Raw genomic sequence first — 72,089 nt, 5'->3', positions numbered from 1 at the left:
GCATACATGAATATTTTTTTTTGTTTTGTTTTGTTTTTATATACAATATATATGAGGTACATAAGTCATGTAGCTTTACAAGGTGAGTCACTTCTGAAAGACCAAAATTGGTCATGTAGTTTTACAAGTTAGGTCATCTGAAGGAACAACGATTAATAAAGAAAAGACAGATACTGGGATAGCCCTATGTGAGATGAGCACTATTTGGGCTATTGTGTGAGATGAGTGGGAAAAAACAGGAAGAATATTAGTTGGGAGCAATACAGGGGCATAGCCAGTTATCATTTAAATAGTATTTCAGGGCAGTTTTAAATGTGGACAGGTTGGGGTTTTTAGTTATCTGTTGAGGAAGAGTGTTCCAGTCTTTGGCTATTTTATGGGAGTAGATGGAGTCTCCGTGATAGTTGTGAGACTGAGTTACTTTTAGCATTAGTTTGTTGGATGACTTGAAGAGTCTACAGTTTGTGTTTGGCTGGACTGGGTTTGATAGAGCTGGGCAGTCAGTAGGGCTGAATATGATTTTATGGGCAAGTGAAAGTTCTTTTAGTAATAATAGGTCGGGAGGTTCTGGCCAGTTGAGCTGTTGGAGAGCATTTCATTGGTGTGTTCTGTGGGGTTGGTTGGTGACAAACTTAGTTATTCTATTATAGCAGGAGTCTAGTTTATTTAGGTCAGTTTTTGATAGGTTAGTAAAGACCTCAGAGCAGTATAGGAGGGTGGATAGCAAGTGGGATCTTGCAATGGCCAGTCTAGCTTGTTGTGTATGGTAAGGTTTAACCCTGTATAGAGCGCCTAGTTTAGAGTGGATTTTTTTTGATGGTCAGATAGATGTATTTATCAAATTTTAGTGAGTCATCTATGGTTACCCCTAGCAGCTTGGTCAGATTGGTGGGTTTGTACTGTTGTTAGATAGTATGGAGAGGGATTGGGTACTGGGTTTAGAAAATTTATTAGAGAAAATTATGCGCTTGGTCTTATTTGGATTTAGGATGAGTTGGTGGCTGGTGTGGTACTTTTCAATGTCTTGGAATGATGATTGCATTTTGTGTTGGAGTTCTTGTGGTGAGTGGGCTGAGCAGATAAGGGAGGGGTCATCCAGATATTGGATGACATTGGCATGTTGGGTGGCAGTATATAGGTTGTTGGCAAATATTATAAAGAGGAATGGCCCAAGTATGGAGCCTTGTGGTACCCCCATGGTGACTGGTAATAGTGGGGAGAGGCTGTTTGCCCATTTAGTGCCCTGTTGTTGGTCAGATAGATAACTGTGAAACCATGTTAGGGGTGTGGTATTGAGATTGTAAGTGGCAAATTTGTTGAGGAGCAGCTGATGGGACACTGTGTCAAAAGCTTTTGACATATCTAAGAAAATGGCTGAGAGTAGTTGTCCTTCATTTTTGAGGTGGTGAATGGTCTCTGTAAAGGTTATGAGGGCTGAGTTAGTATTGTATTTGTGCTTGAAGCCATCCTGGGTGCTGGAGAGTAGGTTGTTGGTAGTGAGGTGATTTATGAGTTCCTGGTGGATACATTTCTCTAGAATTTTGGCAAGGGGGATAGAATGGTGATGTGACATAGTTAGTTATGTCTCTAGATGGGCCGCCCTTATGAAGTGGTATGATATGAGAAATTTCCATAATTTGGGAATGTACTGTTCAGAGAGAGAGTGGTTTATTAGTAATGATATGGGGTAGGCGATGGATGGAGCAGCTAGCTTTAGGTATTCATTTGGAGGTTTGTCGGCAGCTAAGCAGCAGGATTTTAATTTACATAGGAGTTTTTTTATGTAGGAAGTTGAAATGGGAATAAAGGAGAAGGACTTTGCATCATTAAAGGTAGGGGAGGGGGCAGTGAGTGATGGGATTGTTTTGTTGTCTAGGAGAGAAGTGATAGAGTTGATGAAGTGGGAATTGAATTGTAAGGCTAAGGGCACAGAGGAGTTAGTAGTGAGTGGGGTGGGGTTAGGGGTTTTACCGAGTTAAGGAGGTGGTTGATATTCTGCCAGAAGTTTTATGGATTGTGCTGGTATTTTTGTTGTCAGGTGAGGAAATAGGTTCTTTTATCTTTGATGATGTTTTTCTTAGCATGGTTTCTAAGTTGTATGTAAAGGGTGAGATCATTGTTATTTTTGGTCATATGATATAGTGACCAGGCCTTATCTCTTTGTTTCATTAGTTGTTTTGTTTCTTTAGAAAGCCATGATAGTTGCTTGTTTTTTCAGCAATTTTTTCTGAGGGGAGCAAGATTATTTAATATTTCAAGGAATTTGTTATTGAAGTATTCTACAGCTAGGTCTAGTTGCAGGTTTTTTTAAAGGGGACCAATCTCAGTTTTGTAGTAGTAAATTGAAGGTGTTAGAGGAGAAATATTTTTTTGCTGTGGGTGTATTTGTACGAAATGTTGGTTTGGATATGTGTTTTCTTTCTAACTAGAAATGTAGAGGCATGGCGACGTAGCATGACTGGTAGACAGCCTGCCTGGTACCCACGGTTTGGTTTGTTGGTTAAAATCCAGTCTAGAAGTGATTTTTTTTATTAGAGTGCTTGTCAATGTGGGTGGGGTAGTTAATAATTTTGGTGAAGTTGTATAAGTTTATAAATGAAGTAGGGGAGTCAAAGGAGCAGGAGAACCAGTCAAGGTTGAAATCACCTAGAATTATGGTTTCTTGGGATAGAGAAAAAGATGACCAGGATATGAGGGATTCTATGTTGTGCAGGTTGTTGCCTGGTTGTAGGTAGATGGTTATGATGTTAATGGATTTGTGAGGATTAATTTGGGGGTGAGTGATAGAGAGTTCAGCATGAGAGATGTCTGGTGGGGAACAGTTTATTTTTTCTAGATTAAGTGATTCTTTAAACATAATTGCTACAGCCCCACACTGTTTGTTTATCCTGTCCTATCTTATAATATTGTAACCATTTGTAGTAATTTCAGAGTTGTTGATGTGGGGCTTTAACCAGGTTTTAGTTATGACTGCAATGTCTGGGGAGTAGGAGGCAAGGGTGGCATGGAATTCAGGTAATTTGTTTGCAAGGCTTCTGAGATTAAAGCATGTAATGAGGTCAGAGTACAAAATTAGGTGCTTCAGTTTGGTTATAAGTTGATTATACCTGTCAAAGAACAACTGAGTGTTAGTGTGTTGTATATGTCTTAAAGGGAGGACATTTGTATTAAATCTAGGATAAGTCTTGGTGATGATATAATGATAAGGTTTGCATGGAGGTGTGGTGAGGTGTATGTGAGTGTTGGGGATGGATGCTTGGAGAGTTTGAAGTTATGGAGGTTGGTGGCATAGTAAGCAAGGACGAGGATGCCTGATAATAGGGTGTTGTAGAGAAAGTAGTTTTGGCCTTTCATTCTGATTGGAGAGTGGGTGCAGAATCAGGAAGTGAGGTATAGGAATGTAGAGTGTAGTATGCTATCACGAGAGGTTGAGTTCAGATGGGGTTAGTGAGGAGGGTGTTGTGTATAAGAGTTAAAGTTAGAGGGGCTGGATTAGTTGAGGCGGGAGGGATATGTATTGGAGAATTGTACAGGGGGTGTGGTTAGCTTACGTATAAAGGAAATGAGATAGAGGTGGGTGGGAATGGGGATAGGGTAGGGGAGCATACCTTGGGTAGGAGTGAATCAGACAAAAAAACATACACTCAATCCACAGACTGGTTGTAGGTATGTCTGTTTGGAGAAAAGGTACCTTGTCTTTCTGTGTTTGTTTTCTTTTGAATATATGCAGGACCTTACAGAACAAAAGTAATATCTTTATTGCCTACAATGTGCTGTTTAGCCAATTCAGAAACCTTCTGCTGTGTATTTGTACTTATGTTAACTTGAATGTGTTTAGCTAAGCTGAGAGTCAGGAACAACTACTAAAAGGGTATATGACTGTATATTAAGGAGCTTTGAAATTAAAGATTACAAGAAATACAAGCTTGTGAATGGGGTGGGGGGGCTGCTGTCCCTGGCCTACAATTAACAAAGTACACTATGCACTTAATACAGTGATAAGCCCAAATATTGTGGAATTTAGGTGCACTTACAATGCCTTTTTAGTCATTTTTCTTTCAGGATGATTGTTTCCTTTTACTGTTTAGTGGCCAGGTTCATGAAGTTGCTACAGCAGGTAAAAAACTTCCATGGGCCAGTAGAAGGGAAACAGCTGAGCAACCTATTCCCAGGGACTGTGGAAATAATGCTTTTATAGTCTTTTTTCTTTCAGGATGATTGTTTCCTTTTATTGTTTAGTGGCAAGTTTATTTGCCACTCTAGTTCCTTTTTCTCAAGTCTGTCATTGGTTTTGCTTTCATAATGTCTTCCAGTCAGTTGTTCAATGATATGGAAGGAAACTTGCAGTGGCTTGGCTTTTCTTTTGCATGCTTTGCTAGTGAATGGCTTTTGGTCAGTTGTTCAATGATATGGAAGGAAACTTGCTGTAGTCAAACTTTTCTTTCATGTGCTTTGCTAGTGCACTGTTGGGTGCATCCTATCTTATGTCTGCATAATGTTAATCCATGTCTTCAGTTTACTGATGGTTTTTCCAAAGTAGAATGCTTGGCATTTTTGACATTGGGCCCTGTAAACCACCATCTCTGTGCTGCAGTTTCCATACAAATTACTTGTATAGAGTTTTTTGTTATATGTGCAGTAGAAGCCAACATTTCTGCTCATATATTGACAGTGAATGCAGTATGGTGGACCACATGGGATGGTGCTATGTGGGAGTTCTGAATTTGGTGGGCTGTTATTCCTCTTGACAAAATTCTGAACTTGTTCCTCTTGATGATGAATCTGGGTTTTGGTGGAAATATTTTGTTAAGCATGTTACTGTCCCTGATAATGGCTCAGTTGTCCGCAATGGTTTTCTTCAGTTTGTGTAAGTCTGTTGACTAAGTCAATATCATGTTCAGTTAATTTTTGCAGTTGTCATTGTTTCTGGGATTTTTATGCAGTTTTGAGTTGTGGTGGTTAATGCTATTTGGAAAAATTGGGGTCTCTGGCTTTGCTGGTATAATTTAATTCAAGTATTCCTTTTATAACTGTCATGCTGTATCCTCTGGCCAGAAAATCTTTCTTCAAGTTGATAATGTTCTTGGTGAAGTCAGTCAGTTCTTTGGAGACCGGTGCTATTCTTAGGCCATGGGATTTGGAAACGTTCATTTTAGTCCTGAAGGTGTCTCTCTTCTTGTGTATTCAAATAAGATGATGAGGCATGGGTGTTCGTCTTAGATGTTTAGTACACACAAATACATCGGGATGGATGTCTGGAACATAAAATGTAAATGAACTAGCTAACTGGCTGACTGCTACACACACACACACACACACACACACACACACACACACACACACACATATGCTTTCACTCTGGCTGCTTACACAAAAAAAGCACTCTGCTTGCACATTCTCAGTACTTATATGCACGTCCCCACAAACTACAGTGGCTTTAAAGGTACAACACATACACTATGATCTACATCCTCCCTCTTTGATTATTTTGTCATGCAAATGAAAAATGTCAATCAGATATGCATGCAAATGATATAAACATATAAACAATAAGTCCAGGTTGCCGTGTATCTAGGATTAGGTTTTGAGATACAACATGACCTCATTATATAATAATCAGTACTGCATTTGGCAACAGGAACAGTAATTGTAGAATGCTCTGTATTAGGAACTTCAGGGATACCTTCAGGAACAGGAACAGAAGATGAATTGTTCTCTGGAACAGGAAGATTTGATAACATACTCTGAGAATTAGTCTCCATTACAGACAAGATGCTGTAACACTGGCTCAGACACTAGCAATAATTGTTTCCAAATCTGCCTAAATTCCATTCCCTGTGACTCAATGAAGTAAGATTTCAATTCCTCACATAGATGTTTCACAAGTCCTACTCCATCAGACCTTTTGCTGTCTGCATCCTCACTGTCTCTCCTTCTTTTAATGGACTGAGAGGTTTACTGGATTTGGCATAATGAAATGTCTTTGACAAACGCTTTTTCATGAGTTGAGCTTTTACTGCTTTGTTGTTTTTAGCACTCAGAGTCAACAAATTCTCACTGACTGGTAGTGTAGTTTTGGTTTGTCTTGACATCAATCTCTAAGTGGGTGAACCAAGTAAATTGTCTTGAGGAATGATTCTGAGATTAAACAAATTGATAAAAATATTGGTTTTGTCTGTTTTGGATTTCTCCATCAACTGTTTTGTACTTTGAACTGCACATTTAGCCAAGCCATTAGATTGCAGATACTCAGAACTACTAGTAGCATAAACAAGTACCATTGTCAGAAACAACTTTGTGCGGACTACCATGGACATAAAAATGTCTATTCAATTTTGTAATCACTGTACTGAAAGGTAGGTTAGGAAGTAGGTCAATCTCAAACCAATATGAATAAGAATCTGCTAATACCAAATTATGTTGACCATTCCAGCTGAAAATATCTGTGGCTACTGTCGACCAAGGTAGTTCAGGAATCTGGTTCAGCTGAAGTAGTTTATTTGTTGGTGTAGTTTAGTACTATTACATATTGAACAAGTTGAGATTTCCTTCTCAATATCTTCTGACACAGAAGGCCAAAACACTAGTCATTTCACCCTTCTTTTAGTAGAATTAGTTCTCAGGTGACCTGGATGCAAGATTTTAATATACAATTGTTGCAAGGATTTTGGAATTACCACTTTTGAACCTTTCATGATGATACCATCTTCCATCAAAATCTTGTCTCAATAAGGAAAATACTGCTGCACATCTAGTGGTAAACAAAATTGTTTTGCTGGCCATCCGTGACTGATAAAATGGTTCAGATTCTGGGGAACTGGATCGGAAGCTGTGTGATTTCTAAGCTCATCAAGATGTGTCGAAGAATAATTTCTGACTTCCATGACATCAAAATCAGCTTTCTCATTGTCATGCTGCTCAGTGGTTTGTCTGGGTGATCTGGGTAAAGTATCTGCAAGATAAAAAGTTTGTCTTTTGTATAAATAAGATTGAAATTGTACTTTTGCAATTTTAACGTCATGCATCGCAATCTATCTGCAGCTATGTGCATTGCTTTTCTCAAAACAGTAACTAGAGGTTGGTGCTGCTCACCAGTCCACAGGACATCAAAGGCAGATGGAAGGAGTATTTCAAGCAGCTTCAGAATAAAGAAAACCTGACAGAAGCTGTACTGCCCCAGAAACACCCTACAATAAGAGAAGAAGAGGAGCCCCCCCCTAGAAGTAAGAATAGCACTAAGGAAAATGAAGTCAGGGAAAGCAGCAGGCTCAGATGAGGTCACAGCTAATATGATAAAGATGTTGGGTAAGATAGGGGAGAAATGGCTCTTGAGGGTACTCATAGCAATATGGAGAGAAAGGCATATCCCAGATGACTGGAGAATAAACATGCTCATGCCAGTGTAGAAGAACAAAGGGGACATCCACAACTGTGAGCAGTACAGAGGCATCCATCAAACTCCTATCACAGTGCATGAAAGTTCTGGAGAGGGTGATTGATAAACGGATATGCAGAGTAGTAGAATGTAAGATGGGAGATGAGCAGTTCAGGTTCAGATCAGGATGCAGCACAACTGACACGATGTTTGCAGAGAGCCAGATACTTGAGAAGAAGCTAGATATGAGGAGAGAGTCCAACTGGGCATTCCTAGATTCTTGAGAAAGCATATGACAAGGTCCCAAGAAGGCTGATCTGGGAAGTACTGAGGTGGTTCAAAGACTCAGACACATTGGTAGAATTAGTGCATGCTATTTACAAGGACCCAATGACTCAAGTACAAACAGTGTTTGACCTCACAGAGGGATTGCCAATGGGAGTGGGTGTACACTAAGGTTCAGCTCTGAGCCCACTGCTGTTCATACTGGTGATGGACTACATTACCAAACAGGTCAGAGGGGACAGCTCAACAAAGCTGCTTTATGCAGATGATGTGGCATTACAGGCAGACACTGAGCTACAACTTCAGCAAAGGATAGGAAACTGGAATGCAAAACTGAAGACACATGGGTTGAAACTAAGCACAGATAAGACAGTGGTAATGGTAGCAAATTGGGGAAATCAGAAGAAGTTGAGAATAGAGATAGAAGGGAAAATAGTGGAACAAGTAAACAATTTCAAGTATCTGGGAGGGGTGGTTGAGGAGAAGGGAATTCCAAATGAAGAGGTCAAAACTAGAATCAGAGGGGGTGCAGCCAACTGGCATAGAGTATCAGGTGTAGTTTATGACAGAAGAATGCCAAAAAAAGCTAAAAAGTAAGGTGTACAAAACAGTGGTGCGACTATTACTACTGTATGGTACAGAAACCTAGGCAGTAAAGGCAGAACAGTTGAAGCTAGAGGTGATGGAAATGAAGTGTCTGAGAAAGGTGGTAGGATGCACACAGTGGGATAGACGAAGAAATGAGGACATAAGAGCAGAAGCCAAAGTAGCTCCAATTGCAGAAAAAATCAAAGAGAACAGATTACAGTGGTTTGGACACATCCAGAAAAGCAGACGATAATCTGGTGAGGAAGATTCGGGACAGACAGGAAGACGGTAAGAGGAAGCAAGGATGTCCAGCAAAGAGGTGAGTGGATTGTGTAAAAGAAGATCTGTAACAGTCAGGCATGAGTGTTCAAGAAGGCAGGAGTGTGGCACTCAATTGACAGTGATGGTGACAGCTAAAACAATACCACGACCCCATGTAGAAAAAATGGGGAATAAAATGGGGGGGGGGGCTGATGAGTAACCAGAGGTTGGTGATCAGTCTCAATCTGGATAAATAAGCAAATATAATCATTGAACTTCGAACATGCAAACACTATTGCCAAAAGCTCTTTTTCAATTTGTGCATACTGCATCTCAGTTTGAGTTAGAGTTCTAGATGCATAGGCTTCTGGTCTGCCCTCTTGAAGAATTACGGCAACAAGACCATAATTTGAAACATCACAGGAAAGAATTATATGTTTGTAAACATCATAATATCTCAAAAGTGGGTGGACTGGCAATTTTCTGTGTCAGGACATCAAATGCTGTTTGTTGTTCCAACCAGGACCAAGTTACAGTTTTGCATGTCAGCTCTAGTAGTGGTGCTGAAAGGTGCTTAAATCAGGAATGAACTTGCTTAAATAGTTGACCATGCTAAGAAAACATTGTAAAGATGTGGCATTGTCGGGAGCTGGCATCTCAAGAATTGCAGCTTGCTTGGATGGATCTGGTTGTAAGGTAAAGAAATGACCCACATAAGTAACTTCTTTCAGCCTGAATTTACATTTCTGAGGATTCAGTATAAGATTCACTGCAAAGCCATAACAGCACATTGATAACCAGAAAAAAATCTGCTCCATCACAGGATGGAAAACTTCATTGGCAGAATTTATTCCAAATGGCATTCTCAAAAATCTGTACCTTCCAAACAGTGTACTAGATGTAGTTAACAAGGAAGATTTTTGATCAAGCAAACTCTGCTAAAATGAACTTTTTGCATCTAAGACAGAAAAAAACAATAGAAAAGGAATTTGGCATGAGACCAGCAACTTCTTCAACTGTACGCATCGGATGATGGGGTATTTTCGGTACTTTGTTCAAATTTCTTGAATTAATACATATTTGAATGTTATCTGAGCTTTTTCTTATGAGCTACTACCATGGAGCATACCCATTCAGTTGGTTCTTCTACTGGACAAATTACTCCTAAATGCACCATTCCATCTAGTTTTGCTTTTACATTGCCCTGCATTGCTACTGGAACTTTCCATGCTGGTCTGACAACTGGGCTTACCTTGTGGTCTAACGTCATGGAGTACACAACTAGGCGTTTGCTAAGCATGTCTTTGAAAATATCAGCATATTCAGAAAAAATATCCTGTGTAAAACTTTCATTGTTATTCACGCTTACATGGTAGACTTCTTTATTAAATGAAATCCGTCCCATTTTCAAACTATCTTTGAGACCTAACAATGACTGTATGTGTATTTTGACTAGGTAAAATAGCAAGTCATGGCTGTTCCCAGGAGAATAGCATGAAAAAATACTGAGCCTTTGGTCTGAATCCCTTCATCACCATGAGCAACAAACTTCGCAGACTTTGCCAAATCAAGTGTTTCACCAGCTTTTACTTTAGAAAACATTTCTGCTGACATAACATTGCACTTTGAACCAGTATCAGCTTTGAGCTGTACAAGTCTCCCATTAATCAGTACAGCACAAAATACTTCACTCTTTGCCAACAAATCTACTGCATTAATCAATTCTTCAAGCACAGAGACACCATCAACATAAAAAGTAGAGTTACAGCTTTTCATTTAATCAACTTGCTTCTTTGAATGCTATTTCTTAATAAAAGAATGTGCCTCTTTAGATTTACAAAACTTTCTGAAATGATTCTCCTTTTTAAATCTGTGGCATAGATGACCAAAAGCTAAGTACTTCTCTCATTTAGGTTCGTAGGTTATGAGGATTACCATGAGTTTTGCTAAATCACTGCTCGGTTTTGGTGCATGTGCCCTGGGTTTTACTAAAGCTGCCCTGGGTTTCATTGTGGAAGCCAAACCCTTTGGCTTATATCTCTAACCTCGTGCTGCATACTATCAGTATTCATACTGGAATATGCTTCAATCATGCTCTTCTCATTTGTAAGCATATTAGTGTGCTTTTCTGTAAGTTTATATATTTGACAAATCTCTATGGCTTTGCTTAAAGTTAAATCACTGCCTCGAAGCAAAATCTTTTTCAATGCATCATTATTAACACCACACACAAGGCTGTCTTTTATCAACTCATCTCTTGGATCACCAAATCTGCACATTTTTGCTGTGTTTCTCAAGTCAGTTATATATGCAGCAAACATTTCACCAGGCTTTTGATCTCTTGTGTAAAATGTGTGTCTTTCCATTGTACTATTCATTTGACCTCTCATAGGTGTCCGCATATCACCAGCAACATCCCCACATGTATACAACAGCAGTAGTAAACACAAACAATATAAAGATACTTTTTTTCATTTATGAAACTGATTAAATCTAACCATAGGTGTGCGGATCTGCCCATCGCTTAGTTACTGTTAATGCAGCTTAAAAGGCTGAAGAGGATAGAAAAGAAGATATATGCAACTGAAACAGTATAGCAATAGTGTAGTGGGCACAGCATTTGCCTTATGAGTAGATATTCTCGGTTCAAATCCTACTGCAGCACATTCCATTTTGCATGTCAAATCATGTTATGACCAATATTTTAGTTGCATAACCTACCAAATAACATATATTTGTAAACTGGAGTACTGCATTAAATGCAGATGTGAGGTGTCAGTATCATAATGTTACAAAGTCCACAGATAATCACGTGCCCCATACAGTATATGTACTAAGGAATCATGGATACAAATGGAAGGTAACATGTGTAATGAATGATAACTCTATACAGCTTCCAAATCCCCCACCTTCCCAAGAACCATTAGACATTACTGTCTAAATCAGTGCAGTGGTAAGCAGGAGTAAGCACTAGTAAGCATTATTAAGCAGTAGTAAATGGGAATAAGCATATGTAAGCACTAGCAAGTGGGTTTAAGCCCATCTGCATGGAGGTAATCAATGGGCACACAGGTTAAGCAATATGGAAGCTAACTCTCTGTAAGCATATTTAACCGGAGGTTAGCATAGCTTACCCTCGTGCAAACCTGCACAAACCTGCTAACAAGTGCTTAAAAGTGCCTTAATCACTCTGTATCCAACAGCCACTGTTCTGCCCAGCAACAAAATGAACAGCCTTGCAGGTCTAGAACCCAGGACCCTACACACTATAGTCACACTAGTTAACGACCAAGCCATCACAGCAATGCACAAGATTGAGGTATCACCAAACAAACCCTCACTATAGTAAAATCAAACTGAACATGTGAAAGGAATCAGTATACAGTCATTTGTTCTATAACCTACTACATAACATAAATATGTGAACTGGAGTACTGAAGTAAGCCCAGATGTGAGGTATAAATGTAATAGAGTGTTGAAGTCCCCTACTAAACACAAGGACCCCATTCAGTATGTACACATGAATCATGAATACCTGACATATATATAAGATGTAATGAATAATAAATCAATGTCAAAAAGCAAATATCATGCAAACTCAATTTTAAGCAATGCTAAGCATTGCACAGGCCAGCTTAGGAGTTGTAAGCAATGTGTAGGCCAGCTAACCCAATGTCCCAGTGGTATACCCCTTTAAACAATACCAACCTTAGGTAAGCAGGTTTGCCCATAGCTTAGCCTTTTCAAAACCGGCCAATCACGGTAAAGTGTGGGAATCCGGCCATACTTAAACCCAACAGGTGGGAATACATCTCATAACTGGTTGTAGTTTCCCCTTGCAGGCACCATGGCAGAAAGGGAAGAGGGAGTGCACTTCCAGGCACAGTGCTGGGGCATCCAGAAGTCCAGAGTCATGGCAGGACTCCTTGTCAAAGACCATGAGCAGAGACTGCTGCAGGGCCAGTACCAGGGTTCCCAATATAAGGTGGAAGCCTGGGACCATCTCGCCCGTGACCTCACCAGTGTGACTGGCATACCCCAAACTGAAGAGCAGGTCAGGCATCACTATGCTGACCTGAAGTGGTGAAAGGGGATCTCTTGGATCAGTGGATCCAAGTGGCCAGGACGGCAGAGGTTGTCCCAGCTGTGTGTAAGTATCACTCCACTACCTGTTTAATAATTGCCAGCTCATGTATATTATGGATAGGTATGGCTAAATATTCCTGTTACGTTCTTCACAGTGGCAAGTGAGTGGGCCGTGAATCAGGAGGCCCATGGATGTCACCTGGAGAGGTTGCAATGCGAGGCAGGTCAGTAATACTCTTGCATGTACTGTCATATGAAATCAGTCTAAAAATATTAGTAAATTAATTGCTAGTATAAAACCTATATTGTTTAAGTCAAGTACTGCAAACACTGGAGAATATGGCAGGAAGAGTCTCATATAGTCTGTATGTAAATACAAGCATAATAGCCTGACAATAAAGGTCTAACTGCTGGACTGCATGTGTATACTCTGGTATCATATGGTAATGTAGATTTGCAATCACTTAATAGCACTGTTGTATTAAGCACTGTTACCCACACTGTGCAACATAAATAGAATGTGTAGGAATGTCTGTATATGACTGGTGTAATTCCCATAGATCACTTAGTACAATTGAGAGACACATAGACAGAAACAGTGAAAAGACAGACAACACAATCTGAACAGCACACGCGACTGAGATGTGAGCTGTTGTATTTTTAGCACACACAGCCATGGTTCAAATCCTGAGAGCGGTAGGAGTCGGCTTACAGAATCATACCCCACAACTGTACAGATATGTCCAGAATGTCCAGTAAATTGGCCCTTATCAGCTGCCTGTCACCCTGTTCCCCTGGGAAATCAGTGGGATTATCCCAGACATATAGGCAGCAAACAGGAAATACAACTGATTGTCACACATCTATGAGAACAAAGCTGGCATACTACCACATCCCCAAAATCTTATGAGAGTAATAAGCCACGTATGTCCCATTTACACCCCTACTGTCATCCACACTGTGCTACATAATATAACTGTCTAGGAAATCCTATATAAGAGTGTTGTAATACAAGGTCAGAATGAAAAACCACAGGAGAATTATAAGACAGAAAACAGATAAGAGATATACAGCAATATCTATATAGCACACACAACTGTGATGGTCAGTATTTTAGTTTTAGCAGACACAGCCATGGTCTGAATCCTGGGAGTAGAAGTAGGCTGCATACAGAATCATACCCCACAATTGTACAGATAAGTCCAGAATGTCCAGTATATGGGCCCATATCTGCTGCCTGTCCCCCCTGGGAAATCAGTGGAATGATCTCAGATGTTTAGGCAGCAAACAGGAAATACAACTGATTGTCACACATCTATAAGAACAAATCTGTCACACTATCAACTCCCGAAAATCGTATGAGAGGATGAGAGGGATAAGCCATGTATGTCCCCTTTGCACACCCATGTTGTCAAGCTGTGACCAGAGTGTGTACAGTAACAGAGAGAGATTTATGTGCATAATACTAATGTGAAATCTGGTACTTTGTGTGGCAATATTCAGGTAGTGCTAACAAATATTGCTCCCACAGGTACGTCGGATATGAACACTGTGCCATGAAATAAAAGCTTGATACCCAATACTGGTACTGTTTACTCTGGTATTATGTGGAATTCTGAGTGTTGCAGTTGCACTGAATAATAAGGTATCACTGATCACTATCACCCACACTGTGCTACATAATATAACTGTGTAGGAAATCCTGTATAAGAGTGTTGTAAGTCACTAAAGGTTGAAGATGGCAATAGTCTACATATGTCTTGGTTCAAAACATGGCCAGAGTGTGTTCAAAAAAGAGATGGACAGGTATGTGCATAACATCAACCTGGTATCTGGGAGCATAACTCCTGGAACCTGGAAACATCAAAAATATAGACAAGGCCCATGAAAAATAGGTACAAATCTGTACGCTGATTAACAGAAAATTTGCATAGATGATTACACAACCCCCCCCCCACTCCAACGGAATTATGGGATACCAACTTTCAAATGCAAACTGAAGAACAGAACCAAAATATAACACCAGAGTCCCTCTGCAGCCATTACAATGTCCCATTACCTGGCTATTTCAATCCATTCACCATAAACACTAATGTGTGCATACTGCTTTACTTCTACAATGATTATTTGGATTTTATTTTTTTTACATTCTATAGCACAATGCACAAACACCAATAGCTATCTGGTAAACAAAACAATACTGTCTCACAATGAAAATCCATTTGGCATTAAAACTTCTCTGCCCTTGAAACTCACATCACATTCATTGAAACCGCATTGAAACCCACACCACATCCAAAGAAAATGCATCTGGCCAGTGGTGGCTAAAGATTGCCTTTGGGCTGTTTTCAAATCAGAGGCCCCTGGCTTGCACACAAAACAAGAAACATACATGCATTCTTTGATACACCTTCCTGACACTATTAAATTATATTCCTTGTATAGTACAGCACACTTATTGTTTAAACATTTTTCTTGTAGGCAAGGAAACAAAAATGCATGAACCAATAATGACAAAACTGCCCTATTCAGAACATTTCCATCATAAAAATCTACTTACACACACAATTGCATTTTAAATTTATTGTTTGAACATTTTTTCCAGTAGGCAATGAAGCAAAATGCATGCACCGATAATGACAAACAGTCAGAACATTTCCATGATAACAGTCTACTTCCACGCATAATTGCATTTTAAGTTTGTTTGAACAGTTTTCCAGCAGGCAATGAAGCAAAATGCATGCACCAATAATGACAAAACTGCCCTATTCAGAACATTTCCATGATAACAGTCTACTTCTACACACAAAATATATATACATAAAAATATAGAGTCACTAAGTACTATGAAAGAAATTAAGCAGGTAAAGCAAGAATTAATGCACAAATACACAACTGAACTGCTGAACTTCATACAAGTTGTTGTACCTGGTGTAAAGGACTAATGTGTCTCCTCTTGAACAAGACTTACAGCTATATTTGTTCAAACTGACAAGCAAATTCACAGTATATAACATGTTTAGCTAGATATAATACAGTTGTCTTTGTCAAGCAGGGAAAACTTCTCTAATTTTTTTTAACAGCACCCGACAAATGGGAAACTTAAATTCTGCTCCACAGTTGCACTAAGGTCTTTGGAGAAAGGTATCAGGTGAAACAGGTAAGACAGGTGGTAGATATAACCTCATTCTACTTTATACCCAGTCATGAATGTGTACAGCAAACAACACCAATATACAACACACACACACACACACACACACACACACTCTGCAGTGAATTCGCTGTAAATCTCCGTACCTTCAGTGAAGAACTCCTGTGTTATGATAGATATGTTAAAAGAAACAATTCATTATAGACAGAAAGGGATAGAGAGATTTACTCTTTTTTTTTCTTTCTTGTACTACCAAAGAATTTTTAACTCTTTCTTAAGACTGTATTAGAACTTATATCACAGAATTTATCAGGTTTGGTGCCGGTCTTCTGGCACAAAATCAGTCTGTCCAAAGTGACCTTCTGCTATAAGTAGTACCAGCTAATATTCAAAAGACTAAGCTGTCAATTAGCTACTGCCATTCCCATGAAATAATGGAGTGTGGAAGCACATATATTTGACTTACTGGATATGGTAGCTAGGGGCAGAGACAGTAGGGGCAAACAAGTGTCAGACCGTGCTGTTTGTTTGCATGAGAACATACCTCTACCCCTGATCATGTGGTGCATACAGCAGTAATGTAAACCAGACAAAGGTAACAGGATGGAAAATGCGCTGAGCTAATCTGCAATGAAAGGATTCCTGGAAAGCCCATACAATGTCATGCTACAGAAGCCTCACAGCCCTTGTACACCTCACTACCCACTCCATACTTGTCATCTTTCTTGTGGCTTAATGGAAATCGAAGGGCTATCCAGGCACTGATGTAACCAAGCTGTTCTTGGTTGCACTAAATAAACACATACTGAAGACCAGAAACATGTCAAACAAAACAGAAAAAAAGTTCTGTTGTATCCTTTTTCTAATTTACCCTCTTTTTGCAGATGTAACATTCACTACTTTGACTGTGTGTTTGGTATTAATCATGGGCAGTGCCAGAAATCCATCTGATCGGAGATGAAATAGGCACTGCAGAGTGCAGACATTTATATAAAGAATTATAAAGCTAAATAAATATCCTGGTAAAACGCATTGCATAACTACAATATTTAAGGGATCTCTGCAGGTAAACTGCACTATTGATCACCAAGTGGATTACTTGGTCTTTGCTAGATTAACTGTTAATGAATGGTAGTGCTTTAGCAAAGAGCCATTGCAATTAAAGTCAAATTATCCTTTTGGCTTAATATCTGCTGACCTCTTCTACATCATCGTCATTAAATGATTCTGCATTATCATGTGATCCCATGGGCTTTACAGGTCTATAATGGACAGCAGCTTGTAATTATTATTTTAGCTTTGCTCCCATTTAACTGCACTTAGTGCATGTCCAGTTAATGTCTTTTATAAGCCCTGTTTTTTTCCACATGCTTTCCTGAACTTAGAAACCTTGCACAAATCTTGCATTCCTTTAACAGTGACCTGACCACAAACTGCAGCATCACTTTTAGCAAGTAATAAACATTCAGAACTATTATAAAAGGGTATAGACAGACCAAAGAGGCAACAACCACTTTTATTTGGTCTGCCTTCCTACGATCAAAAAATTACTTGTGCATTTTACTCTGTAAGGAAAATGAATATTGTTATAACCCCTTTCCATAATGAGTACATACATACATATAATTTGCTTCAGCACTTAGCCACCAATCTATAATTAAGTCAGAAAGACATAAAGATTACTCTAAGAGTACTGATTTATTATCTTTGCCCATTCTGTCAGTGTTTCCAACACTAAGCATTTTGAAAGTACAATTATTTTGTCTTTTGGCAGTGTAAGTTGCTGACTGCTATGCTACTGTATGTGATTAATTCCATCAGGGGCAACATTCCACACAGCAGATCATTTACTTGGAAGTTGCTGCTTCAAAAAGAAAACGGATTTTGTAGTGCTGGTCTCCATTCCATCTGATGGTCAACATATGTATAAGAAGAGGATGAATGCTGCGCGACTTGCAGATTTAAGTATTTTATTTGGTGATTTCTGTTCAATATCTATCTCTCTAATATATACAGACACACACACACACACACACACACACACACACACACACACACACACACACACACACACACACACACACACACTGCAGTTCCCGGCTTACATAAGGGGGCATTTTCATGCACACACACACACACACACACACACACACACACACACACACACACACACACACACACACACACACACACACACACACACACACACACACACACACACTGCAGCTCCCAGCTTACATAAAGAAGTTTGTTCCCTGCTGGCATGTTACCTTAAAGAAGTTTGTTCCCTGCTGGCATTCTGAAGCTAAATTTTTCGTTCCCGGCTTACTTAAAGCTTCCCGCTTGCAGTTTGATGGATAAAGCTGCTTTCTGAGACTCCGCATTCAGACCGGTAAAGCTGTTTTTTGAGGCTCCATTCCCAGCTTGCATAAAGCTGCTGCTTCCCGCTCGCATTTTGGACCGGTAATGTTCTTGCATATTAGAGCTGCATAATTTGCTGCCAGCCGGAAAAGCTTCTTCCAGCTCAATTCCGACTGGCTGGATGGCCTGACGGTGCTGACGTCATTGTGCACGTGATGACGTCAGCACCAACAGTGCGAAAAATTGAAAAAATTCAAAAACTAAAGGGAAAAAATCGTAAATGAAGGGGTGCCACTTGGGAATTGTGACACCCCTTCATATGGACCCCAAAACTTGGTAAAAAAAACAGTAAATCTGTATGGTTGGGAGGTATGTCTGGGAGTATGTGTAGAAACAATTAGTGTTAACAAACAATTCCTCTAAAGGTATATCAGGTAAGAGGTGTATACTGCAGGTAAAACCAGTTCATGTATAAAGATGATGACAGCCATATCACTGTCCAAACTACGGCAATAGGTTAGTGTAGTGATACTTGAAAGGTACAGATAACAACAGTGACTAGGAAAGTAATGCAAACTACAGGAATATACTAGTTGTTAATTGACATCTTTCTCCCCCACCACCATATTTCCAACAATACACTAAATACCCACTGTTATGTTGGGACATACGTCCTATTGGTTGATAACTATTTAATTCTGTTTCTGTGCATGTGCTATGTTGAAATACTCTGACATTGGTGGCATGGTGCCATCAATGTACCTGCATGCTGTTGTTATTACCAATGTGGTTCCATATATGCATGTGTTCCGTTTGCTATGCAACTGTTCCATATCTGGTGTCTGGGTTAATGGGAATATCTATGCATGCTGTTACACCTAACCCTGGAATGTGTTGACTTTTGCTAACCCACATATATTGATACACCATAAACACCATAGCACATGTAGGAATGCGGGTCCCAGCGGACCCACCTGTCTCACCTCAGCTGGTCGTGGCACTGGGCACCAGCACTTCTGAGGCCCAACCTGGGACCTCCTCATCTGTTGGTTCTACACCATCTTCGGGTGAAACCACCTCAGGGGATGGCCTCCCCCAGGAGCGAACACAGACAGGAAGCTGTCACCCATCACTAGGTCCAGGTTGTGCTGCATAGAGAGCTCGATCAGCAGTTTGGAGATCTTCTACACCAGCTCAAGGGCCACATGTTGCGACTAGAGGGTCAGCCTGGCTCTCCAACTCAGCCCCCAGTACAGCCACCTTCAGGACGGTGAAGGTGCAGTGGTGACTGCCCATGGGTGGGGATCTTGGTCCCACTGTTTCCACTAGGGTGCTCATGGGCTTCTTATTTCCCAACACCCCTCCCTATCAAGGTGTTTACCCCCCCACGTGTCATATACTGCTGCTGTATGCATCTTGTTTGTCTTGTCTGTTAACCTACCCAATCTACCTCCCCAAATATACCTACTATCCCTCCCCAACATCCCACTCTTACCTGAAAAAAGGGGCAATCTGTTCCCAAAGAAAATCTCGCCCCATACATAGCTGTCCATTTCACACATGTGTATACTGGACACATGTAATCTGGTCTAATTATCATCTCAACAAAGTATTGTTGTCCTCACCCCTCTCTCAGGGGTTTGAGTGTCCTAATCTACCTCCAAAGTCAGTGTATATGCACAGCTGTTGCTGTAGAAGAAATGGGCAGGTATGGACATTCCCTACACCCTCCTACACATCCCTAGCTATTTTCCCCACTGTCTTTCCCTCTTTGTGCCCCTTTCTCACCACTGTCCTATCAACCTTTTTTTCTTTTCTTTTAAGGAAATGAGAACAGGGGTAAGCAAGAGTAAGCACTTTTAAGCAGCAGTAAGCTGGTTTAAGCCTGTCCGCACAGGGGTAAGCAATGCCTACACAGTTTAAGCAATTGAGAAGCTAAATCAGTATAAGAAACTGTAACCAGAAGTTAGCAGTGCTTACCTCCACGCAAACCCATGCAAACCCACTTACAACTGCTTAAAAGTGCCTTAATCTCACTCTACCCAATGGCCCTTGTTCTGCCCAGCAACAAAATAAACAGCCTTTGCAATGATACAGATGTAGAAGTTGCACACAATACAGATCAGCCACTATGCCTACAGTTGCCACCTTACCAACTGGACACTGTATGAGCCACCCATACAAATGACAATTGTTGCCTGCAACATATACCCACAGAGAGGTCAAAGGATATAACACCACACACAGGTTTGCATGCATGAGAAAGCTTTATTTGTGTACTATTACATTCATATATGCCATGTCATATATCTGTTTAGACACTGACATACATATAAACAGAGTAATGCAACTGTGAAACAGTTATATTAATACAGTAGTCTGGAAAGGTTTACATCTGTTGCTGTCCTGGTCGAGACCTTCAGGTAATACAATAGTAAAGACAGACTGGGCCACAGGATAGCAATCAATCAACAGTAAGTAATGCAGATGTATAGTCCAACAGCCTCCATCTACACTCTGTACATAATCCCTAGGGGGTAAAGACCTCAGCTGACACAATGGGATGTATCTGTTACATAACAAGGCATAACTGACACCATCACAATCACACTGACAAACAGAACAGTCTGTATGGCAGGAGGCAGTAGGCCTGCATTTACCTGAGATGAATTGTATGGTAATGTACATCCAGATACCTTAAGGCAACTTACCCCTGATGCCCCAACATGTTGTAACAGCCTAGGTTAGCTATGGTGCATCCCCCATAGACTCAATAATACAGGGCCATATACCACTGTGACATACACTGGCCTCTGCAGTGCATAAGGGCACACATGTATTGTGTAGGTGAAGCCCACACATATATGGACCCAACCCCACAGTATGTGTGGGGGACACAACAGCAGTGGACTGATGGCAGGAATAGCAGCATGACATGCCCACAGCCCACTACATAACAACCCCTGACAGCATGTCATATGTACAAAGCCCAGTATATAGGTGGAGGACAGATGCTGGAATACAGGCCCATATATGTAAAACTGTTGTCATACATTAAGCAAGTAGCTGGTGTTACAGGATAGTCTGCAACATACCCTTAGTCAGGAATATGAAGTTAGAAACAGAAATGGATGTAGCCATGTACTGAAAGCACTCAACACACACACTGCCAGTGATATATCAGACACAAGACCTGTGTAGTGGACAGACAAAACATAATAGGCACACCTCTGGCCATCAAGTGGATAGGCCCACAGTTGAGAGCTATGCAGGCAGACTGCATTCCAAGTTAAACTAGTATGTACACACAGAGCCTGTAACACCTGTGCTATACAATGCATACAACAACACTACTCACACTCTGTCTGTAGTTCTGAAACCTCCTACAAATATGTAGCTGGCCTGAGTGTGCAGGTTCTCCTGTCAGAGGTATTGCTACCTGCTGTCTGTAACACTGCTGCTCACATGCAGGAAGGATGTCCATCATACAAGAAAGGTAAAGGGACAACGGCCACACAATGTAGGGATTTATGGTAGTTGTTTGTCATGACAGTGTTAATTGGATGTACTACACAGCATGCTGCATGCAGGTAGCAAGTGGAGGACACTGATTGGTGCAGAGGCCATCATCTGATCATGTGTATCACCTACAAATTCCATGCTGCAATCTATGCAAAGCAGCTCATTACATTTACTGGAGAGAGACAGAGAGTGAGAGAGAGAGAGAGAGAGAAAGTGTGCAGGAAGGCACAGAAAGAAAAAGAAAGCAAACCATCCAGAAGAGACTGCATTCCCAGAACAGGTATGTGAAGTATATATGTATGGAACTGACCGTAGTACTTGGTCCATAATAATGGAATAGATGATTTGGAATGATTTATATGTGCCTTCAGGTGTTGTTGTAATGATGTTCAGCTGAGCAACTGCTAAAGACAATAGAGTCTGGCCCTATGGGTAGTGGGCCATACCTGTCAACCATGCAGGACAGCACTGACTGATAAGATGTAAGCCATCATAGTGTGTGTTGTATAATGGGAAGTATTTATATTACATGGCCAATAGCTGGTGGTGGAAGTAATTCCATAATTATGGACACGTGGGTTCCACAGCCCACCTCTTGCAGGATACTCAGGTTAACCTGTATTGTAGCATGCAGGAATGCCATAGGTGTGTAATAGGGTTACCTGCAATCTGGCCCTACATATACCCCCTAATGTCAGGCTGTGTCCATATGTGGCACCTGTCTGTGTTGCAGCAAGACAGAACAGTGCAGCTGTGCAGGAAGGTGTTGTGAGATTGTAGACCTGATTTCTCAATGTGCCCCAAATATAGGTATGCATATGTGTACACATACACATATACACACACACACACACACACACACATACACAAACACACACACACACACACACACACACACACACATATATATATATATATATATATATATATATATATATATATATATATATATATATATATATATATATATATATATATATATATCTACATGTATGTCCAAAAATATACAGATACCCATGTGTAGACATATATATGAACACATATATACAACATCATATATATCTACACATATATAGATATATACCTATATACACATGTCTACATATACACAAACACACACAATCAAACATATATGTATGTAAATACATGTTCCCTATATTACTACCACAGTGTTGCATGCTATGTGTGGGGAAACAGCACACATAGCAATACACACAGATATCTACAGCTGTCAGTGTGTGCAACATGGATGGGTATGTCACATGTGAACCCCTTGTTGGGACCACATTGCCCTTGTCTGAAGTGTACGGAATGGGAATATGGACCTGACCTCAGGGGACAGGAACATGTCTGTGTGTGTGCCTGCAGGGGGTGACAACATCCCTAGGGTTGGTTCCATCTGATGGTATTGCTGGACCAGTACATGAAGAGGCCCCTGGGTGGGTCACACATGTGATGTGGCCTGGTAACATGGGCAGATGAGTTTGGAGAGGTGGTTCTGATGGCCAATAGTACATATACATGCTATTGTGTCACTGTTATAGAACATATGTCGGTAGCAATAGTCTACACAATCCTGGAACATGTCCAACAGTATGTATAGATAACCGCAATAACACAGAATGTCAGATGTGCAGCAAACACATAGCAAACATACCACAGGCATAAATGGAACCATTGTGGCCCTGACAATGGCATGCAGGTGAATAGTCTGTAAGAGGCCAGCAATGATAGTGTCCACACAGGGAATATGGCTACAAACACATTGCACAAAGCATAGTAAAGTACAATATCTGCCCCACAGGTAGGTATGCTGTAGCCATATCTATTGAGTTGTGTATATAGTTTGCTGTCACTGATATGGTGAGGGGTGACAGTGATGTGTATTAAGAACTGTGGGAACTTTGCTGCATGGCTTGTTCACACCTGTGTCCATCTTTGTCTTACAAGCACAATGTCCCATGAAAGGCTGCCAGCCTACACAGCAGCTGAAAATGAAATCCTGCTGAATGACCTCATACAGCACTATGCAATCTTGTTTGGCCGGGCCGCCCTTGATCAGCAGGAGAGGACAGCCCTGTGGAATGACCTAATCCATAGGGTCATTGATGTCAGAGTGCACAACCACAGTTATGAGTAGGTCCGGTATCATTGTTCTGACCTCCTTCTCAATGTCTGTCGGGTGTCGGCGTGCTGCTGCAGTCCAGGGAAATTACCTCGCCAAGGGGGGTCCATGCCATAAATCCTCCCTGACACATGTGGAGGAGCTCCTATGAGCCAGTAAGTGGCGGACACCTTTGTGGAGGTGGGTGCCACCCACACACAGGCTGAGGAGTGCGCAAGTAAGGCCAGAGGGCACATCAGTAGACCACTGTTGCATATACATCCGCATCAGTACAGGTAGATCATGCATATCTGATATGTCATAGATATATTTTCTTGCTGTATAGTAGTGATAAACATATGTGCATATGTGGTAGTACTGTGGACATGTACTGTTGATGTACTGAAATGCTGCACCCACCCTGTAGCAATGCCACAGGTGTGGACACTGACTTTGCATCTCTCACCCTCTTATGTAGGTCCCTCTGGGATAACACCAAGGCAGCAGCCTGTAGCTGGTAAGTATGGTTTATGTAGATGCTTGCCAATACACCAGGCATGTAATGGCAATGGTATATTCTATGCACACACCTAACACACCTACCCAGAATGCATGCTGTACATGTGCAGTTATTGTTGCTGTTAAATGCACAGCATCACAGGGGTGACCATGATGGGTTATTGAAAGGGTATATCAGACACCTGCATAATAACTATCATCCTGTCATTGCAGAATATGTCCACAGGGAGTAACATAATTGTGGGAGACATGACCTACAGCAGGGACATGTTTAGAACAACACCCACACACAGTGCAACACCAGTGTATATACCTGTAGGACAATGGCAACTGCTGCAGAGTTACACCATAGCATAAGGCATTACTGTGGTCCACATTATCAACTGGGACTAGACTGTAACATGTGGTGTTCAGTGTATGGGACACTGCATATTGGCACACCAGTGCACTGCAGCAGGGATCCTAAAGATGCTAAGAATGGCTGTATCTGCACATAGTCAAGTTCAGGAACTGTGGCAAATGCAACCCTACCCCCACAGCAATAGTGACAGCACTGTGTGAACACCAAGGGATGTGCACATGAGTAGACCTTGCAATCATGCTGATTAGGGGGGCATGTGTAGGGCAGACTGAACATACACTGGCAAATGCAGATGGCCCATGCTAATATACCCCTGCCAGCAGTAGTGACTGCTGCAGTACACATAACAGGAGGTTCACCTCCTGTTGCAACAAGCCATCATGATAAGAGTGTGCATACATATGCCCACACAGAGTGTATGCATCACAGTCAGCATCCACACCTAACACATTCCGTAGACACTGCATGTGAAAGTACAGGACATATGTCACATATTGGCTCATGTACTGTTAAGATATGCAGTGATCTGGTCCCATGGCAGATCAAGAATGGGTGTGTCATATCAATAAGGGTGTGTACACCCCCCATAGCCATGGTATGCTCTGCTGGTTGTCTGTGTAGGAGTATTGGATTGGTCATACATGGTCCACTGATGTTGAGAACTGTAAATCAGACATCAGGCATTCACAAATGACATCTGTCCACATATCATCCCAGGTATGTGTTGCTGAAAAACATAGGGGTTGTGAGCATTAAAGCTGACATAAATGACACAGTAGTACACATTCAGCAATGGGTTGTACACCTGTGAGGTGTGGTGCACAGCACATGGCAGGGTGCAGAACAGGTGCACAGCAATACTGTGTATATGGGTACAGCAGTGTCCAGGGGAAGGGGCATCACCTAGTCACACAGCACATGCATCACACACATGTATACTGTTGCTAGCATGGACTGACTATAGCTGCTCTGCATGCTGTTGTGTACCATATGTTATGCATGTTGACAGATGGGTAATAGGAGGACTGTGTGTACTATCATAGTGCAACCTCACCTGTATGTGTGTGTGTGTGTGTGTGTGTGTGTGTGTGTGTGTGTGTGTGTGTGTGTGTGTGTGTGCATACTGGTGGGTAGTTAGTTTGTCTTTAGGATCACTCTGGTGAAGTGGAGGGAGGTCGATGCATGTAGGGTGCATGTGTGCATGTGTGTGTGTTTGTGTGGGTGGCCATGTATGCACATGTGTGATTTTGGGGTGTTCATACAGCAGTACCTAATTTTGGGATCGTGCAGTACAAGGACAGGCATTGAGAGAGAAGGTAGACACCAGGTATACCCTTAATATCGCATTCAGCAGAGAGTTGACGTACAACCCACGTATGCAGTACTACAGATGCATTGGGGATGTACTAGTCAACACCTGGGAGCGTATCCATATATTACAGTTGTCACATGATAGGCTGATTGAGCAGCATATCTGGCATGTACTGAGCAATACACACACATGACATACCAGTATGTGATATTATGGAGTGAACATAGTAGCCCACACATATAGGGGCAATGCTCATGATGTCTGGACATACACAGGATGAACACAGAATGACAGCAGTGAGGCCATCTAAAACCACTACACACAGGTCAGGCAGGTAATATAGTAACAGGTCTTGAGTTGTGTTCGCTTGTCTAGGCATTTAGAGGATTGATATGTTAATGAGTGGTATCAATGTGTGTATGTTACCAGGTGTGATGCAGGATGCGGAACACATGGAAATATACATGGAACTGTCTGTAAAGTCACGGACTGGTAGGTATTATGGTGGCGTGTGTGCATGTGTGTGAGTGTGTGTGTGTGTGTGTGTGTGTGTGTGTGTGTGTGTGTGTGTGTGTGTGTGTGTGTGTGTGTGTGTGTGTGTACACTGTAAGGCAATGCTGTACAGGTTTTAAAGTGCATTTATTGTTTTCCCCCACAGGTGGCAAGGTGGGTCAGGTTCCCTCCTGCATGCAATCTGATGTTGGTGTCTATACAGACACCGAAGATGATGATAGTACTGTTGAGGCACAGGTGGGGTTGTCAGGGGCCGAAACAGTGCCATCATTTGTCATTCCCCTTTTAGCCACCCCAACCCTGCACACAGTTTCCGTGCCTATACATACCCCATCACCAGTGGCCATAGTGGAGGGACAGCTGGCGTTTGGTGGCAGTGCACAGGAAAGTGTGGTAACCATGCCTACTGTGTCTGGTAGCAGCAGGCATAGCCAGATGTCCGGCAGGGCACCACATAGGCAGATGTCTTAGGGTGCTCATGGTAGGGCCACTGGACATCATGCCCCTGGCAGAGGTGACATAGCTGGTACCAGCAGGCGCATGTTTCAGGCTGTCATGGTGGCACAGGCACGTATGGAAAATTACACCAGACAGGGTCTGAGGCTGCAGAAGGCTGCTCTCACATCTGCAAGCGACAACTTCCATGAACTGTCTGGTGCCATCCGTACTCATACCAAACTCATGGATAGACAGTCTGGTGAGATGGTGCTCATTGACCATGGTATGTCCATGCTTGAACATGTGGTGGGGGTGCAGTGATGGCTGTGTGGACGTAGGCCAGCAACACCAACAGGTGGCAGTCAACGTGGACATGCTAGGACACCAAGGGGCTCCCGTAGTGGCAGTGCCAGCCCCAGCAGTGCAGGGAGGCACTGTCCACACCACAGCAGGCCACAACCACGTGGTCCTGGCCAGTCCCAGGAGGGACCTGGTACCAGCCAACTCTTGTCATTATCAGGTGAGAGTAGCACATCGAGGCCTGAACCTGGACATGCCCATGGAACCCCTGGCAGACACAGTCCACATGCCCATGGCCAGAGGCAGTAAACTGCACACCCTGCTGGGTATGGTCTGCAGTTGTTCATAAACACATGTGTAGGGCAGCCACATGGCAGAACTGTGTGCATGCATGCCCACATACTATACAAACACATCTAGGGAAACCCCATACCTACAGACATCACATAACCACACCCAGTTCACCTCAGTACACCCCTCACCCACACACATGGTGTCAAATGTATGGCCTATCCTCAGCCTCTGGCAAACCAACAACATACCCTGTGCATATGATAATACCTGTGCCACATCCCTGTCATCCATACCATCAATGCAGGGACAGGCTAATATGGTTCTGATGCACACAGTAACTGTACTACAGTGTACCACAGTACTGCAGTGTAACATGTTGTAAGGAGTAAAGTGTAATGCATATATGTCAGGTAGTGTAGCCATCCAGCAATGATGCATTATAGCTGTTAGTAACACTGGTTGATTGTGGTCTCTATAATGTTATCCATTTGTGTTGCAGGTGTACATGTGTCAGCACTAGGATGGTCTGCAGTCATATTCCACAACGGGGTATGGCACTGTGGTGACACCATGGCTGCGACATATCTAGGGTACAGTTGAAAACATGTCCCAGGTTAGTATAATAGTTATTGCCTGTGCCACATGGACAGGCGACCCACTGGGGTGTGTATAGTCTGCAACCTGATGTAGACCCATCCACATACACGCACACTGTTACTTGGCAACACTGGGACTAGACCCCTACCCAGGTATGTAGTGATACTGAAGTGTGTGGCTTCCATTGCACACACCACACAACGTTTAGGGTGAGGTGCATCCCAGGTTACATGTTACATGCAGAACATCCCCAGACATGTACAGTATGCTAATGGAGGATGTAATGGGTGTATATGGACAATACATAATTTGACATACCTTCATATACACATTAACAGACACATAACAGGCAGACACACATCTGAGAGACCAGGGCCTATTGCTGCTAACTAACATGACCATGTGTCCAATGTGTTACAGGTAGGCTGCAAACAGCACATGCATAACTGGCCTGGAATGTGGTATCAGTTACCTGTATGGTTGATAGTGACAGTGGTAACCATTACATGGTGGGACATATACTAGGTGTACCATTGTGTAATGACAGTATACACAGCACCCATATCCCTCAGTGGATATTGTACTCCCTGAAACCCATGATGACACTCTGATATACCCGCCATTACACATTGGTCATGACTGTGATACAACCCATTGTAGATTCCAACAGTGGTACTACAAGGATATGCATCTAATGCACAAGCCACACACATAGCAGGGTGTTGCATTGTCATACCTCACAGATGGGCAGCAACAACACTATATGTACTACTGTGTGGCAATGGGTAGTGTAATAGGAGTATGTGGCCTAGGAATGCTGTACCCTACAGATAAACGGACATGCACACATACACACACTTGCCAGAACACAATGGGTATCCCATGCATATCAACCCATTTGTGCAATGCTGTTGTGATGGTACTGCAAGGCTCATGTAGCCAGAATGGAGAGGAGCTTAACAGGGTTCATGTAATGTCCAATACAGCAGCAGCCACAACTGGCTATGGAAATGGGTGTTGTGGTGGTTAGGAAGGCCCTCATGGAATTCTCACTTACAGGTGTGCTAACACACAGACACTGCTATACACAGTCATGCACACATGCACATGTGTCAGTACTGGGGTGCATCTCTGCAGGTGGTCATAGCTGTCTACCTAACTATTGTCCAAGGAGAGGTGGGTTGTGTAGGGGTTATGTGTACAGTGGTATCCTGTCACCTGCTATGTTGCAGCAGGAAAGCCATCAACAGACACTACTGTGGTGACCCTCAGGGTGGAAGTGACATGCATCAGCTATTCCGCCAGGTGCCTCCTGCACATGGCCACTGTGGTGATCATGTTGACATGCATGCAACATGCATTACAACATATGGTTAGTGTCTGTGATGGAGACCTGTACCCAAGCATGTTCAGTTGACTCTGGTAGTGTAGTGGAGTTACCAGCTGCATGTGGTGCATACAGGATGTTATCTCCAATATGTACCAGTTCTTACACATCTTGGCAGACATGTCAGTGTCAATCAAGCTTAGGATGCCCATACATATCTAAGCAGGATACCTTCCATCTGCACATCTGTACAGGGACTGAGAGTCATCTGCTTGGCAAGTAGTTATACCGTAGGATGAATGTGTTGACAGATAGACATTTGACAACAATATGTATGCCATAACTACACATCAGGAACCTTCACCATCATGTGTCGTACAGACGGTAGTCTACAGTTACATTCCACATGTCAGATCATTACCCAGTAGGGGTTATATACTGTGACACTGCTCACACACCAGGGATACATCAGGGAGGCCTCAGAGTCCAGCTATGCCTGCAGGTGTGCCTGTTGTCAATACTACATTTAGCACTCTACTCTTGCATAGGTAGACACTGTCAACAGTAGCACCGCTATCATACACTACATGCCAGTGTGACAGCACATACCCTGGGCTACTACCCCTGTATGTAACAAAGTCACATGGATAACAGTGCTATACAGGCCTCACATTTGTCTGTTTCTCAGACATGACACTCACACCCCTTGCTACCATAATGACAGCACATAGGGGCATGTATTGTATATGGCATTACATAAACGTTTTACAGATGTCATTACCCTGCTATGTTATCAGACTGGGTGGTGTGAAGTGGTTACCAGGGCTAAGCCATGCTTAGCAGGTATCAACATTGCTCCAATATAATGGCTAAGCTGATTTGCACACTGGTAAGCAAAGCCTACACTGTATAAGCGCCCGCACATTTACCCGTAGCTTAGCACTGCTTAGCTTTTTGCAAACCCATGCAAACACACTTAAAGCTGCTAAAAACTGCCTTAACCACTCTGTATCCGTCAGCCCTTGTTCTGATCAGCAGCAAAATGAACAGGCCTTGAACCCAGGACCCTGTACACTAAAGTCACAACATTTAACCACTACACCATGACCACAGTGAAAACAGCTGTTGTTTTTCCAATATATCTGTTAATACACATATTGATTAGTATTGAACAATTGCCTTTACTACCACAATTGTGTAATACTTGTTATTAATATGACTGTTGCATCACATATGTTGTTTTAACATAATGTGCACATAGCAGATACATATGGTGAGATACATCTGGGAGAGTATACACAACCGTGAGGTTTACACATGACAGCAATATGGATATATACATATAAAAGGTTGATATGTGTCTACATGTACATACACATGTATATTCATGCATATGTCTGCATACACATCTGTATAGTGCAGCATATATATGGGCATGTGTAGATCTCTTCGTATGTACATATATGTAAGTATATATATATATATATATATATATATATATATATATATATATATATATAGGTTCATAGGTTCATAGGTTCATACTAGGCTATCTGCTCGAGGGCATTTACAAGCCTAGCCCATAGTTTTGTGGCTTACGCCACCCCTTTAGTATGGGGAACTATACCCATTATTTTGCTGTGCCTCTGTCGAGCAGTGACACTGAGGTAATCCCTGGGGTATATCTGCGATCTCCCATCCATTGGTCAAGATTTCTCTTGAACAAGGCCAGCGAGGTGCTCTGCCTCACATATACCGGGATTTTATTCCACAGCATAGGGAGTCTTTGGGTGATGAATCTATCCCTCCAGCACGCCCTATTAATAGCCGTGTCGAGGTTTAAGTCTCCCGCCTTGTGGCTCTGACGGATCTTGACTTTTTGAGGTGAAGCATATTCATCACATCTGGGTTTCACTTGGCATTGTATGTTAGGCAAAGGTCACCTCTGAGCAGCGGTGGCGACTGAATAGAGCTGGAGTTCTTTCAGTCGAGCAGCATAGGACAGATGTTTGAGACCCTTTATCCTTTTGGTGAGGAACTTTTGTGGCCTCTCCAGCTGCTGCAAGTGTCGGGTCAGATACAGTCCGTATGGGGCATTGTACCCAATCATTGGTCTGATGAGTGATGAGTATAGGGAGACTATGACCTCCTTGATCTAGATGAGAATCCCTTCATGATAAGGTGGGCAATGTAGAAGGTCTTCCTAACTACTTTAGCTACATGGGTGTCGAATGACAGACTACTATCAACCTGGGTCCCCAGGTCCCTGATAACTTCTTCTGTGCTCAGTGGATTGCCACCTATTTGGTAACTAGGGGTAACCTTGTTTTTCCCGAAGGGTATGACTATGCATTTTTTGGCATTTAACTTAAGGCCATGGCTCTGGCACCAGTTATCCATTTCTGTGAGACCCTTCTGAAGGATATCTGTGTCAGATGTGTTTTCTACTATGGCGCCCAGTTTGCAGTCATCTGCAAACTTTGTCAGCCATAACCCTCCTGTGTTTTCTTGTACTTCGGAAAAGTAGATGCCAAACAAGAGTGGGCCCAGGACTGAGCCCTGTGGTACACCACTTGTGACAGGCTTTGAGTCTGACATGGCGCCAGCAACTCTGACCCTGTGGGTTCTGTCACTCAGCCAGTTTGCAACCCATCTTGTGATGTATGGGTTAACATTTAAGCTGATGAGTTTTTCAATGATACCCGAGTGGGGTATTGTATCGAAGGCCTTCGCCAGATCGAGGTAGGCTGTATGGACTGCCTTTCCTCATCAATGGCTTTGGTGACTGTTTCAAAAGTCAACCAAGTTTAGAAGGCATGATCTGCCTTTGACAAAGCCAAACTGGGATGGATCCAAAGTCTGCAAATTCCCTATGTCTTTATTTATGAGGTCCATTATGATCCTCTCCATGGCTTTGCAGATAAGGCTTGTCAAGCTAATGGGCCGGTAATTTCCAGGGTCGGTGGAGGCACCGCCTTTGTGAAGTGGGACCACAGTTGCAGTGCGCCACCCCCTGGGTACATATCCAGAGGTAAGACTATGATTAAACAGCTGTCCTAGCTGTGGGTTTAATTCCTCGTTGAGTTCGTGGAGCACACAGCCGGGGACACCATCAGGTCCCATGGATGCTGTGTTTTTGCTTTGGAGAGAGCAGTTCTCACTTGGGCTGGAGATGTTTGGGGGCTGCAATCGCTGGTATAGATATCTCTCCTTTGGGGAGGGGAGAAGTTTGCACTGAACCTGTCAGCCAGTATGTTGGCAATGTCTGTAGGATCAGTAATCTTCACATCACTTTGAACTAGTTCTGAGCATATCTGGGAGTTTCCTCCCAGGTTTCTAGCATAGCTAAAGAAGGCCTTTTGATTGTCTTTTGAGTCTTTAGCTATTTTTCTCTCAAAATTTGCTTTGGATGATTTTATGAGAGCTCTTAGTTTTTTACTTATAGTGATCAAGGGTGTCTTACCTTTTAAGGATTTTGCTCTATCTTGTAGTAGCTTCCTCCTTTTGTTGTAGAGTTTGTTTATGGCTGGGGTCCACCAGACTGGATGCTTGCCTTTGGTACAAAGAGTCTTTGTTTTGCTTGGGATTGCCTTATCCATGCAGTCCTGCAGGTGCTGGTAGAAGGCATTTGTAAGTGATTCAGCGGCTTGAGTACTGTTTTCCGCCTCGGGGCCTTAAAGGAGACCACACTAGTTTTTAGAAGTGTGAAGTGGGCTTTCGAGAAGTTCTTTACTGTGGTCTTTTTATTTCAGGTGGGGTGGGATGAGGACCTCCAGCGAGATTAGTTTGTGATCTGATCTCACCAGTGAGGGGTATACTTCGTGTTGAACATTGTGCTCCCATGTTCGTGATGATGAGATCAAGTATGTTTTCTCCTCTTGTGGGGATGGTGACTAGTTGTTCCATGGCATTTGAGTTTATGAATTCCAGGAACTTTTGGGCTAGGGTGTTTGGGCTTGAGTAGTGTTCCCAGTCTATATTAGGGTAATTGAAGTCACCTAGTATGATGGTGTTTGGTGATACATTTATCCCCTCTTGTGTTTTCAGGAAGGCCATGTGAGATTCCTGAGTTTGTGAGGGTGGCCTGTAACATGCTACAATTTGCAGAGCAGTCTTGCCTATGGTTAATTGCACCTGGATGGTCTCCGATGCATCGTGCGTTGCCACCAGTCTTGAGGTGTGGGTGTCCTTGATGAATATGGATACCCCCCCTCCTTTCTTGGTATTGTCTGGATTTTGGGGCCGGAACGCATGATAAGAGGTAAAACCTGATAGTGCTGGGGTGCTCTCAGAAGCCTTGAACCAGGTTTCTGTCACTGCACATCGATGTTCTCCATACTGAGAAGGGCCTCGAGTGCGTGCATTTTGAGATTCAGACTTCTGGCATTGAGCAGCATTACCCTTAGTTGTTTTCCTTTTTTGTGTTCTAGGGTGGTAGGTTTAGAATTTGAGCCTTGCCTAAAAAAGGCACTATGGGGGTGGCAAGAGCCTTTGCCAATATCTGGAATCCCAGGGGTGACAGGTGCAAGCCCCTTGCAGTAGCGTGGCTTGTCCAGCATGTCATCCCAGGCAGACAGACATTGGATCCCCTTTGAATGACACCAGAGTTTAAGCCAATTGTTAAAGCTGATCATCTTATCTCTGTATTGTGGCATCATTCTTGGTGAAGGTAGGATACTGCTCAAGGTCAGGGTCATACCTGCCTGGGCTACATAATCAGAGAGCTCCTCAATGTCTCTTTTCATGTAGTCCAAGGAGGCGCCTCAGGTCGCTTACACCAGCGTGGACAATGACTGAGTCGATTTGTACCTGCTGTTGAGAGACCTGAGTGCTTGCGTTATGTGGCGGATTCTAGCCCGACAGGCAGCTTACTGTGACCTTCTCCTTACTCAGTCTGGTGAGCGGGACGTCAGTGTGTCTGACTATGGAGTCACCAATGACTAGTGTGTCTGGCATTGTGTTTGGCCTTAAGGGCTGTGACTGTTTGACACTCTGACTGTGAGGTCTATGTGTTGCAGGTGTTGTGTTCTGAGGTGGCGGTTGTTTGGGTGTCTGCTTTGGTGGCCTCTGCTGTTTTGGTAGATTTTGATCAGAGCCGCCGAGTATGTCTTTGTGTGTTTATGTGTATGATTTGAGGTTGTGATGGTACTATGTGAGACTGGGTCTATAGTGTGTGTGGTAACCTTCTCCTCCTGACTGGTCTTGCCAGTCCTATGTTGAGAGAGCTCAGCCTCCAGTTTGGCCATATAGTTGCATCTCTCGCATGTATTTGTGTTTTGTGGGAGGAGGAGAGGGTTGTCTGTGTACATGAGGCAATTGTAACATTGCCTCAATATTCCCAGGTTCACCAGCTGAGCAGGAGAGGACACTAGCAACTGATCCCTCGACATGCTAGAAGGACTAGACAAAAAAACTTTAAAAGAGATTCCGGGCGTGGGTGACCGAGAAATGGGGGTTTGCCTTTTGGGGTGCTATCTATAAGAGTGCCGTATCAAGGTAATAAGTACTGTAGGAGCAAGTGCTAGGTTTAACAGATAGAGAAAAGTCTACTTGGAGTCAAGTAGAGATGATCTTTTAGGTATTAGAGAAAGTGCTAGTAACAGGGATGCTTAAAGGTAAGATTGAAAAGAATGCACTCTGCAGTGTGCACTAGAGAAGTTAGATATGAAAGTAGGTAACTTGAGTTTTACCTGTTTAAAAAGTTAAGGTTTAGTGGAGAGTTACTATTTTTAAAACAGAAAGATGGACTGAAAGGGGTGGTTACTTTTGTATTTTGGTACTATGAAATACTGTAGGATGGCCAATAAATTTAAATAATTGAAGAGGTGGGATTTCAAAAGTGATGGTTTTGTGATTACTCACATAAGCCAGTGAAAGTAGAGAGAAATGAGATATATGGTCAGATTAACATAAGAGGCGGGCAACTAGAAAGACAGTGCTATTTAACAAGACAACTTAAATGGGTGGGAGGAAGGGAAAAATTCTGCCTGACTCAGAACAGAGAGAGCTGTGGTCTCTTTTGAAGTTTTAATATGCTGTTAAAACAGAATGCAAGCAAAACACAAGGTAAAGAAAACAAACTACAGTATTCAAAATATAGAAAGGCAATACAGAAATACAAAAAATAACAGCAAACTAACCTTTCCTTCACAGCAAAGTGTAGCAGAGTCTGGATGAGCCTTTCTGGTAAAGCTCTGAAATGTTTTAGTTTACTCCTTAAATAGAAATTTTAGTTCCTAGCTCCACCCCCTCTGTTAACAAGTGATTAACCTTAAGTGACTCAGTGGATTCACTTCATAACATTGAAATATCAAAATACTGAAACTCAAAATACTGAAACCAAAATACTGAAACTTCAAAATCTTACCATATATTTGGTAGAAATTGCTATGATTTATGTTGTTTAAGCTGAGTTTACGCATAATATGTGCTTTCAGTATTTTGAGTTTCAGTGTTTTGAGTATTCAGTATTTTGAGCTTTCAGTATTTTGGTCTTCAGTATTATGAATTTTTGTCATTTTCAGTATTTTGAAGTTTCAGTGTTATGAAGTGAATCCATATATATATATATATATATATATATATATATATATATATATATGTGTGTGTGTGTGTGTGTGTGTGTGTGTGTGTGTAAATAGATATATGTATATATAGCTATATATGCACAACCTATGTGTGCAGATATGCTTATTTATGTAGCTATATGTCTAGATATCTATAACTATATGTGCATACATATCTATTCTGATATACCTATTACTGTCAATATATATGTAGATATCCGTAAGTATATGTGCATATGTATCTCTATCTGTATATGTGTAGACATATATTGCTGTGTATATGCATATATCTGAGTGTTTATATGTATACATATGTACATATACATATCCATCTATGTATGTCGATATGTATATGTGTATATATCTATACAGATATATGGGTAATTATATATACACACATGTCCACCATATGTCCTAAACATGGAGTGGAGCCCTACCTCAGCCCCAGTAGTCCCAACCTCTTTGTGCAAGGGGATGTCAGGTATGTAGTGCAGGTATATGTAGACTATTGCTACTGTGATAGAGGTTACCTTTAAAGACATGTTGTGTGTGGGAGGTCACATCTGCTTTTAACATGTGCACCATTGGCTACTGACAGACATCCTAAGGACATCATAGTACAGTACCACTGCTAGCACAGTAATGATCCTGTGGACTACAGAAGAGATATGGCCAATAAATGGGGACAGTCTGACACACTCTGGTCAGTCCAGAGGTATACACAGAACCCCTTAGTGCAAAACATGTAGGTCAAGTCTGACAATGTGGATGTAAACAGCCATGTAGATGGGTCTAACATGTAAATACTGGTATACATTTGCCCCCATAGGTTATGCATTCACACCCCCCTGTCTGTCCTGCCACATAATAACCACTGGCACAGAGGTGCCATAGCCACATACTAACCACTAGTTAGTGACATACATCTCTATACAGCATCCCACTGCTTTCTCTGACATACGTGACTGTTATGGTGGCCTGGCAGCAGTACATCTGACAAGTATCTGGACATAACATCACACTGGGTAAGGGCACTAAGCTGCTAGGCATGTAACAAAGCACCGTCCAGGCTACAGGCAGACTGCCACAATACTGGTCTACATTTCTTATGAGGGAGTGCACATGTACCTGCATATATAGCAGGCTCTACAGGCATGTCACAGCACAGAGTAAGAGACACTTGTGTGAAAATGCATAACCACAACCAATGTGAACACAGCCACAGCCACATATGGTAGCCAGCGTAATATTACAGTATAATATCAACACCATCCTCATATGTGCCATTCACACACTAACCCTACATATACTGGGCCACTACACAGTGTGATCTGATGCCTGTCTGTGGTATGGGACATGTGTGCTTGGGCCTACAAACATGTAAGCAGATAGGGTAACATACAGTGGAGCAGCATGTAACATCAGATAGAACAGGACCAAGAACAATGACAACTACCACAGTCAGTACACAGGCCAAGGTACATATTCACAATACACACACTGTCAACAATCACCATAAGTACACAGACCTCAGTACTATACACACAACCACAGTATGCCCAGGTTATGTCCTCAAAGAGAACCCCTACTATACATAACATGTGTTGCAGACTGACATCCCACTGGCTTATCAAACATGATGTCAATAAATTATGGTGTACATAACATATGCACCTCTTACTGCATGACATATGTACAGAGGTTGACAAAGTTGTGGCTGGAGGCACAAACACAGGGCCAGTATTGACATGTTGCTGTGATAACCTCATACATTTACTGTTGAAACAGGGTTTATTGCAACATATGTCCTATGAGGGATATCAGGTCAGTAACTCTCATGTCTGTTACCATGTACTGTCTGCAATCCTCAGACTATGCTTCTGCAGTTCACAGATAGGTGTTCTGTGGGTAACACAAAAAAACAAAAGGCACCACACACTGCCCAGTCTGCAGATGACCCAACAGATGGGGGTTTCCTCAGAAACATAGCACTGTCATGACAGGTGTTAAAACATGTGGAACAGCCATATCCACACACACTCTCTGTTAAACCAACATTACTCCAAATGCAGAATAGCAACACTTACATTCTGTAGTCATGTCAGACACATCCTCCTCCTGTGTGTTGGCCTGCTTCTACAGTGTATGTTGTTAGAGGTAAATCCCTAATCCATCTGTGATGCTGTTTGCCAAACAACAGATCTAGGTCCTGCACATAGTGAATGAAAAGGCCCAACACCAACATAATGTTCCTAGATATTGGAGTGTGTTTCCATGCAATTGGCTATGGGAATGTTACCACAGCTGTTCCACATGCAATCAGCTAAAGGAGGGCTGCAATTCATGCCACGGCCATCAGCTGATCATGAGCATCACTTACAAAACACATGCTGCTGCCTAAGCAAAGCAGGTGTAAGTCACCACATCCTCCAGAGAGGGAGTGAGAGAGGCAGGCAGAGGCAAAGATAAGTCAGAGAGGGGTGGGAGAGTAAAACTTAAGCATGTTTGTGTCATACACCTACCAGTACAGGGTATCAAACCCCTGACTGACTATGTATTGCTATCACAAGTCCATTTAGTTATTGGATGCACCACATAGGTTAGATGCTGAGGAGCTCTCCAAACATATATGTGATGGTGAGTGACATATGCAACAGTGATATGATAGCTATACGGTAGGTGTAGTACACATGCCAGTCTGCATGAACAGGTGTCAGTGTCAACATAGTCACACTCTCATAGGGACCGACACACATTGACACACTTGGCAGGGTCAGGAATACAATACACTTCCTCACTAGTTAGTTTGCCACTATACAGTACTGTGCAGGTATCACATGCACCACAAGGGTTATCCCGAGGTTATATGGGCAAAGGGTATGTGGAGGTGTCTAACATCAGACAGTATGCTTCAGTATGCCAAATGGGGGTTGTAGTGAGTGTGAATGTGGTCATAAGCATCATACATCACACACACAGGCACAGGGTGCCAGTACTGACATGCATGGGTGCATTGTTTCATGGGTGTATAGTGGTCGACTGTGCCAGATGTCTATACAAGGCTAAGTGATGGGTATACCTTGGCATCAGGCCACATGACAATGGTCTGCAGTGTGGCTCAAGGGTGTAGTGTCTGGATTGTCCCACACAGGTGGGTATTGTATTCACCAACCAGTCACCTGGGTAACTATTGTGTGTGGCCATTACTGTGCATTGCATGCCATGTATGTGTTCTTTAATCCATGACATGGACAGTGTCTGGGATGTACACCTGTCCCACATGCATGTACAGTGACATGTGGAACTGTGCCTGGGGTGTCTGGCCCATGTTGTGTACACAGATTGTTATCATCAGATGTGCCAGTCATGGCCTCATGAGTGGGAACTGGTAATGGACAGCAGGTTGACCCTGCACCTACATTGATAGCATGATACAGGTATTCCCTGGTGTCAGTGGCATCTGTCCATACAGGGTATGTGTTTAAGGCATGGTATGTCCTTTGTGGGTCACATTTGAGGGCACCACAGGTGTTGCAGGTGTCCAGTGGGGAACATACTGAAGGTGCACTGTCTGTATGTACATGCCTATTGGACTGATGGACAGGGTGCCATGCCCACTGTAGTCCACTGCAATCACACCATGGTTACTATCTGTGGGCAATATGCAGGGTACTACCAACATAGGGTTGTTGCCTAGGCAAGTGTGTTTGTGTATGAGACATGGGTTGAGAGTGTACTCTGGGTAATACAAGGATTGCTAACTTTGTTCACCAGGCCTTGATGTTACATGTAGGGGTATGGATTTGCACCCCGGTCTCTCAGCTATTTCACATCTGTTATCCCTGTAAGGTGGACATTGTGACATATGCTAAGGCCACCATATAAGAAATTTGCAAAACCCACTTCACAATGAATCCAGTTGTTACACACTCACACCCACCTGATATGAATGACAAATACAGACACACACACACACACACACACACACACACACACACACACACACACACACACACACAGTTGCCATGTCTGGGATTAGAACTCCTACCTAACTAGTTTGTTACACTACAGCAGTATGTAGTTATTGGATGTGCCATGGAGATTACTGGGCTACATTTTTCTCAGAAGTATATTTTACAGTGAATGACATCAGCAGCCTTGCCAAAGAAGGGCATTTGGATTGTAGTGAATGTGACTAGCCTAAAAAGCATTGCTCCCTACTACACAGACAGTTGTCATGTCAGGGATTAGAACTCCTACCTAACTAGTTTATCACACTACAGCAGTATGCAGTTATAGGATGTAAAATGGAGATTACTGGGCTACACCTTTCCCAAAGGTGTATTTCACAGTGAATGACATCAGCAGCCTTGCCAAAGTAGGACATTTGAATTGTAGTGAGTGTGACTAGCCTGAAAAGCATTGCTCCCTACTACACAGACACACACACTTGCCATGCCTGGGATTAGAACTCCTATCTAGCTAGTTTATCACACTACAGCAGTAAGCAGTTATAGGAGACGCCATGGAGATTACTGGGCTACATCTTTCCCAAAGGTGTATTTCACAGTGAATGACATCAGCAGCCTTGCCAAAGTAGGGCATTTGAATTGTAGTGAGTGTGACTAGCCTAAAAAGCATTGCTCCCTACTACACAGACAGTTGTCATGTCTGGAATTAAAACTCCTACCTAACTAGTTTAGCACACTACAGCAGTATGCAGTTATAGGATGTAACATAGAGATTACTGGGCTACATCTTTCCCAAATGTGTATTTCACAGTGAATGACATTGGCAGCCTTGCCAAAGTAGGGCATTTGAATTGTAGTGAGTGTGACTAGCCTAAAAAGCACTGCTGCCTACTACACAGACACACACTTGCCATGTCTGGGATTAGAACTCCTATCTAGCTAGTTTATCACACTACAGCAGCATGCAGTTGTAGGACACGCCATGGAGATTACTGTGCAACACTTTTCCCAAAGGTGTATTTCACAGTAAATGACATCAGCAGCCTTGCCAAAGTAGGGCATTTGAATTGTAGTGAGCATGACTAGCCTAAAAAGCATTGCTCCCTACACACACACACTTGCCATGTCTGGGATTAGAACCCCTACCTAACAAGTTTATCACACTACAGCAGTACGCAGTTATAGGACGCACCACAGAGATTACTGGGATACACCTTTCAAAAAGGTGTATTTCAGAGTGTGACATCAGCAGTCTTGCCAAAGTAGGGCATTTGAATTGTAGTGAGCATGACTAGCCTAAAAAGCATTGCTCCCTACGCAGACAGAGACACACACACACAGTTGCCATGTCTGGGATTAGAATTCCTACCTAACTAGTTTATCACACTACAGCATTGCACAGTTTTAGGATGCACCACAGAGATTACTGGATTATTCCATCCCCAAATGTGTATTTCAAAGTGGATGACCTCAGCAGTCTTGTCATAGTAGGGCTATGGGGAGGGCAGTGTGTGTGCAATGGCCATAACTCATTCATCTAGAGGTTGACACACCACATGTGGGCACACGCAGGGTTATATTCCACAGGTACATATATACAGCTGCCAGATGACTACTGCCTTGTACAGTCATGTTGCACAGCTAGCACTTGCACCACATAGTCTGTAATGCAGACGGATACTGGTGGCTAATGTCTACAGTGAGTAACATTTACACATAGGTTCATAGGTTCATACTAGGCTATCTGCCCTAGGACATTTATAAGCCTAGCCAGAGTGTGTTTGGCTTTCGCCACCCATTTTAAATGAATTTTGCTATGCCCTTTTTCGAGGTTAGTATACTGTGCCTCTGTCTAACAGTGACACAGAAGCGGTACCCGGGGTAAACCTACGATCTCCCATCCACTCATCAAGATTCCTCTTGAAGAGAGTCAATGAGGGACTCTGCCTAACCTGGACTGGGATTTTATTCCAGAGTGAAGGGAGCCTCTGGGTTATGAATCTGTCCCTCCAGCATGTCCTATTTATTTCAGTGCTGAGGTTCAAGTCTCTCGAGCGTGTAGCTCGATGGGATTTGGATTTTCTGAGGTGCAGCATGTCCATTAATTCCGGGTTGGACATGGCTTTATATGTCAGGCACAGATCGCCTCTGAGCAGGCGGTATGCACTGAGTAGAGCTGGAGTTTTTTTAACCGGGCAGCATATGGCATCTGTTTGAGCCCTTTGATCCTTTTGGTGAGGTACTTTTGGGGTCTTTCCAGTTGCTGCAGGTGTCTGGTAAGGTACATCCCAAAAGGGGCATTGTACTCAATTATAGGCCTAATGAGGGATGAGTAAAGAGGCATGATGACCTTCCCTGATCCAGATTTGAATCCCTTCATGATTAGGTGGGCTACATAAAATGTTTCTAACCACTTTGGCCACGTGGTTTTCAAATGAGAGAGTGCTATCAACTTGGGTCCCCAGGTCCCTAATTACTTCTTCCGTAGTTAATGGATTACCACCTATGTGGTCATTTGTGGGCACTTTGTTTTTGCCAAAGGGGATGACTATACACTTTTTGGCATTTAGCTTGAGGCCATGGCTCTGGCACCAGTTGTCTGTTTCTATGAGGCCCTTTTGGAGGATGCTTGTGTCGGCTGGAGAGTCGATTATGGTGCCTAGTTTGCAGTCATCTGCGAACTTGATCAGCCACAGTCGTTCCGTGTTGGCCTGTACCTCCAAGAAATATATACCGAACAAGAGAGGTCCCAGGACTGAGCCTTGTGGGATGCCACTTGTAACTGGTTTGGAGTCTGACATGGCTCCAGCAATTCTAACCATGTCGGTTCTGTCCTTGAGCCAGTTTGCAACCCATCTAGTGACATAGGGGTTTATATTTAAGCTGGTGAGCTAATCAATAATGCCCGAGTGGGGTATTGTATCGAAGGCTTTTGCGAGGTACAGGTAGGCTGTGTTGACCACCTTCCCCTCGTCAATGGCCTTGGTGACTTTCAAAGAAATCGACCAGGTTTAAGAGGCAGGATCTGCCCTTAACAAAGCCGAACTGAGTAGGATCCAGTGTCTGTAGGTCCCCAATATCTTTATTTATGAGGTCCATGATGATCCTTTCCATAGCTTTGCAGACCAAGCTAGTCAGGCTTATGGGGTGATAGTTTCCAAGATCCATTGAGGCACCACCTTTGTGGAGAGGGACCACTGTTGCTGTATGCCACTCTTTGGGTACATATCCTGTAGTAAGGCTGAGATTGAACAGTAGTTTTATGTTTGGGTTTAGCTCTTCTTGGAGTTCATGTAGGATGCAGCCCACCGTCTGGTCCCATTGATGCTGTGTTTTTTGCTTTGAAGAGGGCGGCTCTTACCTGAGCATCTGAGATGTCAGGGGGGCAACACTCTGCTGGGATAGATATTTGCACTTTTGGTGGGGAGGGGGGGGAGAAGTTTGCGCTGAACCTGTCAGCTAGGATGTTGGCAATGTCTGTGGGTTCGGTGTATTTTTTTGTCATTTTGGACTAATTCTGAGCATATCTGGGAATTCCCACCCAGGTTCCTAACATAACTAAAGAAAGCCTTGTGATTATCCTTAGTGTCCTGTGCAATTTGTCTCTCAAAGCTGGCCTTAGACGATTTTATGAGTGCCCGTAGTTTTTGCTAATACTGATCAGGGATGCCTTCCCTTTTTGGGATTTTGCTCTATCATGTAGTAGCTTCCTCCTTCTATTGTATAGTTTGTTTATGGCTGGGGTCCACCAGACAGGACGCCTGCCTTTGGAGGATTGGGTCTTGGTTTTATTTGGGATTGCATGATCCATGCATGCCTGAAGGTGTTCATAGAATGCGTTTATAAAGGATTCTGCGGTCTGGGCCGTATTTTCCACAGGCCCGGGGGCTTTAAAGTATTCCACCTCGGTTTTAAGGAGTGTGAAATTTGCTTTAGAGAAGTTTTTCACTGTGGTTTTCTGGGAAGGGGGTGGGGTCGAGATGTGAATATCCAGTGAGATTAGTTTATGGTCTGATCATACCAGTGAGGGATACACTTCTGGTCTGAAGCATAGAGCCCCCATGTTGGTGATGATCAGGTCCAGTATGTTTTCCCCTCTTGTGGGAGTGATAACAAGTTGTTCCATAGCATTTGAGTTTATAAATTCTAGGAACGTTTGGGCTAGGGTGTTGGAGCTAGAGTAATGCTCCCAGTCTATGTTTGGGTAGTTGAAGTCGCCCAATATAATGGTGTTTGGAGAGACCTTCATATTTTCCAGTGTTCTCAGGAAGGCCGAGTGGGGTTCCTGGGTTTGGGAGGGTGGTCTGTAGCAGGCTATAAACTGGAAGGCAGTTTTACCCACTGTTAGTTGTACATGGATAGTCTCTGATGCTTTGTGCTGTGCCACCAACCTGGAGGTGTGGGTATCTTTGACGAATATTGATACTCCCCCTCCTTTTGTGGTTCGGTCCAAGTTTTGGGGCCGAAAAGCATGGTATGAGGTATAACCTGGTAGTGCTGGGGTCCTCTCGGGAGCCTTGAACCAGGTTTCTGTTACTGCAGAGATATCGATGTTCTCCATGCTAAGGAGAGTTTTGAGTGAAAGTGCATCTTGAGGTTTAGACTTCTGGCATTGAGTAGCATTACTCTTAGTTTCTTATCCCTTGTGATATCTATGGAGGTGGGTTTGTCTTTTGAACCTTGCCTAAAAAAGGCACTATGGGAGTGGCAAGAGCCTTTGCCAATATCCGAAAGCCCAGGGGTGACAGGTGCAAGCTGTCCCTAGTGAAGCATCGTGGCTTGTCGAGCATGTCATCCCAGGCTGACAGGCATTGGATCCCCTTTGAATGACACCAGTACTTAAGCCAATTGTTGAAATTGATCATCTTGTCTTCATATTATGGCATCATTCTTGGTGAGGGTAAGATGCTACTCAAGGTCAGGGTCATACCGGCCTGGGCTACATGCTCAGAGAGCTCCTCTATGTCTCTTTTCATGTAGTCCAAAGAGGTACGTCTCAGGTCATTCACACCAGCATGGACAATGACTGAGTCATATTTGTACTTGCCTTGGAGTGACCTGAGTGCTTGTGTTATGTGGCGGATCCTAGTGCCCGACAGGCAGCTCACCACGACCTTCTCCTTGTTCAGCCTGGTGAGCGGGACGTCAGTGTGCCTGATGATAGAGTCACCTATTACAAGTGCATCAGGTGTATTGTTTAGCCTTAAGGGCTGTGTCTGTTCGGCACACTGGCTTTGTGAGCTATGTGTTGCACGTGTTTTGCTTTGGGGTAGTGGTTACTTGGGTGTCTGCTTTGGAGGTCACTGCTGCTTAGGCAGATTTTTATTTAGAGCCTCCGAGTATGTTTTTGTGTGTTTATGTGTTTCGTTTGCTGTCGTGGTAGGTCTATGTGAGACTTGAATTGCAGTGAGTGTGGTTTCCTTCTCCTCCTGACTGGTTACGCCAGTACTGAGTTGAGAGAGCTTAGCCTCCAGTTTGGCTATATGGTTGCATCTCTCACATGTGTTGGAATTTGTTGGGAGGGGGAGAGGGTTGTCTGTGTACATGAGGCAGTTGTAACATTGCCTCAAGATTCCCATATTCACCAGCTGGACTGGAGAGGTGATTGACAACTGACCTTTTGACATGCTAGAATAGTATTGGGAATTCCTTTATAATTGAAAAAAAAAGGGCCAATGGGGAACAAGGTACTCAAGGGGAGTTTGTGAGGGTGTAGTGCTTTTAATTTTTTAGTGCTGACTTATATAATTGCTTTAGTGAGCAAGTGCCAGGCTTTAGAGTAGGAATAGGGTGTTTATTATGAGAACTAGATCAGTTCTAAGGTAAAAAGTGAAGAGCAGACTTTGTGGAGCCGAGAATGGTTTAAACCCAATTAAGCGGAGCTGCCCGATGCTGCGGTATGCACAAAATCGCGCAAAGCCACGCCAAAGCGGGTTTTATACAGGGGGACTTGAAAGAGTTGGAAATTGGCCCAAAATGGCCAATAAACTACCAGATTCTTGGGCTGGGAACACTCCTCCAGGGATAGATAGGCTGCTCTAAGCTCCCCACTGCCACTGGTGAACAAAGAAGCCTCCCTTTATCCAAAAAAGGAAATGGCAACACAGGAACTTTCCAAAAGTCCAGACTATAGCGAAGCCTGTATTGGACTACTCTAGGTCAGGAAAGATGGGAAACAAGGATAATTTTTTGTTTTTTTTTTTCTTTTTTGCAACAAACAGCAGGAAAATGCAATAAATATGTAACACAGGCTAGCGCACTTGAGTGTGTAGCCTCAACAGGTAAATGCAACAAACAGGACAAACTTTAAAAGTGCAGGTGCAAAAACAACTTTAAACAGTTTAAAACAGTTCAAGAAGCATAAATACTTGCAGTTTAGCTAGATCGGACAGTCGCCCAGGTAGTAGCAGAAAAAAAAACACTTTTATCAGGTTAGCAGTCACTCTTTTAGCCTCTCTGCTGCTAGCACCACTCTGCAGGACCATGAGGAGCTTGGCTGAGTAGTAACAAGCGCAAAAACTGCACCAAAGCGGGTTTTATACAGGGGGACTTGAAAGAGCTAGAAATTGGCCCAAAACGGCCAATAGACTATCAGATTCTTGTGCTGGGAACACTCTTCCAGGGATAGATAGGCTGCTCTAAGCTCCCCACTGCCACTGGTGAACAAAGAAGCCTCCCTTTATCCAAGAAAGGAAATGGGCAACACAGGAACTTTCCAAAAGTCCAGAATACAGCAAAGCCTGTATTTGGACTACTCTAGGTCAGGAAAGATGGGAAACAAGGATACTTTTTTTGTTTTTTTTTCTTTTTTGCAACAAACAGCAGGAAAATGCAATAAATATGTAACACAGGCTAGCGCATTTGAGTGTGTAGCCTCAACAGGTAAATGCAACAAACAGGACAAACTTTAAAAGTGCAGGTGCAAAAACAACTTTAAACAGTTTAAAACAGTTCAAGAAGCAGAAATACTTGCAGTTTAGCAAGATCAGACAGTCGCCCAGGTAGTATCAGGAAAAAAAAACACTTTTATCAGGTTAGCAGTCGCTCTTTTAGCCTCTCTGCTGCTAGCACCACTCTGCAGGACCACGAGGAGCTTGGCTGAGTAGTAACAAGTGCAAAAACCGCGCCAAAGTGGGTTTTATACAGGGGAAAGAGCTAGAAATTGGTCCAAAACAGCCAATAGACTACCAGATTCTTGTGCTGGGAACACTCCTCCAGGGATAGATAGGCTGCTCTAAGCTTCCCACTGCCACTGGTGAACAAAGAAGCCTCCTTTTATCCAAGAAATGAAATGGGCAACACAGGAACTTTCCAAAAGTCCAGAATACAGCAAAGCCTGTATTTGGACTACTCTAGGTCAGGAAAGACAGGAAACAAGGATCTTTTTTTTTTTTTTTTTTTCTTTTTTGCAACAAACAGCAGGAAAATGCAATAAATATGTAACACAGGCTAGCGCACTTGAGTGTGTAGCCTCAAAAGGTATATGCAACAAACAGGACAAACTTTAAAAGTGCAGGTGCAAAAACAAATTTAAACAGTTTAAAACAGTTCAAGAAGCAGAAATACTTGCAGTTTAGCTGGATTGGACAGCCGCCCTGGTAGCAGCAGGGAAAAAAAACACTTTTATCAGGTTAGCATTTGCTCTTTTAGCCTCTCTGCTGCTAGCACCACTCTGCAGGACCACGAGGAGCTTGGCTGAGTAGTAATGTGGTTGTAGCCATTTGGCTGTGTGCTGGGTGGGACAGGCCTCATGATGGATGGCTCTTTGTCACAGTCACTCTCTTCCACACATCTATGTATGTCTACATTTGGCTTATTATACTGTGTTGTCCTTGGGTATATGTCTGTATTCCTATCCACTGTGTGTGCAAAGCATGACTGGTGCATACTGAGGAGTGTATGCACTAACATCTGCAACTGTCAAATATGTATGTTCCACTGTTGTTTGCAGACATGGGCTTCATTTGTTATTGTGTGAGCATGCCCAGTATGACCTTTCAGTATGTTGTTGTCTGATACTGCCTTCATTTCTCTAAGTGTATGAGCATGCCCAGTATGCCCTTCTGTATTGAATGTGTGGATCCATTCCAGGTAGTTTGTACTCCACTGCAGTCCTTTGTGTTGTACACCTACATGTAGCAAACTGTTTCTGCAGGGTATCTGTAGATCATTTGGCAATATGGGGACACACTGTGCAAGGGATAGTGTGTACTGTAGGTGATTGTGTCTGTGCTGCTTCTGCTCCATGGTACTGCTGTTAGCAAAAATATTCAGACATGTGTACTGTTATACACTGTGATGTTTTATGTCCTCATGTACTGTCAGGTTGACATTCTTGTTCACAGTGATGTCCTGGGGGACAAGGGTGACTGCAGCTTTGTCCGGTATTGTGGGCAGACACCTACATATTCATGGTAAGTTATGTCATTCTGGAGGGGGAGCTGCAGACACTTGCTGCTGGCTCTGTGTATCCGGTTCAGCACCTTGGTACAGTGCTGGTAGAGGATCCCATACCTGTACATCCATCGACATGACAGTATGGCCTTATCATGCTGTGGCAATACATCACAGCTGTACAGATTCATACAGGTTACCCAGAGGCAGGAGCCATGAGTCAGGACGTTATCTCTTTTGTGGTGTATGGGCAGGTGTGTAGTAACCCATTTATGTGTTTGCAGCCAGGGGTAGTGTGTGTGCACACATCTGTGTGTCAGACCTTGCACATTCCATGCTGCCCTTGCTCCCACCCCCCTCTATTATTCTATCCTCTTCCATACATTATGCATACATTCTTTGATACTTTCCCTAAGGTTATCACCTCATCCCAGCAGTAATTTGGTGTTGGTCCACAGTTCATGCAGTGGGACATGGTGGACATATTACTGTGGGTTAGCAACATAGCCTTGCATATGGCTTATGTGGAGTGTGTTATGTTGTTATTTGGATATCCATGACATAATATGCATTGGCAGTATGTGTGAGACACAGGCCTTTGGCAGTGGCCTGTAGACCATTTGGTGTTGATGCAGGCCAGCTGTGGCAGGTCATTGCATTCTGTTAGTCCTACAGTCTCAGATCGCCATACAGTTGATTCCCCTGGGGTGACAGAGCAGGTGTGCTAGGTGTTCATGCCAATACTTTATATCAGTCTTGATCAGGTAGTGTGGATGCTGGCAGGGTGTTACCTATGGCTAGGGACACACCTGCATGGGACACCTGCAATCCATGCTGCATTATTTCGCTATTGCCATATACAGGTGGGGTCATATTGTACCCATTCCCCACAGCAGGGATACAACCAGAGAGGTACCTGTGGGTGGTGTTTGGGTGAGCTGGGTGCATGTGTGCTATGGACACTACTTGGATCTGATGCAAAGATATGCATGGGAATTCCAGTTATGCTGGCATGTGCAGGTACATCAGCTGTTTCCCAATACATCAGTCCTACCACCTTTGTGATCTGTAAGTGTTTGGGCAGATGACACCAGTATCCCCTACTACAGGCCCAGATAATGTGATGCATACTTGTATGTACAATTCCAAGGGTGTGTCCATTTCACAGTTCCAAATTATATACTGTATGTCTGGGGTACTTTCCCTTGTGTAGTGCTTGTATTCTAGCCCAACAGCCATGCCATGTCAATCTTTCAGATGGTGACACATATTACCACTATACATTTACAATGGCTTACTGCATTAAATATGTAACACAGGCTAGCACAGTTATGAGGACTTGGCCCTGTCATAAGCAGTAGTGGGCAATGGCCAGCAGGTCATACCTTAACATGCATACATACTGACCACTCACAAAATATGAAACACACACCAACATAACACACACACTCCTGCATATTGTGCAAATCCTACAATCTATCCTGCTACCTTGGCCACCTCTGGGCATCTGTGCTCCACTGGTATTATACCTACACATGCATGCTGCTACATTTCCACATAGGATTGGGGGGGCACACCTGACTGTTTCTACATTGCTACACAGGATTGGGGGGCACACCTGACTGTTACAACATGTGTACACCAGATTTTGGGGGGCACACCAGACTGGTACTACATTTCTACATAGGATTGGGGAGGACAAACCTGACTGTTACTACATGTCTAAGTAGTGTTGGGGGGAACACCTGACTGTTACTATATGTCTACATGGGATTGGAGGCACACCTGACTATTGCTACATGTCTACACAGGATTGGGAGGGGCACATCTGACTGTTCCTATATTGCTATACAGGATGGGGGGCATACCTGACACTTATACACATTTGCTATGACTGTACTGGTATGTCAGGTAATCCATTTCATTATGTTTTCTAACCTATCATGCTGACTAGAGGCATGTTGATGTACTACAGGTCCTATGTTTCATTGACCTACATATTAGTTTGTGACTTCCTACCCTTCATAACTAACATCCCACTGCCTGACCTGATGTAGTCTGTCTGTGTAGGTTGAGGGGGAAGTTACCCATAGGCATTATACAGTGGCCTTAGCACAGCCTTTGTGTTTGTCTACACCTGTCCTGCTGGCTATGACTGTTGTTGGGTATGTAAACGTCCCTGGCTGGCATGTGTCTGTCATATCATCACACATGTGGCCCAGCACATTTCCTGCAGTGAGTTTTGTTACCATGTGTAGTACTGACTACAATGGTAACACCTGTATTTGTTACTGATCTCATGCTGCCACTATAGGTGTCTACTATCTGCTGGCATCACATTCAGCCACCCAATTCCCTTGCATGCTCACATCCATACCATAGATGTAGGTAACAACACATACTACTACATTTGGCAATTGGTAGGTTGAGTGACTTACCTTGTGGACGTACCAGTATTGAGGGTAGTGCTGAAGGGCTTCCTATGTTGGATGCACATAGTACACTCCCTACACAAGGTTGAGCACAAGTAGTGTCATGTTTGGCATCCCTTTTACTGTATGTCCGAGTCAGAGAGAGGTGTCATTTTCTGGGTCCCTCCTATGTCAGTGTATGTGCTATGTATTGCCTCTTTGCTAAGGCCAGAGCATACTGGGCATCCCTCCTTCTGCCTACTGGGGAAGGCACAGGTTGTTCCTCCTCTGAGTCACTCTGTGCCTGTGCAGGCCTTGACAATGGTGGGGGGTTGTGTGGCCCTGCCCCGTGATGTTCCTGCTGCAGCTGTTTCCACTGGATCATATTGTGCAGCATGGCACATACGATGACAATTTGGGTACATGTAGCTGGTGAGTACTGCAAGGCTCCACCGGATGTGTCCAGGCACTGGAACCATGACTTGAGCATCCCAAACACATGCTCTATTACAATTCTGGTCTGTGCGTGTGACTAATTATGGAGTTCTTGTTCGGGTGTGTGTGCATTTCTGATGGGTGTCATCAGCCATGACTCCAGTGTGTAACCAGCATCCCCCACTAGGTGACCATAAGGGATGTCCCCAATGGCAAATCTCTGGTACAGCTGCATCAGATGCCAGATGTGGGAATTGTGATAGCTTCCAGGGCAGCCAGCACACACATTCATTATTATGCCCTGGGCATCGCACACGACCTGGCAGTTGATGGAGGGGAAGCCCTTGTGGTTGATGTAGACCCTACCCCGCTCACCAGCTGGTACTTTGATGCATATGTGCATGCAGTCTATAGCACCCACTACCTCAGGGTATTCTGCTCTTTGGTGGAACAGATAGATATTGCTGGCCAACGTCTCATGGGTGTTGGGGAAATATACATGCTCACCAGCATGTGCTGACATGGCATCCAGGAACTGGTGGAGTAACCTGGATGCTGATGTCTGTGAGATCCCCATCCTATCTGCAGTTGGCCTTTGGAAGGTACCTGTAGCTAGTATTCTTAGCCCTACACATACCTTGGTATCCACTTGGATGGGTTCCTCTCTGTTAGTTCTGTGTGTCAGGCATGGCTGGCACAGCTCAAGAATTTGCTGTAGGAGATCCCTGTCCACCCTACAGTGCTCCACTATCTCCAGCTCATGTAGCCCCTGGTAGGTTACCCTGGGTCTGTACACTCTTCTCCATCTCCTCACTGTGGGTTGGTTGACAGCATTCACATCCTCACCACCCTCAGCCTCTTGCACATGTTGTTGTATGATAGCTTTTGCAGCCCCTATCATTTTGTTGTTTTGTTTGTTAAAGGCTCCCCGCTTGTATACACCAGTGGTGTAGAGTATGGGAAAAACAGAGGGAAAGGTGTTTGCATAGTTTATAGTAGTGTTCTTGGCTGGGCTGGTCTGCTGCCTGTATAATTGGCTGATTCTGATACATTTCACCTGCCAGTTATGCTAGTTCTCCTAGATTACCTTCCTACTGCTGTTTTCCCTTCCCATTGCTTTCCTGTTTAAGCCCAGGGGTGTGCTGCACAAACACAGTGCGCAAATGTGCACAGAGCTGCTATTTCCTGGTTTACTTTTTTTCCCCTTTAAAGCCCAGTACGCACACCTGCTTAGGCAATGTAAAGAGTGCTAGGCAGCCTCAGACACACCCCCTTCCTTAGCTCTGCTAAGCTAAGAGCAAACCCGAGCCACAGGGCTCCAATCCACTTACAAGTATACCTGACACATCCCCCTATGATGTTAGCTAACTCCTAGGCTTGCACCAAGTTATTCCTCCTCTTACACTGTTGGGTGCTGACTAGCATGCAGAGGAAATCTGGGATTCAGTATCATTCCCCTCATTTGCATAAGATTGCCTGCTGATGCATAGTTACATGTCCCACACTGAGCCTCCCCCCCTTAGCAACCACTAGTCACTGGCCATGTTGTCTTCTGCCTGCCATTGAGTATAATGGCAAAATAGTGATTTTTGGTTAGAATGCTTATTTTATGGGGTTTTTTTTCTTATTTTCCACCCAATCCCATTTACGCTCCACTGCCCTATGTTTAAATAGCCGAGACTGGCTAAAAAAATAAAAGTTGATAAATAGCAAAAAATACTAACAATTTATATTGTGTTCAGGAGGAAAAAAAACAGGCATATAGTATAAAAACAAGAATTTACTATTTAGTTACCTGTGCAATCAATATTTTAAAAGAGGTTGGGATGGTAAAGAGGTTAGCTTGTAGAGAAGGGGGGAGATAGCTTGAGATGTGTGGGCTGAAGAGCGCAGTTGCACATCCTATTTTGACAGAGGTAAGAATGAAGTTGGATTTAGAAGTTATTTAGGTTGTTGTAGATTCTTAGCTAGGGTAAAGGATAAGAGAAGATGACCTGCTGTGCACTTTGGTTTTTGTACTGTGATCAGGTTTGGTGAGAAGATCTAAGGGATCTAAGGGGGGTATAAGGCTGTAAAATATTGGAATGAGCAGGGCAGTTAGTAGGATGGAACAATAATTTGTGGGCTGTGGTGATTTGGAGAAAGTCAAGTTGATTGGGGAGTCCAAGCCAGTTTAGAGAGTGAAGGGAGGTGCAGTGATGAGAGGAGGATTTGGCATTTGTGGCAAATTTGGAGATTTTGTTGTAACATTGTTCCAATTTGGAGGTAAGTGTGGATGATAAATTAGTGAGCAGAGGTGCACCATATAGTAGAGAGGGAAGGAGGTAAGTAGAGGCAAGGGTTAGCCTGGTGGGAGGAGAGAGAAAGTGGTTGTTTCTATACAGTAAGCCAAGTTTTATGTGTGCTTTTTTGATGTTTAGCTGGATACGAGTATTAAATTTTAGTTTGTCATCAATCGTAACACCAAGAAGTTTGGTGGAGGTTACGATCTCGATAGTGGAGTTGTTTAGGCTGGTAATTTGAAATGAGTTTTTATCAAGAGATGAGGGTTTAGAGGGGGAGAAAAGGAGGATCTTAGTTTTGTTTGCATTTAGGGAGAGGTGATTATGGAGCATCCAATTTTCAGTGGTTGAAAAGGCACTTTGTGTTAGAGCTTGGAGCTCTGTTAGGTTAGAAGCACAGCAGATCAAAGTGGAATTGTCAGTGTATTGCACAATTTTGGTGTTGGGAATGGCTTTGTGGAAGTCATTAATAAAGATATTGAATAGTAACAGGCCAAGTATGGAACCTTGAGGTACTCCGGTAGGGGTAGGAAGGAAAGTAGAGGTGGCTTGGTCCCATTTCACAGCTTGGGACCAGTTTGAAAGGTAGCTAGAGAACCAAGAAAGAGTTTTTTGGCTAAGGTTGAGATTAGAGAGATGATTTAGAAGGTGGGTGTGGGAGATGGTGTCAAAAGCTTTGGATAAGTCTAGTAGAACGGAGGATACTATATTACCGGAGTCACGTGCATAATTGACAGAATGTAAGAAGGAGAGAAGGGCGGTGTTAGTATTGTGTCCCGGGTGGAAGCCATGTTGGGTAGGAGAGAGTAGTTGGTGTTTGGTAAGGAATGGCAAGAGCTGCAGGTGGATGCATTTTTCAAGGATTTTGGATATAGGGGAGAGGATGGCTATGGGGTGGAAATTGGAGACATTACAATTTTTGCCACCTTTATGGAGAGGAAGAATGAAAGTAGAGCGCCATAGTTTAAGAACATAGGATTCAAGTAGAGACCTATTAATTAGGAAACTGATAGGTAGAGCAATGGCATCAGAAGCTATTTTTAGGAAGGAGGATGGAATGCTGTAAGGAGCATTGGAGCAAGGCTTTAGTTTATTGAGCATTTTCTTTATTAGGTCGGTGGATACAGGTTTGAGTTTGAAAGAGGGGGGAGAAGGGAAGGGAAGATTGAGCAGGGAGGGGAGGAGGGTTGTTGTTGGTGAAAGTCATGGTTAGCTCAGTGATGGAAGAGGTGAAGAAGGAATTGAATAGTGAGGCAATTTCTCGGTCAGATTTGCTGGTATCAGGACAGGGGTTGTTTTTGTACCTAGCCTAAGGAGGGAATTAATAGAATTCCAGAATTTTTGGGGATTTCTTGCATGGTTTTCTTGTAGTTTGATGTAGCAAGACTTTTTATCTGTAATGACTAGTTTTTTGGCAAGGTTTCTTAACTGCTTAAACTTAAGGAAGATTTCAGGCTGTTTGTGTTTAAGGTAGGCTTTCCAGGTTTTAACCCTTTGTAGCATAATCTTTTTTGTATCATTGGTGAGCCAAGGGGTGTTTTGTTTGTTTTAAATCTTTTTCTTCTTATAGGAGTTAGGGAGTTAAGGACAGTTATGAATGTAGAATTGAAATAGTCAATGGCTTCATCTAATGGCAATGTTTTTAGGGGGTTATAGTTAGTTAGCTTAAGGGAGTTAGAGAAAGAAGTAGGATTAAAGTTAGTTAGGTTACAAGTTTGAATGTAGTGGTGAGAGTGTGGGGAGGTGGGAGTGGCTCGAGTGGAGAAGGCAGGGAGGTGGTCTCCTAATGAGTCAGGAGTGACACCAGATTTTATAACTTTGTTAGGATGAGATACTAGGAACCAGTCAAGTATGGTGCCAAGGGGATTAGTTTTGTTAGGTCTAGTAATGGAGTTAGTAAGTTGAGTGAAGTTGAATGGGTTGATAGTTATGGAGGGATTAGGGTTACTGATTTTTCCCCAGTCAATATTTACATCTCCCAAAATGAAGGTTTCTAGCTTAATATTGGAGGACAAACACGATAGGATGTCTTCCAGTGTATTGGTATTGTTACCAGGGGGAACATAGAGGGAAATAATGCAGATGCTTTTGTGGTTGTTTATTTTTAGTATGCCAATTACTAGTTCAGCATTATTGAAAGAAGAGATGGGGTTAGAGTATGGGGTCATAGTCAAGAGGTTGGAGTAGATTAAAGCAACTCCACCACCTCTTCTATTAGGGTGGTCAGATCAGAGAGAATGAAATCCTGGAGGTAGGAATTCAGAGTCTTTAATGTGAGGTTTTAGCCAGGTTTCAGAGATGGCTGCTATGTCAGGAGAGTTGTGAGTGAGCCAGGCATGGAAGAGGGTTAATTTATTCTTTAAGCTTTGGGCATTGATAGTGAGGAACTTGAGGTTTTTATTAGATGATATTTTGTTGGTGCATGGGTGATTTGTAGGAGAATAGTTTGGACCTGGATTGGGGTGTATATCGCCAACTAAGTGAAGGAAAGTGGGATTGGGGATACGTTTATTAGTTTTGTATTTTGATAGAAGGGGCTGGTAGTGATTTGGTTTAAGTTTGTAGTTATTGTCTGAGATAGGGAAAAGTTTTACTTTTAAGAGAAAGAGAGGGTGGGAGGGAACTAGAGAAGCTGAGATGTTGTGGAAGTGGGATGTAAGGTGGGGCTGGGTAGTAATAGGAGGAGAGAGTAAATGGAAATCAGTATAGGAGGTGATTTGGTATAGAGATAGTAGAAGGAAGAGGAAAGATGAGAAAAGAAAGAATTTGGAAGGAAGGCTGAGCATGGTAATTGGAGACAGAAAAGATATAAAGAGAAGAAGATGTGATATTAGGTGTGTTGGTGGTGTGGTGGAGAGAAGTAGGAATGGTGGAGGAAGGGGAGGAAGAAAGGTGTATCCTGATTGGTTGGTGAAGAGGGTGGGACTAGTAGGAAGGGGATAAATTTAGAACCACTGGAGCAGGTGGGAATTGGGGGCAGGGTAGGTGAGCAGAGTGAGCCCACAGGGCTTATGGAGCGGGAAGAGCCAAGAAGGCAGGAAGGCCCAAAAAACAATCAGTGACCTGAGGCTGGAGAAGGAGAACTACTGCAGGGGTGCAGGTATATGTTTACAAACTTTGTTTTGTAGTAAAAAACTTAGTACTTTATGTTTAGTTAGTGGAAAACTCTCTAGAAGCAAGTATATAAGTGTGGGGAGGTAAAATTACAGATTTCTTAGTGAAAGGCAGAGACTTTCTAGGCAGAGTAAGTTAGTGGAGCAGGGAGAGGGAATTATTGCTGGTCGTTTTATTAGGAGTATGTTGCCACCTAGTGGAAAAGAAGGGAAGCGCACTCAAAGGAGAAGAGGTTCCACAGAGAAGTCAGGTTTATAGAGATTAGATAGAGGTAATTGTGGGGAGTAGACTGTAAACCAAGGTTGGGGTTATAGAGAGCTTCTACATCAGTGGTGACCAGGATCTCATCACCATTAAGAGGAATGTCCTTGATTTGCTTAAGGAAGCCTGGGGTGTCCAGGATAAATGGTCTGTTTCTTTCAGCTAGCAATTTAACTTGGACCTAAAGATATATGGAACTGGGCTCCATGATACTTCTTATACTTGCAATGACAGGGTCTATATTGGGGGGTTATGGATATTGTTTTGGGATGCTGAAAAAACATGGAAGCCTTGAGTGTGTGACGTTGAGGAACTTGAACAGGTTGTTATTCATTACTCCCTCATCAGTGAGATCATTGAGTTTTGTGTTGGTTTTCTTGTAAACTTGTCCTTATAATACCAATATTACATTCCTTGTAGTACCTTTTGTTTGTAAGAATGGATAGTATCGTATCATTCTTAATGGTGGTGTCTTTGACCAGGATGCCACCTCCATTCTCCATATTCATCACTCTTCTGGTTGGGTCTTTGCTTAAGTTCTGGAGAGTTTGTTAGGCTTATGTTGTAATATTTCCTTCTTGGAGATTTTTGTAGTATCATGCAGATATCTGCTTCACATTTACTTGCGAATGCCATGGCTATGGGGTTTGGCGGGAGAAAAGCTAGGTTTCTTCCATTTTTTTGTGGACCACCATATCAGTGGGACTCTGGTTTTGTGTTTTTGATATGAAAAAAGATTCTAAAGTTGAGTTTCCAAGTAATTAGTTTTAAATCAATCATTGTTTGGGTCATACTGCTTATTTACTGTGGGATAAAGGTGACCCCTTTCTCCAGAACATCCTGCTTGGTTTTGGTGAGAGGTTTCTTAGAATGATTCCAGACTTTAGTTATTTTTGTGGGTTTGTTCTGTTCCTGCTGTCTTGTCATTTGGGAGGTTCCATGGTTGGCTTCCATAGATGTTTCAGATCCCCCTTTCCCAGCCAGGTTCAATTCCTTTGTTGATGGTAGCTTGCTGATGAATTTATCAGTCTGGGTTGCCAGTTCTCTTTGGAGTGATGGTGTTGTGTGGTTGTCCTGGGCAGTTTGGTGTAGTCTAGTGTTGCCTCGGAGTCTTCATGTTTTCTTGGTTCCTGTATTAGGGGTCCACTTTTGGGGAGGTGTGGTGCACTTGAAAAATTTGTGATGGTGTATTTGTGGGGTGGGAGGCTGGCATAATGGCTAAGGTGTTTACCTTACAAACCCAAGGTGCAGGGTTTGATTCTTACATGGGGTAATTGGCTAGGCTTAAAATAGTTCATAAGGACAATTAGACTAGTACAAACCTATATTAAAGTGACCTGGGCATGCATTGTGGTTGAAGCTAGTACTTGCGATGGGTCACCTAGATCAGAAGGTGGACCCTTGATTGGGTTTTCTGTGTTCTTGTGGTGTTCTCTTATGTCATGATTACTTTTTTGTATGTAGCTGTGGTTCCAGGTATGATTCAGCTCTTGGTCTTCAATGAGGTCTCTTTTCATTTTCTGGATCTTCTTACTCTTCAGTTTATCAAAAGTGAACAAAGGACACTATATAAACTCAAAAAATAAAATCAAACCACTAGGACATCACCAAAATACCTGCAATAGTTTGCCCTAGTGGTTTGAATTTGTTATCAACGGTGTTGATTTTCTCTGTGATGGTGGAAAAATGGGTGTTCTTTTCTTCCATTGTGTTACAAGCTGCTTCATGTTTCAGAAGGTTAGCTTTAGTTGCTGACTGTTGGTATCTACTGTGTGAGAGTAGTAGGCTCACCAGTTTTGTTTAAATATACTTTTTTCTTTTGTATTTTGTATTTTTTAATGTTTAATTGTTGTGATATACTCATATTTATGTATTATGTGAAATACATACTGCTTAAATATGGGATCCATGTACACATAGTTTTATATATGAAGATAAGTTCTGAGCAAAAGTAATATGCTTGACTTTTACATACTGTGTCAAACAGAATTTGCAGGATTAAGTCCTTTGTATGTACTATTTTAGATACTATTTTAAGAACAAGGGCATGATTATTAGTACCAGTCTCCTTACATTACTCATTGTTGATAAGAATTTTGGCACCCAAAAGGTTAGTAATTAAGGGCAGGTCTCCACACCCAAAGCCACCCTCAAAGTTCCTCCCATGAATGCTTGCCCATTAGTATTCATTATAAATAAGCACTCATTGTGACACTGTCTTAAAATGCGCTCATCTGCTTAACAAATTCAAATAAAAGGACTGAACTACATTGAACTGTCTCCAGGCTCCTCCTTAATGAAGTTTAATCCACTGGTATATATTCTGGCTAGGATCTTTGTTCCCTTTTAGCTGATGGAAAGTCAAAATTGATTTACCACTGATGTGAACCTTGCATCAGGAACAAGAATAGCTCAGAGTGAGTCCTATCCCAGAAGAAGCCAAGATATGACTGGCCCCATGGCACTAGAAGGTAACTTATGTGTGTGTGTGTGTATGTATATATATATATATATATATATATATATATATATATATATTTATAAAGTAATTGTTATGCCTTTTAAACTTTGCATAAAAACTCTGCTCATACACGTTTTACTCACGGTTGAATGCCTGCATTTATCATGTTTTTCCATTATTTTATTTATTTAATCTCTTCAAATTGTATATTAGCTGTTATGCAAATGAATAGTTTGCGCATTCCTCACTTTATATTGTACCAGCACATGGCTCAGGTCATAACTGAAGATGGTCTTATGACCAACCCAGTTTCCTGACTAGCAAATCAAACTATATATATTAAGTAATTGAACTGTATAAAATAAGTAATTAAACTCTATGATGTAACTGTGGAATGAAGTTTGGCGGCTAGTTGAAGTGAATTTTTTTAAGTCTGAAGAATTTGTATATGAATAAGAAGTTCTGCTCTCCCTCCTTACTAGAAAGCCAGTTAGTAAGAGGGATGTCCGTTTTTTTTTTTTTTTTTTTTTAATTGTATCTTTTTTTCTCTATCTAGCAGCACTGACCATCAGTCTCCTTCTGCCCTTCCAAGACTCCAGTGCACCCCTCTCTACAGAGTAATGCTTACTCCTATATTGGCGGATGAATGAGAGCAGGTTGCCACTTAATCTTGCTTGGTCAGAAGAACTACACAGATTGTCTGAGACAGTTCTATCATGTCCACCAAACCTGAACATTTATTAAATTGCCTTAAATTGGCTTCAGGCAGTGTGAACACTTGGTTCTCCACAATGTCAGCTACTTACTCACATGTGCATCCATGCATATATTACCCCTGGATGCATTATGCAAACATGTTGATTGATAGATGCTTGACCCCAGTCCTTTTTGCTGCATTTCTGTGACACTATTGCAGCAGCCTGAGCTACTTCTCTTCCCACAAGATGGGTCGGCTGGCATTGGTGGATCACTCTATACTCGGCTCCCAACTGAGTACTCCAGGACTAAGCCACTGTTTGAACTCTCTTGGTCATAACTGGAGCTTTTTCCCTCTGCACCACAGGGTAAGGCTTAGTTTACTGTTATCATGAACTTTTGAGTATAAATGAAGGTTCAGGTTTATTTTAGCATATATCTGATCAAAAGCCTTACCTCAATCTTCAGATAAACTTAGAGTTAGGGTTAGTGTTGTGGTTTGGGTTGGAGTTTTGGTTATATTAAATTTAGAGGACTGGATTAGTCTTAGAAGCAAATGCATGATGATGATGATGATGATGATGATGCAGATTTATTTCAGTTGCATCTAAGTAAGGTCATAGGTATTTACTAGGCTATTGATCCATGAGAATCTTTATAAGACTTAAACATGTATTTCCATGAAAGTTGTAGCCCTTATATTGTAATAGAAATAACCCAGATATGAGCAGAACATTTACATGTTGCCCTTATCCATTACGGACAAGGATGTTGAACCAGAAGTGAATTTCTGGTTATGCATCCGTCCATCCATCCATCCGTCCATCCATCCATTCAGATAGTGTAATTGAAGTACTTTGCTTTATGTGGAGAGGAAGATGATTCCAAATAAGTGGTATTTCTGTGATACAAGTTCTGTTAGTGCTGTAAAGAGATTGAGATCTCTTGAACAGGTGTTTATACCCCTAGTGGACCTGCAACTGTGCTGTAGATATGACAAAATAGGGATCTGTACGCAAGGCTGAGATCGCCCCCCAGTAACCTATATCCCACCCAGAAGTGAGAAAAAACGTTGAGACTGTTTGCTTAGTTTCTGTGATTTAGGCCCCTGATATTTTTTTGTAAGAAAGCATTGTCAGCATTCAGGTTGTGTCAAATCTTCTGACAGATACATTCTGAAGGGGAAATTATACTCAATAATCAGCCTGATGAGTGCAGAATACAGTGTAATGATCACATTCCTGGACCTGGATGTCATACCCTTTGAAATACTCTGTGTAGTGAAGAAGAACTTTCATATAATAGTTGATATATAGTAAACAAAGGACTGGTCAGTGTCTTCAGAGGTTCCCATGACCCTAACGACTAGATCCATTTTCAGGGGTGTGTTGTCAATGTGATAGCTACAAAGGACTTCCTGCTTGCCAAAGGATACTGTTATACATTTACTGGCATTTAGTTTTAGTCCATACTCTTGGCACCAGCTATTGGTTTGAGTAAGGCCCTCTTGGATGGTCTTTGTGTCTTCTGGGGAGTTTGATAGCACCATATTTACTGTCATCTTCAAACTTGGTCAGCCATAAACCCTTAATAGCAGCTTTGACCCCCAAGACTAAATGTGAAATAGTCTATTCAGTAGCCTAAACCTAGTTTGCAAGTTTTTGTAGGGATGGGAAATGGCTAAGTATATGATTACAGTGTGGGTTACAGAAACAGTTATTTCATATGTCAGACTCACTAGTCTCCCAGCAACCCAGCCTGATACTTGGGGAGGTCATATCAAAAATGACTGTGCATCTCACTCTACCCAAAAAACAACATGTAGTAATAACACCAGAGAAGAGAACAGAATAGAATGTGGATTCTCTGAAAATTGGCTGCCATTGGGGAGCATAAAGCCAAGGACCAGACAGGCTGCCTCCCCAAGTCCTCAGAAATTTAGCAGTTCTATTGGTAGACCTCCTGATGGAGATTATATCACCAGCTAGCACAAGAGTGCCACATGACAAACAGTAATGGTAATATCTTTGCTCAGGAGAACAGCAGAGAAAGTTTAGGTAGATTGTGCTGTGGGCCAACTGTTTCACTAGGTAGCACTTTGCAGTTGCTGATTGCAAATGAATTGGCTTGTTAGCTTAATAATAGTGGCAGAGAAGATCATGGAGAGAATCATTGTAATAAATCCCAGCAGCCCTGTGTCAATAAACTTCTGCCTGGCCAGTGTCCTGCCCCATGGTGCACTCAATATAGGTTTTCTGACTGGACCTAGCTTGGAAGTGGATGACATGATATTATGGAGAAGCCTGGACATCCTCTGTATCCATGAGACAAGATAGGAGTGTAGTGCAGCAAAGCCACTAGGCTTGGGATCCAGACTCTATTACTCAGGGGTTAGACTTCAAATGGCATGGGAATTGTAATGACGGAGAGACTTCAGAAGGCAGTGAAGGATATTATCAAAATTAGTGACAGACTCCTGACAATCAGCCCGCAGTGTAAAGAGGGGGCAGTATTTATAATCTCAGTCTATGCTCCGCAGTAGGGTTGTAATAGCAAGGGAATGAGTGCATTTAGACAGCAGTTTCAGGACCTACTAGAAAAAGCAGAACAACATGAATTAGTGTTGATAACAGGAGATGTGAATTAACATATCAGAGCAGGCAGAACAAAATATAAACACTGCCTGGGTCCTCATGGGTGGGGTAAAAAAATGAAGAAGGAGAGGTCATTCTAGACTTCTGTCTAGAAAATGGCCTGATGGTGGCCAACACAGGGGTCTGCAAGAGAGATACAGTCACAAGACCGCATACAAGAGTGGCCAGCATGTAACTCAGGTAGACTTCCTCCTAAAAAGGAAATGGTATTGGGGTACAATCAGAGATTGCAAAGTAATACCTAGTGAAACAGTCGGCCCGCAGTATAAACTACTGATTGCTACAATCAGTGGTTAGAGAAGACTCGTTGATCAGTAGAGATTAGGCCAAAAACCTAGAAGTTGACTGGAGGGAAAGCACAACAGTTCAAGGAATTCCTAACGGCTCTAGCAACTCAGGAAGAAGAGGAAATAGGTGGAGTTGAATAATGTCAGCACCTCAAAGCAGCAATTGTAAAAACTAGAGAAGAGATATGCTGCTGATCCAGGTATGGAAATAAGGTACCTAAGAAACGCTGGTGGTGGTATGCAGAAGTCCAGGAAGTCATCAAAGGAAAGGAGGAGTGCAGGAAAACTGGGAGATAGAAAAGACAGACCAGGCTAAGAAGAAAGCCTCTGTTAACAAAGAGGCTAAAACAACTGTTTACAGTACCAAAGAACAAGACATTAGAACCACTCTACCAGCTTTCTGGAAAGTAACTCAGCAGATGGCAAAGAGAAACTCCATCAGGTTACAAGGCAAAAAAAAAAAAAAAGATAAAGAAGATAGTCAGACACCCTTCATAAGGGATGCCAGCAGTACCCTGCTCACCAGTCCACAGAACATCAAACACAAATGGAAGGAGTACTTATAGCAGCTTCTGAATGCAGAAAACCATACAGAAGCTGTACTGCTGGACAAAGCCTACAGTGAAAAATGAGGAGGAGTCACCCTAGACGTAAGAAAAGCACTAAGGAAAATGAAGTCAGGGAAAGCAGCAGGCTCAGATGAGATCACAGCAGATATGATCAAGATGTTGGATGAGTTAAGGGAGAAATGGCTTAAGGGAGCACTTAGCAGTATTGAGAGAAATGCATGCCCCAGATGACTAGAGAATAAACATTCTAATGCTAGTGTACAATAAAAAGTGAATGTTCACAGTTGTGGTGAGTATAGAGGTAACAAACTCCTATGATGCTGCATGAAACTTCTAGAGATGGCTGTAAGAAATGTAGGACACTGGGAAAACTGAAAATAACTGGAATGAATATATTTATCTTTTAATTGCCCAGAACTGTAATGAAAATGTCCCAAATATCTTAGTTTCTCCTTTAAGTGCTAAATCTTCTTGGACCTTTCAGAATAAAAGTCTATATTCGTTTAAGTCTGATAATGATTTATTATGTAGTAGCAGCATACAGTGGAGGTAGATGCCAACAATATCTGAATCAAATCTTGTTGTCTCAAATAATACTGGTGATAAACTGAAATAGACTGAATTGTACTGTCCATAGCTTCTGTACTCAGAATAGTTTCTTTCACATTTGGCCTCATTTAATGTATTGACTTTCTGTGTATCAGTACCAAATTTCTGTTCTTATTTCCTGAATATCAGTAACATACTGTACTGCACTGACTGACTAACTTCTCCAAACTCAACTGATTTTTGACTATCAAAACCTCTCATAATAGGTTCATAAGTTGGTACTAGGCTATCAGCCCTAGGGCATATACAAGCCTAGCCATAACAATTCCCTGGATATTTCTTCCCACAATATTTACTTCCCTGGACCCCTGACTAGCAGGGCAACTGACATGATCCCTGGGGTGAATTTCCTATCTCCCATCCAATCGTCAAGGTTCCTTTTGAAGAGGGCCAAGGAGGTGCTCTGCTTGACATGTATGGGCAATCTATTCCAGAGTATGGGGAGTCTCTGGGTCAGAAACCTATCCCTCCAGCATATTTTGCTCATTGTGATGACAAGGTTTAGATCCCTGGAGTGTGTGGCTCTGAGGGATTGGGATTCATTTAAGTGGAGCATATCCAACAGCTCAGGGTTTGACATGGCCTTGTATGTTAAGCAGAGATCGCCTCTGAGTAGATGATATGCCACAGAGTATAGCTGGAGTTGTTTTAGATGGTCAGCATAGGGCATCTGCTTTAGGCCTGTGATTCTTTTAGTGAGGTATTTCTGCGGCCTTTCCAGCTGTTGCAGATGTCTTGTGAGGTACATACCAAATGCGGAGTTGTACTCTATAATGGGTCTAATGAGGGCTGAGTACAGTGGGACAATGACCTCCTTTTTTCTGGATGAAAAGCCCTTAGTGATGAGGTGTGCCACATAGAAGGATTTCCTGACTGCTGTGGCGATGTGTTTATTGAAGGTGAGACCACTGTCCACCTGTGTCCCTAAGTCTCTCATCACACTTTCGGTGTTTAGTGCACTGCCACCTATGTGGTAATTCCTGAGTACATGTTTTTTTCCCAAAGGGGATAACTCTACATTTCTTGGCATTAAGCTTGAGCCCATGGCTCTGGCATCAAACATCTGTTTCTGTAAGGCACTTTTATAGAATATCCACATCATTTAGGGATTCAATAATGGCTCCCAGTTTGCAGTCATCTGTGAACTTTGTTAGCCAGAGTCCCTTAGTGTTGGCCTGTACTTCAGAGAAGTAGATGCCAAACAAGAGCGGTCCCAGGACTGAACCCTGAGGTACTCCACTTGTCACTTGTCTGGAGCTGGATTTGGAGTCGGCTAATTTTACCAAAATCCTGTAAATTCCCTACACTTTCTACATCCCTCTTTAACCTTGGTTCCCAAGCCTTGAACAATCCAAACAAGATCTGTTTGAACTCAATGTACTGCACATTCTGTTCTTTATCACTGTTTTAGACTGAAGGTTATTTCTCTGAGTTCTTCTATATCCTTCACTGAAACATTCCTTTGTATCGAAGTTGCACCTGAAAACTGCATGTAATATAAAATGAAAATATAGGCATGCTTAATCATGGCTGCATTCCTAGACCTATGTAGAGAGAATACTGTATTTATGTCTAACAAACTACATTTAAGTGAGACCTGATCTTACTGGGTGGTTGGTAAATTAATATGCAGAGTAGTAGAAAGTAACATGGGAGGTGAGCAGGTCATATTCAGATCAGATGGAACACAGCAGACCCAATGTTTGCAGTGAGACAGATATTGGACAAAAAGCTAGAGGTGAGTAGAGAATTCAACTGTGCATTCCTAGACTTGGAGAAGGCATATTACAAAATCCCAAGAATGCTGATTTAGGCATCCCTGTGATGGTTTGAAGACTTAGAATCATTGATAGCATTAGTGCAGGCAATGTCCAAGGCAAGGACCCAATGACACAAATAAGAACAGTGTTTGGACTCAAAAGGGGCTTTCCAGTGGCAGTGAGTGTGCATCATAGTACAGCTTTGAGCCCACTACTGCTATTCTGGTGATGAACTACATTATCAAGCATGTCTGAGGGGACAGTTAAAATAAGCTGATGTATGCAGATGATGTGGCGCTACAGGCAGACTGAACAAGAACTTCAGCAAATGACAGGAGAATGGAATGCAAAGCTGAAGGCACATGGAATGAAACTGAGTACAAATAAGAGAGTTGCAATGTAAACAAATGGGAGAAATAAAGAAAAGGTTGAAAACTGAGATAGAAGGGAAAATAGTGGAACAGATTAACCACTTCAAGTATCTTGGAGTGGTGGTTGAGGGATCTGCCTAAGGAGGCCAAAGCTAGAATCAGAGTGGCTGCAGCGAACTGGCACAGTGTGTCAGGAGTAATGCGTGACAGACGAATGCCAAAGAAGCTATAAAGTAAAGTGTAGAAAACAGTGGTGCAACCAGTATTACTTTATGGTATGGAAACTTGGGAAGTGAAGGCAGAGCAGTTGGGGAAACTAGAGTTGATGGAGATGGTGTCTTGAGACAGGTGGTAGGATGCTCACTGTGGGAGAGACAACAAAAATGAGGGCTTCAGAGCAGAAGCACATGTAGCTCTAATTACAGAGAAAGTCAAAGAGAATAGCTTATGGTCACATTTGCAAGAGTCAATCTGGTGAAGAGGATATGGGAGAGACAAGAAGGCAGCAAGAGGAAATGGGAGCATCCAGCAAAAAAAAGGATAGATGAATGTATGGTGTGAGAGAAGACATAGGACAGTCAGGTATGAATACTGAATAAGGTAGGAAAGTGACATTGAATCAAGGGAAGTGGCAACAGATGATGCAACACCTCAACTCCATGTAGAAAATGGGGAAAGGAGTTGATCAAATGATGATGATTCTAGAAGATGAAACTCCCCAAGACAAAGCCAGTATATGTACATGGGCAAATGGAGATGTCAGTCAAACCTGATCTGGTTTTGTGATTGAGTTATAGGTAAACCTGACAGTGGAGTATGGTGTGACTAGTTTATAGGTAAACCTGACAGTGGAGTATTGTGTGACTGGGCTCTAGGTAAACCTGACATTGAAGTATGGTGTGACTGGGTTCTAGGTAAACCTGACAGTGAAGCATGGTGTGACTGGGCTCTAGGTAAACCTGACAGTGGAGTATGGTGTGACTAGTTTATAGGTAAACCTGACAGTGGAGTATGGTGCGACTGGGTTCTATATAAACCTGACAGCAGAGTATGGGCAGATATAGTCTCCCTGGACTTCAGTAATGACTCTGACTGCCTGGCACAGAAGGCATAAATGAAAGCTTTAGTGAATGAGATAGGAACACAACTTGAGAACTGCAGGGGGAAGGATAGGAACAATGATGAGGAATTTGATATCTGAATGGTAGGACACAGTGTGTTGTGTTGAAAAGGACAATATCAGAAATTAGGGAAGTGAATAGTGGAATAACTCGAGGGTCTCTCCTGGCTGCACTACTCTTCAATGTGATTGTGATATATTTGTGGGAACAGAGAAGTAGGATCAACCTTTTGCCAGTGACACAAAGTAAGTACATCAGTGGAGCATGGGGGAAGGCCATAGTGTGAGATTTAGTAGGGATTGAAAATTAGACAAAAGACTAGCAGCTGAGGTTCAGTTCAAACAAAAGTAAGTAATGCACGTAGGCTGCAGCAACACTAGTATGAAATATCTGAAGGGGAAATGGGACTGATGGCAACAGAGCAGGAAAATGATTTCAGAGTGTGGACAACAACTGGGCTGGACTGTCAGGAACTATATGACAAGACAGAGGCAGCTGCAAAGAAAACATTTGGGTATATCCTCAGGAAGATAGCATCCACAAACAAATGTAATGCTTCCATGCTGCAGGGCTTTGGTCGGATCAGGGGTGTAGCATGGGGGGATGCATGTATGCTGAGCATTCACTACAGTAAACAAAATGGAGTCTTTACTTTTTCAGATAAATTGCTTAAACAAACATAAAGTACATACATTCTTTTGAAAGAAAGCATGTATTATTATCTTTCTTGGCAGTATATATGCAGGTTAGCCTGGTAATGCTGACTTTGCACAACAACTCTCAAAGGCTTCAATTTATTGTACTGTATATGCCCACATAGTGTTGCTTACTGCCAGAAGTCCATGGCTGGGAATACTACCATATGCTATCTAGCAAAAGCCATTTCTATACTGTAGCTTTAAGGCACTTTTCACTTCCTTTAATTTGGTAGTGCAAGGGCAAAGTGAATTGAAAGTCACCATCGTTTTGTTTCATGGAATGTGTGGTGCAAGAAGTTTATCCTAAGGAACCAGATGTTTCTGTAGAGGCCAAAATTAATGGTTTCCATAGACAAAAAGCTCCGGCCACAAATAAGAAAAAAACATCAAAAACGTAATCAAAATATAGGATTTATTTACATTATTATAGAATGTAATGTCCATCAGTATATGTTTTGAATAGCTTGCCGGCAGTATTTTTACGAACTTGGTGTAAATGGTATCAGAGCAATTTCTTGCATCCTTTAAAGAATCACACAGTCATTAATCACATGAGAAACTGAATAAACACAAAACCAGTCAAGGTTTCTTCCATCTAAAGATGCAGGAGAGGAAGGTAATGCACTAAACTGTTTTACTGTATGAAGCAATTAGGAGGCAAAATACAATTCCAGCACTACAATGATAGGTAGCACCTCTGCTATAAGCCACATGTTCAAACTGTGTAGCTAAATACAGGAGTCAGTAGTGAGATGCAGCACATCCATCTTTTCCTCACAAGTAATTTTTTCCATGACAGACTGTGCTTACTTTTGACAGCAAGGGATCACCCTTCTGACCACCAATAAAGACTACTAGCACCCTCTTCTCTGCTCAGAGGGCTGCAGTGAGCTGACAGGGACTAACCTACCTCCTTGCTCAGCTCATCACCCTCATTTTGCTTTTGTGAAACATATTTAGAGCAAGATGGTGGGGTCTGTAGCAGCACAGAAAAACAAAATACTGAGTCCTGTAAGTAGGGATTCCCTTCCATTCTTACCACTCTTTATCTATAGAATTACCAAGAGCTGTATCATAATTAATAAACTGCTTCCCCTTTAGTGCTTGGGCTGACAGGTCGATTACTTAATTTACTAACCAGACTGACATCATTTCTGATTCTAAAAGACCATGATTTGCATCATTTGCATCACAGAATTTAATTACCCATGAGACCGGATTGCCTAGATTATTTGTACCTTATAGCTTGATATGAAGGGGACCATGAGATTGGTGGTGGGGGCTGCTGTCAGGCCATAAATCTGTTTTATGTTGTTTACCTCAACTGCTGTTAGGCTCAGGCTCTTACAAAAAGGAATAATAAATCTCTGCTTTGTGATAAGGTCTGCTGTCACTTCTGTGCTTCAGGATGATGTACACATCTGGTTTTACATTGTCAGCAATATATCCCTGGCCATTATGCCAGCAATGTTCAAGCAATATTACATAAGATACTTATTTTGTGTACTGTTGGTGTTTACTGGCTTTTGTGCTGTTTTCAGTCAGTTTTGGGGTTCTGATAGATTATATATGAAACCGGTCCTTAGCAAGTTTTATGTCATTTAAAAAGCTTGCAGTAACAAATATAGTCAATGCCAAATATAGGTTGGCCGAACGTGACAAAGTGTTTCTTTTTTCTGCATTTTCTTTAGAACAGAGAAGAGGGACATTTGACAGTACTGACAAATTCATCACAGTCTACAGAGCAAGACTTCCCATATAAATATACATTGTTTGATGCTACATTGTGTTTGCTGTATTATGTTTAAATATAAGTTAAATGTGTTTACAAATTCAACAACTCATGAGGATGAAGTCCTTGCTTTCTTTAAAACTGTTTCTTTTTGTGGTCATATCAAGGGAGGAATGAAACATGATAAGAAGCTGAAAGTGATGAGGATAGATGATTTGAGCCCAGATAGTTATGATTACTGCCTATTTTTCCTATACTGTTATTTAGATTGCTGATCCTTATTCCGTGTTGATGAAGCCAGTTGTACATTCCCATATATCCTAATTGTTTTGGTCCTTCTCCCTATAGCTATCAAGACTCTCCCTATATTGACTCATTTGTTCCTTCCCTTCCATACCTTAAAGTCTAGCACCCCGTATCACCCATAAGAGGAGCCTTCCTTCCCTCAAGCTATATTTACTTATTGACAACCCACCTTTTTGCTTTAATTCTCAGGCCTTGGGGATGCCAGAGTTGATTAGTGAGTGGCTGTCATCTTGAATGGATTGGAATTTCAGGTTTATGCACTTAGATCACCCCTTTTTTGCCAACCTACATGGCACAGTCCTGAAGTGAATGCAGGTGTATATTTTCACATACACACTTGTATTGCTGGTGTAGAGTCTACAAGCTTTTTGGCTTGGACTGTGTATGCCCACTCCCTAGGTACTGAGCTTTCACCCAGATGGAGTTCTCATGATGGCTACTAACTGCTTATTTTCTCCCTTTAAAGATGTTTTCCACTGCGAGCATTGTTCTATTGGTTTCCATGTGCTCACTGGCTAGTGTCGCAAGTCAGATAGCGTTAGTAAAGCATAGTGACCTGCTCTTTTGATTTTTAATCCTACTGTTGAATTTTGTACACCTGCTGTGTGTTGTTAGCAACTGCATTTCTCTACTAAATAAGCTGTTTACTAGAAGCACTAATACAAGTGCTCGTTTCTAACTCAATCTTCTGTACAGATAGACCAAGCACTATAAAGTTGCATGAAGCTTGAGCGAACACTTTTCTTTACTACTGCTCCAGCTCACTGACTGTTTTTATATCTCAGTTGTTGTTTCCATAACACATTGATAGGGTAACTCTTATAGAACCAACCTCTAGTGTATTTTTATCTGCTGCATTTTGTTTATCATTGCATGCTGTAGCAATACATTACGACTAAAGTTTAAAGTACACATTGTACCTTTATCTGCTGCATTCTGTTAAATAATTCATGCTGTAGCTAGGCATTGTGACTAAGGCTTCTAGTCCACATAATTGTGTGAGCTTGGTAGCAGCAGGCTTTGATAGGCCAATGCCAGCTCTCTTCAAATGGTAAATTGTAGCGACAGTGTTTATCTAATGTTCAAAATTTAAAGATAACTTGCCTAGCACTAGTTGGGCAGTGGATAAGCCATTTTGCATAAACTGCACTACTAAACTATTTTCTGCCCTTTCACTGCTTATAGCTCCACCCCTCATTTTTCTACTTTTCCCTCTTTTACAGTTACCTTATCTAAGCCATTTTTAATAAGGGGAACAGTGATGAATCTGGGGTCATCTAGCAGCCACCGTAACACACCATCTGACCTGCAAGTGTAGGTTTCCCAATTGTATTTGTACTCGGCTTAATGGTAAAATACCTGTAACTTCCCAGGATTTGTTTTCTAAACAGTGACATTCACGCTCACTTCCTGGGTCACCTTCTAGGTTGTTAACCACCTGAAATAGGTCTATCACCTCCCATGGGGTTAAAGGACAGTTCCCATCTATAATAACAACCTCTATTCTACCTATTCTACCATGACAACATTTTTGCCTGGAACACATGATGCTTTTTCAGGCTAGCAAAGTCTACATATTCCACTACAATTCCCAGCCAGTAGATTGTACAACAAAACACTCGCTGGGTAGCTGAAATCCAAAAAAGCAGCATTTTATTTTTTCTGAACCCTGGTCTGCCCTCACAAAACCTCCTTCAAATAATAGCCTAATTTTAGCAAAATTAAATTGCAGCCTCATGAACTAGAACATTACCAACCTGAAGCAAGACATATCTTGCTAGGTTTCCACCTTTTTATATTGTCTTTTTAGGGCAAAGACTACAATGCTTGACTCAGCCTGCTCTGTTCGCCTTCGTTACACTTGGGCTCACTCTGCTCCCCTACCCTACCCCCATTCCCACCCACCCCCTTCCTCTGATTTGTAGCTAAATTACCATGCCCCTTACCTCATTCAACCTATCCACACCACTCTTATCATCCCACTGCCCTCTGCT

This window comes from Protopterus annectens, chromosome 12.part0, assembly GCF_019279795.1.
Source record: "Protopterus annectens isolate FY-2018-M chromosome 12.part0, PAN1.0, whole genome shotgun sequence".
Lineage (NCBI taxonomy): Eukaryota > Metazoa > Chordata > Ceratodontiformes > Protopteridae > Protopterus > Protopterus annectens.
Note: the sequence above shows the minus strand (reverse complement) of the source record.